Here is a 72,089-nt window from a genome sequence, read left to right as displayed (position 1 = left end):
AGGTACATACACAGGCGAGGTCTGAAGTGTCCTGAGGGAAGTAGAGAGAGAGGGGGGGGGGATTCAATCCCAGGTTGACATGGGGATAGTAAGCCAGGGGTCTTCCTACGTTCTCTTTTTCTCCCAAGAATAAAATTTATTAGGAGTTTTTTGCGAGTTTTCGTAGCCCGCTGCTACCACGATTGTTTTTTCTTCAGGAATAAATGTAATGAAAAATTCATTACATTTAAGAGGATAACCAAAAGGCAGGGAAATTAAATATTCAAATTTCAACAGTCAAACAAAAAAAAAAAAAAGAAAAAAAAAAAAGGGGGTGGGGGGGGGTTGGGTCAAGTTTCTGTGCCAAAAACTTGTTTGGCGGAAAAATAACGGACAGGGCCAGAAATTACATCCAAAATGGGATTATTTACAAGAAATGTAAGTACTTGCCCCTATATGTATTTGCTTTTAAAGGGTTTTCAAATTGGAAAAATTTATTTAAATAAAATCGTAAGGATACAATAAATTTACACTGTGTGTATAGGTAGGGCTCGAGAAATTCCCGGGAGGGGCCTCATAACTGATGGGGAGTAAATTTAAGGGCCCCGTAACTTACGGGGAGTAATTTTTGGAAAGGGCTCAGGAAATTCCTGGGAGTGGTCCTGTAACTTACGGGAATAAATATTTTGTAAACTTCTCTCCGAGAAGTTTGATTTCATTGTATCCATGGGCCCGGAAAATTCCCAGGAGAGGGCCCCGGAACTTACGGAGAAAAGAGATTCGGATTTACAAGAAAACTTATTTATAAATAAAGGAGATTACTCCAGACAGATGATTTGCAAAACTTTGAGTAGTTTGTGCTTTATTTTGTATGGGGGTAAATATTTTTGCCTATAATATTTGCTTTTGTTTTTATAAGCGCTTAATAAATATGTGCATATTATTATTTGGGAAAGGCCAGGCCATCCACGATATGCATGGGGAATATTACAGTAAAGCACGAAGAGCGAAGATTCGCCGAAGAACCGGAATGAAAACCGGAAAAATAACTGCTAGTGCTACCAGTTCAGATGAACTTATCACAATGAGAAAATGAAGAAATAGAATAAGGTACATGTACAGGACTTTTTAATTACTTCTTAGCTTTACAACCGGTCATGTATGATAGGCGAACTCGTACTCGTAGATACATACGGGATGAACTCAGTGACTGACTGAGTCTCAGTCGCCGAGTGTTCGGTATCCGCGACTGTACTGTACTTGCAGACAAAATGACCGATTTGATATTCACATTCTGATATTTCCAACTTATTGCTACTTCATCAGCAAAATTTATTCCTGTAATTCCTATAAATGTTCCAAATATAAGGGAACGATTGATCAAATCTGCTTAAACACACAGCGCAAGTGCTACCGGACATGAATGTTTCACTTTTTCAGTACCGTACACTGATTGTACTATCATTAAATAATCGTGATACAAGTGACAATATTTTAATTTTATTCATTCAGATTTCAGAATTCCTTCAAATAACGTAATGGTCTACTAAGCCTAAATTGTATTTATTTTATAATAATGTATCTGTTTCTTTCAATCGTGATTGTGTGGAAAGAATGTATTACCGCAATGCGCTAAATATGAAAACCTTTATATGGGCTGGATTTTATGAAATCGGCGGTTTTTTATTAATTTTTTGATTACTGCAAGACGATATTTAAAAATGAATCAAGAATAGGGAATGTCACAAACAAGTATTTAATTGTGTTATTCGACCGTTTATTCAGTCCATGACATGAACGGTAGCAGCAAGCATTTGCGCATGGAATTGAATCCAGCGCGAAATTCAAACTCAATTACCCAATTTATACCCAGCCAGTTATGACTGATTTTGTCAAAAATTTACGGAAAATGTATGTGTTGACAATGATTCTATTATTTCTAATATATAGAAGGAACCAGCAACTTGAAGATTCCTCTAATTTCAAGCTTTATCATGGTTATTGTGAAAATCAGACTTGCCGGGCAGCTTGTAAAGTACAGGAAGCAAGTCTTGTTTTCGTGTTTCCGAGTAGGATCACGTGACTGCGAATCCTGAGCTTACGTCACGAGCATTCCCAAGGTCATAGACGATTGATTTGGGTGCTTTTTGGGCGCCTTAAAAAATACCAAAAATTCATTAATTTTTTTAATTTTTCAGCTTTATTGGCCATCAAAAAAATCGGGGAAAATAATAAGCTTTCCATTGATATATAACTTTATTTTCAATGAGGTTCACCTTTAAATAACATTTGTTGGTAATTTACTGCACAGCATGTTTTCTGTAAATGTCGTGTTATATAAAGGTTTTAAAACGTTTTAATAACATTCCAAAACATTTTTGAAAACTTGGTACAAATCATTCTAAACAGAATGTTATTTTGGGGTTGAAAAATATTTTGCAAAAATTGTTTGCCCAAAATATTTACAATAACGTTTTTAAAATGTTTTCACGACCTTTATATAACCCGACATTTAAATGTTATTAAAACGTTTTGTAAAATACATTTGAAGAACATTTCTGTGTTTGCTGGGTGCAAATATTTTAACATAATGTTATTTAAGTGTTGACAAAATATTTGACCAAAAATGTTTGCAAAAATAGTTTTCAATGACATTTCGAAAACATTTTTAAAATATTGTTGTAGTGTGTTTTCATACAAAACGTTTTAAAACGAACGATTTCATGACCTTTATATAACCCGACATTTTAATGTTATTAAAACGTTTTACCTAAACCAAAACCCAAAATATAACTTATTTAAAACGTTTTAAAAATGTTTTGTGTTTGCTGGGCTGATATCAATAAGTGACTACAACAAAGTCATTGGTCATTTATGATAAGTTTGCTCATTTTGGACAAGAATCTATCACTTTTTAAAATAACAAGGCAATCTTATAAATTTTGACGAGTTTCTTGTAAAATTGATGAGAGTATCCAATTCATTTTGAAGAGATATCCGAATAAATTTGAAGATAAATCTGTTATATCCCCATGTGAATAGTTTCCCTTGTCAACTTTTCAAAAATGAATAGATCGTTTTAAGAGAATATTACCTAAGGTCAAGATATAGTTTACCTTTGGTACACTGCTAATGCTATTTATATTTGTGCTATTAGACCCCTGTAAATGTTATCTATTATTAAACCCCAGTGGCAAGTCATGTTAGCTCAATCGATGAGGCTTTCGACTATGGTGCAAGAGGTTGCCTGTTCGAACCCTGGTGGTGGTTGGGAGCACGTGTGGCAGAGTGGATAAGGCGCCCGACTCATAATGCATAGGTTGTGAGTTCGAGCCCCGCTCGTGCCAACGTGTTGTGTCCTTGGGCAAGGCACTTTATCCTCATTGCCTACTGGGGGATGGGGTTGGGTTGGATTAGATGTTTGTATAGTTGTTTGTTTCAAATTCAATGTTGCAATATTGGCGCTGATTAAGCTGCTGCCTGCAAATTGCATTGTGTCTGTTTAGGTGTGTTTAATGTTCAATTCTAGCAATTTGACCTGCGGGTCACCATTAGAGTTTGAAATAAAAAAAAAAAACCCTTCCTAGTACGCTCCTGTGTCAGCTTGAAATTACTCATGGGTACTGGTACCATACAGCATGGCTACGTCCATGTAGGAAAGTGAGAGTAGATCTACTATCACTTCCGAGATGCATATTAACTTCACTCATGAATCCCACTGTGAGTCCACTGATCATAATTAAAACAAATAGGTTACATCATGGATGGGGTTGGGTGGGGAGTAACTCATGAATCCAGATAGCAAGTGCCCTTAATTTTATTTTAGCCTGGTTGAGGTGTCCAGGGCCCCGAAAAAGGTAAATCCAGCCTTGGCTACACAACATGTACATGTATGTTGCACACATTATGTAGATCTACATTGTAAACGTACATTGCACACTGCCACCCATCCGTACACTTGGAAAAATAATCATAATTTCAAAACTGAACCGGTTAACCATATTGGGGTAAATTTGGTTTTCTTTAATAGATGCACTATCTAAGCCTGCACATTATGACACCACGTTGAATTCAATGTGACCTCAAGAATTAAAGTTACAAGCAATATTGAATAGACAAAGGTCCCGTTTTATAAGTGACAAACCGGCCTATACAAGGCGCAAAAAAGATTTCAACAAGCGCAACAACGAGACAACACAGTTTCTTCAATGAAGTTTTATTTAAAGCAGTTTTTATTTCAGTTTTTACTTCTCTGTACCTTTCATAACTTTCATTTTATTTGTCAGCTCCTTTGTTCCTTTTGTTTTAAAGTAAAGGCACGCACAAATTAGCCATTCACCAATCTCAAACCAGGTGTCTAGTCCATGGAGTTTTGAATAGGCCAGATTGACACTTTTACAACTGAACCTTCGTCTAATCAAATGCTTGTAACTTTAACTTTGATTTTTGAAGTCACATTGGATTCAATGTGGTGTCATAATGTGCCGGATTACCGGGATTAGATAATAAAAAAATCTAATGCATCTAATAAAAAAACAAAACAAACATTTTCCCAATATGATTCAGTTTTGCAGCAGCTGCACACATGAAGAAGTACATGTACATGATAATGTGACTGACTGACTGACTGACTGATTGACTGACTACATGGGTATGAACACTTTCCGCCACATGTACTTTTTGTGCCCAGGCTTGTGCATCTGAGTCAAATGAATGAAGAGGTCCGTACTTAATGATAAATAATAATATGATTAAAAGCTAATGGATAATCTGGTGGTTGTGTGGATGTGCATGAAAGATTCGTCTTACTTGGAAAATCGACAAGTCAAGTCCAATTGATGTTTTTCCACATTGTACATGGATTGATTTGAACCCGAGTCCATTTTTGTCCGAGCCGAGCTGAGCCTTTTAATGTTCGATTCCGAGCCGAGTCTGAGTCCAGCAAAAAGTGGACTCGAGTCCTTACTTGAGTCCAAGTCTAGACTCGAAAGCTACATCACTGCTAAATGTATGTTGAAATTGGTATTGCGCAGTCTGGGTGTCCATACACAGACATATTTTTTTTCACTTGCATACCAAAATATGCCACTTTCCAGCTAGATTCACTATGACCACCAATATTTTATCTCTTTTTGTACTTGTTTAATTGATTTGTTTACACTCATACCCATAGCAGGACCCATACAAGTACTTGAGTCCCAATTTCCGTACCCGTACCCATGTCCGTATCCGTACCCATACCGGGACCCGTACCCGTAGTCTAGTCCCAATTTCTGTACCCATAACCGTACCCGTACCCATGGCCCGGGTACGCGTACGGGTACTCAATACTACAAGTCTGGAATAACCGGCTGATATTCGTTTTTATGGTCAACATAAGTTTAAATATAACCATATGGTTCGTGCTTGATAATTATTTTTCCAACATGTAAGGCATAATGTTATGATTGCCGGAGACTTCCTTTAAATCAGCCACTGATATGAACTAAGCCTATATCTGCCTTCAAAAACATACTTGAAAGATATAAAAAGGGGCATTGTCCATCCGTTTCGAATGTACAGATAGAGGTTAAATTAGTTAGCAAACTCATTAGAGAATGAATTTGGAGAAAACCTTCTGATGATTACAAACACTCGCTGAGCAGCAAGACCTTCCCTTTTAATCCGATAAGCTGATTATCTATTTGTTTTCATGAATTGGAAGACATTCTTTGATATATTACTGAGCTCAATCATCTGAAATTACTGGGCTCAGCATAGTATTTTATTAACAGAAGGTTTTCTCCAAATTCATTTCCTAATGTATATTATTTCAAGATTTCTTACCCAATAAAAGAAGTCCAAGAAGAAGCGATTGTTCACTTGTTGCAAATGCGCAGACGAGCAATCCAAAACTAGAAATCAATCCGGATAACATAAGACAGAAACGAGCCCCAAATCGATTTACTAGTGCATTTGCAGACAAACCTGTGGAGAAAAGTAAGAAATAAAAAGTAGTACTTACGGGTGGTCTTAAGGTGGTACTACACCCCTTGATAAATTTGAGACTATTTTTGCATTTTTCTCAAAAAACAATAACACACTGGTAACAAAAGTTATGTATATTATAGGGGAAAGGAATCCAGTTACTACACTGGAATGTCAGTGACTCAAGACTCAATGTATATGATAAGAAAAGAAAACAATGTACCTCATTTCTTAACATATAATGAACCACTTGTCTTGAATCATTGAAATTTCAGTGAAGTAATTGGATTAATTGCCCCTGTGATATAAATAACTTTTGTTACCAGTGTGTAGTTATTTTTTGAGAAAAAATGCAAAATTAGTCACAAAATTGATCAGGGTGTGTAGTACCACCTTAACCCTGGAATAATGGAAAATTTTGGGCCTCATAACTTCTAAATAATAATTATTGTTGGTCTAAAGTATATAAAAGTAATCTATTTAGAATGGAAATGACTTGATTAATCCATCTGTGAGGCCAAATTTGGGCAAAAATGCTAACTTTTGTAGAAAATCTAAAAACGGGGTTTTTTGGCCCAAATTTCTTCAGTAATTTTTTTTTATTAGTTTTTAAATATCTAGGACCCGTTTTTTAATTTTTTTTGACAATTTTTACCAGAAATTGTTGAAAAATGCTCAATTTTGCAAACAAAAATGAAGTTGGTCTTAGTAATCACTTACCTAAAAGATAACCCCATCCATAAATGATTGATATACAAGAACCAATGATCCAGGTTCGACTTAAAAGTTGCTCCTTTATATCAGGGAGTAAGACGCTTAACCCTTTTATTGTTCCAACTTCAAGAAACACGCTCAATGTTACCACAGCAAGAATAGCCCATGACCACATTGTGTCTTTTCGTTCCATCTCTGCAAAAAAATAAAATTCGCTTTTCAACCAAAATAGCAGCCAGAAATGACAGCCACGTAATGAGAGTAGCCTGGTAGTGTTAGTCTAAGGTAGTACGGAAGCACCTATGAGACACATCGAGTTGATGAGATGACGAGGTAAATGACGACATTGTTGACAACATGATTTCGCGATGATGAGATAAATGATATGATAATTGACGACATAATTTTGAGTTTATGAGACAACTTCAAGATGACAAGTTAAATGATGACATAGTTTACATAATTTTGAGATGATAAGATAAATTATGAGATAAGGCCTAAAATATTGTTTGATTGGCGTAACATAAAAAATAGGGTAGGTAGGGATTAATTTTTTTACAATTTTATTCAATGACATTCTTTGTGATAAAAAGTTAGGGGCTGTGCAATAATTATGAGCCCCCGGGGGTAAAATTTCCAAACGTCTCGCCAAAAATCGCTTCCCCCCTCGGCCCGCCAAAAATCACTTGGCCCCCCCCTCTCGGCCCGCCAAAAATTCTTTGCCCTCCCCCCTTGCATATGCCAAATTTTTGGGATCCCAATTTGCAAACCTTAAATGGTCTATATACATGTTGCGAGCGCAAACAGCCTTAAATGGTCTATATACATGTTGCGAGCGCAGCGAGCAGGAAAATTTGCATATTAAAGCGTTTCCGTACGGTTTTCCTAAGCCTTTTTAGAGCGTTTTATTAAAAGGCCAAAAATCGCTTGCCCCCCTCTCGGCTTGCCAAAAATTGTTTGCCCCCTTTCGGCTCGCCAAAAATTTCTTGCCCCCCCTATTTTACCCTCCCCCAGGGCTCGTAATTATTGCACAGCCCCTTACCAATGCAGCTTTCAAACCTGTTAATTGTGTTTAATTACGGCCTTAGATCTTTTTTCTTCTTTTTCTTTTAATTACATTTTTTGTTTCCTTTTTTTTATTAATTGATTTTTTTATTCGGGCCTAATAGGGTAGGTCGGGTACCGCTAATCAAACAATATCTTTAGGCCTAATTGACGACATTGGTTCAAAATTGCAAATTTTTTGGTTGTAACGTGGTAAACATTTCAGCTTGTTCCAAATAAGCCCAATTGGCATTGGAAGTTTGCAATGCATTGTGGAACAGTTTTTGCAGTTTTGGGACAAGCTGCCCTCTGACTTATTGGGAAAATTCAGAAAATTGCTAAAAAATCTAAAATGTTTTTTAAGAATGAAAACAAACCCAAAAAATAGTATTATTGAAAAAATTAATTACTGAAATATTTTTGATGTTATCATTATGACAATAATAAACAAATTAATAATAATTACAGCAATTTCCTAGATATGTCAGAGGTCAAAGTGTCCCAAAACGGCTCTCAAAACCGGAAGTTATAATTCTCAATTTTAATTGTTTTGACATTGAGAATAAATATAATCAAGAAAAGGTTTGGGCCACCTAAACTGAGCTCTTTATTTGTAATGAGCAATGTAATGGTGGTTAATGCTGCATACTAGAGTTATGAACGCCTCAAAATATTAAAGGGCCTTTGAAACACACTCACGGTTGTTTGATGTAATGTAATTTTTTTTGCTATTAATTTTTCAAGTCAAGTTGAACAATGATGGCGCTATTTATCTTGAATCTTGTTTGCATCTTTACAAGTGGTAGACACTTGTATAATGGTATTAGAACATCAGAAACAATACTAACAAATGGCAAGGAAAATTTCAAAAACAAATTATAATAAAATGTAATGAATAAGTCATATTATTTGGCTAATTTAATTTTAAAATATATGAAAATAGCGCCCTCAATTTGCACGCAAATATACAGTTTATAGAATAAAAATTACCACAAACGAAAATCTAGCTTTAAAATAGCTTTAAAATATATGTATTAGTGTGATAGCTATTGGTATGGTCCAGGTCTACAATTGAACATTATATATGTTTTTGTTAGAAAAATTAATAAATTACCACATCAAACAACCGTGACTATAGATGAATTGACCTCAATGTTTATCAACAAAGCTTGAGGAACCCCGTGCAACCACTACACTGTTCAATAGTCTAATTGTGATGTGGCGGGAGTTTTAAAAACACGAGCCCTGAACAAAATATGATGCGCGCGCATACTGCCAGGCACAAAACAATAGAAATTGTGATCATGCGTTCGTATACTGCCAGACATTGACGTCAGAAGTCAACTCATAGTACATGTAGTCATTTGTTGCACGTGCAAGAATTACAATGAAATAAAACTTCCTTTATAGCGTATATTTTTAGCGTTATTTTAATATTAGCATTTTTATTCCTTATTAATTTTTTTATCATAAAATCATAGTTTTTTATCATAGTTCGTTGAGCGTGAGGAAACATTTAACGTTTCATTATAACATTATAAAATATCATTTTATTATGCATCCGAATAGACCATATCATTCTTCAGTTTGTGAGTTAGTGAAATGTCTCAAAACCACAGACAGAAAAGCTACTAATTATAAGTAATTATCAACTCATTCATTTGCATGTCAGGAATAAGCAGTAATAATTCTGCATGGAGAGAATCTCAGCAAATAATATAATAAACATCCAGGGCATTAAACAGGGATTGCCATGAAAGCTTGTTGAATACCAAAAGCTTGGAAAGAATCTAAGCAAATAATGTAATAAACATCCAGGGCATAAAACATGAATTGACATGAAAGCTTGTTGAATACCAAAAGCTTGGAAAGCTTACAAATAGTAGTGTTATCGTTAAAAAACTGGGTTGATTCTTCTTATAATATCTCGTATAAGAAAGCCTAACCTAATCCCAACTCTAATCCCAACCCTAAATTTTGTTCATGAATGAGTAACCAAAATCTGAGTAACCAAAATTAGTGACTATAGTTGTCAGTAAAATTGGGCTATTACTTCACACTACCCCTTTGGAAGATTTTGGAAATATTTAGCACAGGGGAAGTATGAATCTCCAATGCAATGAGCACATTAGGCAGCTTCTGAGAAAGATTCAACCGAACCTTCTCTTGAGGGAGAGTGAGTTTCAAATGGAGCTGTCTAATGTGTTGATTCCATTTGAAATTCATACTCCCCCTTTGGAAGACATTTCCAAAATCTTCCACAGCAGGAGTGTGGATAATAAATGGAATAACCCACTGCAGGTTGTTTTACAGAACTCAACTTTTCAAGGTTTTCTTTTATGTCCTTCTTTTAAACATAATGGGTGAAAAACAGGCATTGTTGGCAACTACATTTGTTGTAAGCTGCCAGCAATATTTTTGCAACTTTTCCGACATTGCTTCTGGGCGTTTCAGGCATTTTAAAAATGTATGTTACAAAAATCATGAAAAATGTCCACTTTTAGCAAATCCACGCAATGATAACAAAATTAAACAATGTTAAAACCTACAATGGCATATTTGGTATCAGAAGAAAGAGGTCAACAAGCTCTTAATTTTGAGCCATCTTACAGTTGAAATATGTTTACTATGAATTTTCTTTAAAAACTTGTTTTTATTTGTCAAATTTTGTATGTGAAAAATACCTAATTTACGATCTAATTTGCACATCCTAATTAAGGTCGTATTACAGGTGTTTTGATCAAAATTACTCACTGAGAGTTGAATATTTTATTTACTGTGGTGTTCTGCATGATTTTTGTTCTTTGTATGTTTTTTTTATTATGCGCTAGAATTCAGTAAACCTTTTGTCCATTCTTTGCCGCCGTTCTGTTACCAATAGGGCCAGTCCACATGGTCCATGCCAAATCACCTGATGGTCTCCACCCCATAGTCTCAGTTTTGGCTAATTTTTTAATATTGGGTGGGGATTTATGTCAACCCAACAGATTCGACTCCTTAAAAATGGCTGCCCATAAAGTTAAATATCCCGTGTGGGCGAACTTTCACATCAGAAAGACTATTTCACATTAAAAAAACAATAAAATCAAAAGAAAAATGATCGGCTTGGTGGCCATTTTGTCAATTTTGAGGAGCCTACGCATGACCTGTACAGAATTAGAATTTTTCGTTTGAAATCTGTTGGGTTGACACAAATCCCTAAGTAATATTAAATAAAAAATTCCCTTCAAAAGGGAAGGCCAGCCTCGATGCAGAAGAGGTCTTGTAATTATTTGGGTCACCGTGAAAGGCATTTTTAGGATCACGCTTACATCCATGTTACTTGACAGTCCACCAAACCATGGAAGAAAGAGATAAGAAGGAACCACAGCGAACGCATTCACTTTGTCCACTCCCTTTACCGACATTTAGTTGACATTGTTATTCATGAGGATTTACTTTGATCAATACCCCGCGTTAAATAGGTGATTGGTATTGTATTCCATGTATGTGCATGTCTTCTGGAGCGTGTGTGAAGGATGATTTGAACTAATGACCTTCCGTGCAAGCACCCTATAGGATTTTCTCTGGTGACGTGATCATCGGTCATTGATGGCCTACATCTTTTCTTCCATTTTGCCCAATTTTTCCGAACTTTGATGACTTTTTTCTCAGAGTTGGCAGTCTTTGGCACTGAAACGAGTTAGCTAGTTACGATTATACACATATAAACTATTAAATTAAACAGGTTTTATGTACCGGACTCAACCGGAACATTGTGTATTATTTAAGAACATTTTACATCTATTTTTCATCGAAAAAGTCACCAAAATCTTACCTTATTTGCTAAAGATGAAACTCAGCAACAAAACGGCCGATTTTGATTACCTTTTCGATGTTTTATAGGACATTTTCTACACAACACGATCAAGAAAACAGTTTGACTGTAGATCCCAAAACAAAGCTACTATACATGTTCAGAGCATCAGTGAAATTCCATAATCTTACTTCTGGGTAGCGTTTGTTTGTTCGTGGATGGGTTTGTTATAAATTTTTTCCAGTAATGATTTCGCCAAGCATCGATCGCGGTAAATGGATCATACATGAAAGGAAGTACCATTGATAGCTTTTCTTTTCATGCGTCAATAGATAAGCAGATTAAAACTTGGCCGATCGAAGTCGTTGTGGTTCCTTCTCATCTCTTTCTTCCATGACCAAACCATCAATGATGCGAACATGCACCCCGAAATAGCAAAAAACATTAATTCCTATAACCCCTGTCAACTCTTTAATTCCTTACTCCAAATTGTTCTGTCTTTTTGTCTTTTCTGCTTTTTGCCCATGCTTATTATCAAAATCAAGATATACACTGCAGTTGTTAGTTAATTTGCAATAACCCAACTTACATGCACATGTTATTTTTAAATGATTTTATATCAATTCGCAATGTATAGTTTACTATAAAGTAGATAGTGGCAAGCACATGATAAAGGACTGATCATTCACTATACAATCTTCACTTTTAAACTGTATTTTTTGAATGTGTTGATTGTTAGTACGAAACTCCTGCAAAGCTATGGACATGGCATCTTACCTACTCCATTCTGTAATAGTCTGCATTGATTGATTGATTGATTTTATTTGGTACTATAAGAATAACATACAAATTACACTACATATACAGTATTATTATAACAAAATAAAATATATTGCACATCAAAATTGTATGTTTTCACAGTCTTCAATCATTGTGTGTTTTCACAGTCTTCAATCATTTTGTTGAATGTAATTTAATGAATCAAAATGATAGAAAGTGGCTTCACTTTAGTTATGTGTCATTTTACAGTATTTATAATTAATAAAGTAAGACAATAATTTATTTATTTTCTATAAGTGCATGTCAAAATATGGGATACATTGTTCAATACTACAGGCTTGTGCCCATATATAGCTAGCCCCTAAAAACTTTATTTTCCATCTGATTTTCCCGCTGAAAAGACAAAACTTATGTTTAAGAGAGCAATAATATCATCAATAACATTTTGAGTCATTTTTATCCATAAAACGATACAGGATAGGATAGATAATGTGGGATAGATAATTACTTTGACTTCAATCATAAGTCTATGATATAATGAAGATTTTGATTCTACAACATTATTATATAGATCTGTTATCAACATATCAATTATGCACTCACAGGCAACCAAACATCGTGCTATGCTCATTAGTCCACTGATGTTACCTCATTGGTGATTATCCTGCGGTAATTACCTTATTGACCATGTTGATATGCTGATTGCTGAACAAGTTATTGTTATATGTAAGCCTAATCTATGATAACTTTTAAGTCATAATTAATTCAAACATAACTTTGGCAATACACCTTGGTCTGGGCGGACATTTTAAAAATGAATTTAGAAGAGCAGCAACGACATCACTTGCATTACATTCCAGATGGTAAATCTACACCATATGCAAAATTTGAGGAAATTCGCACGAGTCCGTTTTATTTTAGGGCCATTTGTCTATAACTGGTCTTTACATGTAGCCCTATGGAGAGAGTGCTCGTTGAGGGCGCAAATTTTCTAAAATTTTCAGAGTATGTAGTATGAACATGTAGAAATATAATCATGTAGTTGCCCTACCTGCTCTTCTTCGAAAAAATAAAAAGTCCTATGCCTCAATGATAATAAAACCTAGGTGAATACTCAATCGTTTTCGTTCATTGAAACAGCAAAATATACTTTCTTTTCGTTACGAATCGAGAACAATAATTTTAAAAAATTGTACCACAAAAAGGATAATAAAATATACCAATACCAATAAGTTAATCTCTTGAGCAAACAAACCCGATCTATGAAACAGATACCAGCCTCGAATGGGCTGGCGAAAATATCAAAAAAGCTGGAACTATGACATGTATGAGGTGGGAAACTTCCTTAAAATCAGGCGATTTGGCATGGACTGGCTCAATAGTTAATCCACTTCAGGGAACTATGCACTCTCGTATGCATTAATTAAAAATGCGGTCATGGAATCATGGAAAAATAATTTGTTTTGTGATTTTCTCCAAACTTGTTCTTTTTACCCCAATTCTTGTTCTTTTTACCCCAATTCTGTGTTTATATTTACATTCCAAAAATGTATACTTTTATATAACTAGTATGAATAATTAAGTTAATATACACAGGTACATCACTTTTAATTCATGCATTTCTGAGAATACACTGTCACCTTAAGGCTTTGTCAATGTATATTACGGAAATACATAATTTCAATAAAAGTGGTGCACTATGGATTGCGTTTCCCATTTTGAAAACAGAATTGTCTTTAAAAAAATTACAGAATTTAAGCTACACACATTTAGGTGGAAAATTTCTTGTCCGTTTTACTCTCCTTTCGTTACCAACCTAATTAATATTCATATATCATAAACGGTGGGCATTTTTGACCAAACAAGATGTGGATTTTTAAGGTAGTATAGTATAGTATAGTATAGTATAGTATAGTATAGTATAGTATAGTATAGTATAGTATAGTATATGGTATAGTGTAATGAAATGGTAACATTTGTTTTAAAGTAACTAAATAAAGGTGTCTGTGCATAAATGGTTCTCAAGCTTGAAATGAGTTCAAATGTCTGTCCCTTAAGGGCTGGGGTATGAACGTTTGGACAGTAATTATTGTGGGATATTGGAGCACATCAGACATATCGAATTGCATTCTAAATACGAAGAATGGCCTTCTGATATCAAATAATTTTCATTTTTTGAAATTTGCAATTTAATACACATTTTATGGCATATCATTAAAAATTGATATTTTTGATATTTAACAGTACTTGAAGTAAACTTTATAAATCTGATGATTTATACTTAAAGTGCATGTAGGTGGGATGAAAAGCCGACGATCAATTGAAAATTTTGACCTTTCGTATTGAAGATATGGATTTTTTTCCCAAAACACCAAAAAAAATTAGGTCTTTTTGTGAAAAAAATCTATATCTTCAATATGAAAGGTCAAAATTTTCAATTGACCGTCGGCTTTTCGTCCCTGCTACATACACTTTAAGAATATATCATTAGATTTATATAATTTACTTCGAGGACTGTTATATATCAAAATTTGAAAAATATCAAATTTTTATAATTTGTCATAAAATTTGTATTATATTGTGATTTTCCAAAAATGAAAATTATTTGATATCATAAAGACATGCTTCGTATTCAGAATGCAATTCGATAGGTCTGAGGTGCTCTCATGTCCCACAAAAAATAACGTCGAAACTCAGTAAACGCTCAATTTAGATCCCTTAACAGTCTATCTACTAAAATTATAATTTACTCTAGCTCCTTAATAATTTGACCGATTATGACCAACTTTGGGCAATAGCTCCATTACACCAACATACACATTCGACATGATCCATTTGAGGTCAAACGTCACGTATGAATAATTTTGGCTAAAGAGTTTGATTTTTACCAAAAATAATTCTCATACAGATTACAGGGTTCAGTAATGAGATTTGGACATTGACCTTGGCTATAGCCGGGGTCTATGGGGTCAACGCAGATTTGGGGTCAAAGACCTTTAAGAAGGTATTTCCGATACAAAATCAAATATCTTCAAAATGTTCCTACAGATTACATGGTTCAGAGATACGACTGATGCATTGACATTAGCTGGTACACAGAGATTTTGAGTTCAAGGTCATGCACACATGCAGGGATCAAACACTTTTTACATCCTATTAACTGCCGTGATCATCTGAATAATGCCAAAAAGGCTCTAGCATTATATTAGGTGTATATATAGGGTTATAATCAGATTTGGCTTCAACATGAGGAGGGGTCTGTTTTGTTGGGTAAAATTCTGAAATTTGTCCAATTTGAATGAAAATTAGTATGATCCTGATATGATTGAAAATATGGTGGAAGTCATTTCAAGGTCACAAGAGGTCAACCAAAGGTCAAAAGGGGTAAAATGCCAAAGATTGTCCAACTAAAATGAAAATTAGTATTATGTAATGTTCATATGATTCAAAACATGGTGGCGGTCATTTTAAAACTCAACCAAAGGTCAACTTTTTATTAAATAGATTGTTATTAATCTTAGTACCAACATTTTTCATGAAAAGACATTTTTGTCTAAAGGTCATTTCAAGGTCATGGCTGGACTTCGTGGTTTTAATAAGACCACAGCATATCTAGTTCGTTTTGTGAGCAAATGCCTACTGGTCATGAGGGCAGTGGTCCCGTGATACCCCTGTTGCCAACTAATCGAATCAAAAAATACCCAGGCCAGTTTAAGATTGAGTAAACGTTATTTTTCGTATAACTCTGTGTTCTGCTTATTATGGTATGGTATTGGATGACCTGTTTGGTTTGCTTCTTTTGTTTGGTGTTGTTCTTGTACCTTTGTTCCAAAGAGGTACACAGTAATTCTTTTATGTAACCTTAATGATTAATGATTGGTAATATCTCGATACATATGGAAAGGTTTTTTTTAATACAAAACGATTCTCTTATAAACCATCATGCGCACAGCTTCCACCTCGATACACCTGAGCACACATTTTCGTCTAAGAGCTCTCAAGCAAGCAGTGGATTGTCTCCGCACAGTCTTTGATTACACTACATGGTTGAGTGCATAGCAATGTAAGAGCTGTGGAGCTTCTAGCTGAAAATGGACCTCTTTGATTTGTTTTTATCGAAACCTCAAGTGTTTCCTTCATCCAATCAGAATTTATTTTATATCAAACGAAAGCTAACACTTCCCCCTAAAAACGCTTTTCGTAACTTGGTCAACAGATAACGCAATTCAATGTTATAGCAAGGCGAATGTGGAAAATCTGTTGAAAACTTCCTATCCAAGCACATTTTTTGACCAAAATGTAGATTTTAAAAGTCAAAACCTCAAGTGTTCCTTACAATATTTTTCAAATTTTATGTTATTAAATGAAAAAGCATACTTATATTGTCCATATACTAGCGTCACTAGAATGAACAATGGCAAATTCTCTTTAAATTACAAATATTGTGCAAAAAGTTACTATTTTCGCCTGTTTTGTCATACAGTTGTAAATTCAATGAACCATAACTTTGCAACAGAGCGCTTACAAATTGACAGTCTGCACGCCAATAACGCACACAATTGTGTACACAAATAAAAATCAGTTATGACGCTTTCAGATTTTCCCATTTAGCCCTTTAAGCAAAATATTTATTTATTCAACTACTTAAGGAATCGGATATTAACGTTTGTACAGTATTTTTTGTGGGAGCTGAGAGAACATTAGACATATCGAATTGCTTTCTGATAATGAGAAATATCCTTCTGATATCAAATAATTGTATAATACAAATTTGTTGCAAATTATTAAAAGTTTGATATGTACTTAACGTGTATGTAGCTAGAATGAAACGCCGTCGTCAATTGAAAATTTTGACCTTTCATATTGAAGATGTACATTTTTCCCCAAAAGACCTAATAATCTTCATTTTTTTTATGGGGGTGGGTTCATATCTTCAAAACGAAAGGTCAGAATGTTCATATGATGGACGGCTTTTCATCCTAGCTACAAACACTTTAATTACATATCATTAGTTTATGCACTTTACTTCGCGGACTGTTGAATTTCCAAAATATACATTTTTAATCATTTGCCATGAAATTTGTATTATATTGCGAATTTCAAAATATCTAAATTATTTGATATCAGAAGGACATTCCTCGTATTCAAAATGTAATTCGATATGTCTGATGTGCTCTCATGTCCCACAAAAAAATACCTGAAAACGTCGCTATCCGAGCCCTTGATACAAGTATACAAAATTAACATATCCACAGAGAATAAAGGCTCAGTTATTATAATGAAATAATTAAACAAATGCCTCAGGAAATAAAATATTGAAATAAATAAATATAAAGTAAATAAATAACTAAATAAAATACGAGTAGAATTTGTGGAACGAAAGTTGTAACTGTGAGCTTCTCGCTAATGCGATCAGACAACGGAGGCTTATCCGCTACTTACAGTAGCCTATGAATGCGGACGTGAGAGGGAATTTTGGTCTATCGTAGAGGGCGGCATGAGACAGGTTTTTAACTAGTAACAAACGCACGAGCGCATGCGCGAGCCGGGAAATTCAGTTTTGGTTTTGAAACGTAAACAAAGCCGAATATTAAAACAACTCCATGCAGAAAATCACTTCTTTTTACAAAACTAAGCAAAATTACAACAATTACTTCAGGAATATAAACACCAAAGTCATATCTACCACATATGTCAAAAAGAAGTTGAAAATTCATCAGATAAGCGAGAAAGGGTCGAATTTTCGGTCAAAAAAATTTCGAAAAAATCATATTTTTTGGCCTAAAACTTGGCCATAACAAAATTCCCGTACACCACCAATTTCATGATATTTGTCCTCAAAAATTAACTGAGTAATCCTCATAGTGTTTTCAAGTCAATTCCCCGGGAGACGGAAAAACGGACATATAGAAAAAAAAGATATTTAATTTTATTTAATTTTATCCACAAATTGACACCTGAGTTTAGGGCGTTGCAAACGTGCCATAGTAGTAGTAGTATTGTCGTAGTTCCCTCCTTTCTACAGGAGCACCATCCGGGAAACGGATGTATAAAGTCTCTATAAAGTGTGTGTAAAGTCACAATTTAGTCTCATAGTCATAAATATGCAGTTTTTAGTCATAATAAGCAGTTTTAGTGTCACAGTTACATGTAGCTACAGAAGGATGAAAAGCTGAATACACATACGGAAGTCATGCACCCAAAGCACCTAATGCAGTGATGAACAAGTTTCATGCAGATGGTAGATGATGAAGTGTACATGCACACGTGCAAAAAGCAATTGATGCAAGGGGGGCAGGGGGATATGGAGGGAAGGGGAGTTTCCTGTCATGGTAGACAGGAAACAGGAGTTACATGCGAAGTCTAGATCACGCATGTAACCATACACATACAGATGTTAGTCGACAAGTGCCTTCAGCAGGCGCATTCTTGCTGTATGCAATTTGTGGCACCAGTTCCTGCTGATTGGTTCAATTTTGACGATGTTGAATGTTGGCAAATTTGATATCTGCGTTGAGGAGTCGATTACAATCTGGGTGAGGTACGATGAGTTACCATACAGCTTTAACCATACTGCTTCTCCGTGATCTTCTGTGATGACTCCTTTCAATTGATCAATATATGGTGCTCTTTGGGCATCTAGTGCCGAGCATGTTGTGAGAAAGTGCTCCCTGTTTTCGACACCATAGTCACACAGTCTGCATGTGCCGTCTACATCAAATTGATTGAATTTGGCTTTATTTGCTTGGAGTGTGTAAGTACCGGTGAGAATTCTGGCTTTGATGTTGGCTTTCTTTGTGTCCCAGGTACTTGGTTGTACAGTGCTCCAAACCGGATGGGTGCAGCCTATGCTACAGGTCAGATAGTTGAGATGTTTTAGAGATGTTTTGCTGGCAGCATCGCTTTGAAGCTTTTCATTCCAGTAAGTCTCGACAGCAGTTTTTACAGTGCTGTTCCACTTTTCCTTTTCCATTGGATTCTCCAGCAATGTGGCAGCATCAGGAAGTTTGTATTTCAGTAGACATGTCTTGATCTGCATGAACCAGCTTTTGGATTTTTGATTCTTCATAGCAGTTTGTCTGAGAGCGATGTCTTTTTCTATACCTTGCTCTCTGCAAACTGAGCCGAACATATATGTGTAGGGACCGAGTCTACAGCAAGCTTGAACTTCCCGGCTTCTCGCCGTGCGTTTGTTACTAGTTAACAGGTTTTGCGTTGATGAATAGCTTCTTTGTCCATTAGACATAAGTCGCAGTGTTTGGTATTGTCGTAAGCGCGTGTTTTTGCGGCGATAGACCATGCGATGGCGTATTCCTTCTTCTTTAGATCCCATATACATTCCGTGATAATTCAGTGCTGGTGGATAATAACGCTTCTTGAGGGTCAGTTCAGTAAGACCGATATAGACCTTGTTGTTGTCATAGGCGTAGATCCTGGGGATGGGGATAAATCCCCAATATTTTGCCAAGGGGGGTGCTCCATACAATCATCCCCCCCAATGTTGACGCCTGATAATGGGTTTCTGAACAAATTAACCTCATATTTGCCCATTTTAGCCCCAAAAGTGCAAATTTTCGCGCGCTTCGCTCGCATTTACTATACCTTTACAACATATTTCATCAGTTTAGCTTCAAAATAGCTAAAAATTTCCATAAACTTATTCTGCCGCAAAAAGGTGCGAATAGCCCTCAGTTGTCTGATGATCGCATTAGCGTGACACTCAGAGTTACAACTTTCGTTCCACAAGTTCTACTCGTAGGCCTATTATTGGCTATGCATCAAGCACTCTGCACGAATGAATATTTAATTCAGTTTAATTGTTTTTCGTAATTTGCTATGATTATTATTCTAAAAAACAGAACACACACTCACACCCCACATACCTGTACATCCCAAACCTCCTTTCACATTCGTGCACAATCCCCCTCCCACACATGCATCCATGTACATGTACACACGTACAAATTAAGTGTACACACGTACAAATTAAGTGTACACACGTACAAATTAAGTGTACACACGTACAAATTAAGTGTACACACGTACAAATTAAGTGTACACACGTACAAATTAAGTGTGTACATGTCTACACAAAAAGTAAAGCAGCCGTTATAAATACACCTATAGCTTCAGAGCTATTGATCATATCTGATATTGACAATATTATAACATAGAAAGAACGATGTTTTATTTACGCGTATTTTGATGCCTCATGTTCAATATATGTCGGAATTTATAAATACCCGAATTTAAAAGTTGCAGCTATTTGTATTGATTTGAATTCAGCGCGAAGTTAATGTCAGTTTTTGTATGCCACATCGATCGCTGTAAACTTCAACTTTTAAATTCAGGATTTTAGTTGTTAGTATCGCGTGAATAACCCGTCGTTTTTCTATTTTAAATGTTGTAAATATGATAAATAGTATTAAAGTTATATATGTATTAACGGCTGCATTACTTTGTGTGAAAACTTTATTACATATTATAACCATGACTCCACCACATGCATACACACTTTACTCACGCAGACCCCACGCACTCCCACGCACACACACATTCACTAAATAAAAGTAAAATAAAAGTATTTTCTGAGTATTGCTCTAGAGTATTTTACCTAGATATATTTTAATGTACATATATAAAAATATGTATGCAAGTCGCCTATATCTAAAAAAAAACCGCACCAAATTGACAGAGCTTCAAATATAATTTTTTGGAATCTGGTTGACATGGTTTTCCAATGTGCTGTGGTTTTGATGTAGTTTTGAAATTATAAAGTCGTTATTTAAGAAATAAAGGGTAATGGATTATCCTTTACACGCAAATAATGTGTCCGAGGCAGTAAAAACGTAAATAAAGGGTGAGGCGCAGCCGAACCCATTATTGAAACGTTTTTACTGCCGAGGACACATTATTTGCGTGTAAAGGATAATGCTGCACCCTTTATTTATATTCTATTACCACAAAATAGTGCGATTTAAAGAGAAAATATCACATTTTTTGCCCAAATATTTCAAGTTGTTTACCTCCAGGTGGGCGCCTACGCGTAGCCAAAGCGTAAGTGATAGCGAGTATTGCAGAACGCGTTACCAAGCGTAATGCTTTGCGTAGAATGCGTAACGACGCTAATATACTGCATCGCTCTTTGCTGTTCGCTGTGATGCGAGAAGAACATAAAGTTCGTTGCCCTGGCCACTTTATTGCTAATTAATGGTGTTTCACGTGACGCGTTTCAACAAATCACAGTGCGCGATTTTGAATAATGGGTCGTGGGGTAAAAGAATCTGGATTAAGAGGCAATGGCATAGGAGAGGCATAAAAGAAGCCATTTGGGAGCGCATTGAGCAACCATCACTGAACAAGTAAGGGGGACTCCGCTTTAACTTATCTCATGCACGGGACCAGGCCATCGGGACGATACCAAGCCATCTATCACTGGCTAGGAAAACAAATCTTCATGATTGCAACACAGCAAACACAAAACGTTTTCGACATCATTCGCAAAAGGTTATAAAAGGTTGTCAGAAAACGTTTAAATGTCGGGTTATATAAAGGGTATATAAAGAGTATAAAACGTTTTCATAACCTTAAAAAACATTTTTGATAATTAACTGCTCAGCAAACAAAAATGTTTTACAAAAACGTTTGAATGTCGGGTTATATAAAGGGTATAAAAACGTTTTAATAACATTCCAAAAACATTCTTGAAAACTTGATACAAAACATTCTAAACAGAATGTTATTTTGGGGTTGAAAAACATTTTGCGAAAAATGTTTGCCCAAAATATTTTCAATAACGTTTTAAAAACGTTTTCATGACCTTTATCAACCCGACATTTAAATGTTATTAAAAGGTTTTGAAAAAATATTTTAAGAACATTTCTGTGTTTGCTGGGTTCAAATATTTTAACATAATGTTATTTAAGTATTGACACAATATTTGGCAAAAATGTTTGCAAAAATAGTTTACAATAACATTTTTGAAAACATTAAAAATATTGTTGTAGTGTGTTTTCATACAAAACGCTTTAAAACGTTATCATGACCTTTATATAACCCGACATTTTAATGTTATTAAAACGTTTTTACCTAAACCAAAAGCCAAAATATAACTTATCTAAAACGTTTTTAAAACGTTTTTGTGTTTGCTGGGAACTCCTCATTCAATGATATAACGAAAGGTTTTGTCAAATTTAAAGGAAAATGCTGTGTATTTATACAGGAAATCAAACTAATGATAAAAGTTAATACAATTTCAGACGCTGTCCTTATCATTTTACCCAAAGTTAATTTTGAATTGTTGGTGAAAATGATGTCGCATAGGCGAGAGGGAGAGAAAGATAACGTAACAAGCATAATTTCATTTCAGAATGCAATCGAGCCAAAAAGCATTAATTAATTGCAGAGAATTATTTACCAAAAAACATCTAGTTTTCATTATATACCAAAATTGAGAAGAATTGGATTCCAAGGTTTTCAAGAAACATTTTCAGTGATTCTAGATTAAAGATGGAGCTCTGTCAAAATCTTGCGGGTTTTCTGGGACACACTCTATATTTTCTACAACAGTTATTAGGCTAAAAATAATTCAAAAGTGTCCCCTGCTCTAAAACCCATGATACAATTTGTTGTTTTTTGGTATATGTTCAATTTATTGGTCAGGCTAAAGTTATGGCAAACTAGTCTACAAAGTTTATTATTATTGTGAAATGACTTTCAAAACGCGTTATTAATTCCATCTCGCTTATAAGGAAACGCCCAGGAATAAAATACTTCATTAAAGATATTATTCTTAGATATTTTATACGGGGTTTTTGTTTCCTCAATTTCTTGTTCTCAAGCAGTTATGTAAATAAGGCAAAATTGCTTGGTAAAACGAAATGCGCGCGCCCTACAATTGGTTTTTTTTATAGCCTTATCGTATCATGTTATTCTTATAATCATCTAAGGTAACTTTAATATGTATGTACAGCTAACCGCCATATTAGGCTATTCCGTTTACAATCCATACTCCCCCTGTGAAAGATTTTGGAAATATCTTCCACACCCGGGGAGTATGAATTTTAAATGGAATGAACACATTAGACAGCTCCATTTGAATATCATACACCTTCTGAAAAAGAACCTGAATATTCCACAGAGGGAGAGGGAGTTTCAAACGGAGCTGCCTTATGCGTTCATTCCATTTGAAATTCACACTCCCCCTGTGGAAGATATTACCAAAATCTTCCACAGGGGAAGTGTGAATTTTAAATGGAATAGCCCATTACTTCCTATATCAACATAAATAGCTCAAATCCTAATATTCACCCATAACTCTCTTAATCTTTCTTCTTCTCTCTCTCCCACTATATTTTCCGCAACCCTTCACCAACTAAAATGATAATAAGGCCTAAAAAAAATTGTTTGATTGGCGTAACATAAAAAACATTAGGGTAGGTAGGTAGGGATTTTTTTTAGTATATTCAAGGACATTCTCTGTGATAAAATTTCTTAAAATTAAATTTTTTGTTTCCTTGTTGTTTATTTATTTGTTAACAAGTCTAGGGTCGGGCCTAATTTTAGGGTAGGTCGGCTTACGCGACGCCAATCATTTTTTTTTAGGCCTAGGTGTAATATCCGTCGGTGTGTGAAGGTGGTGTGTTCACATTCAGAACATAAGCGGCGGTGCTACCTGGAAGATATTAAAAAGGACCAAATTAAACAATTGATTACAGCACATGTATGTGGATGATTTCATGTAGCTTATGATTTATTTATTTATTTATTTATTTATTTATTTATTTATTTCGAGCATATCTAGGCATTAACAGCTGAAATCTAGGAGATAACGCTGACGAAACTTCGGCCAGGCACAAGTGAACTGGTGAACGAAGGGGATCGCCGTATAGATAGCTGGTCGGGACAATTTGTACAGGACAGTCAAGTGCAGCCAACAATTGGGCTTATTACCCTGATTGGAACCGACTGTAATGAGGTCTTTTATCATGGGTTATATGTCCAGCCTTTATCAGATGAGCCATGGGGAGAGCGGATAAGATTTTTTTTGGTCCTGCTGGAATTGAACCAGGGACCTCTTGCACCAAAGGCAGAGACCTTAACCAGATTATTTATTTAATCTTCCAATTTATCTATCTGCTTATTAAATTATTCATATATTACATTTGTCTATTTATGTTATTATAATATCAATTACCGTCTGTGCATTGCCAGTAAACGGATACTGATTAACGCCGTCGTATGGCATGAGTTGGACCTGTGGCTGTTGCTGTGGCTGTAGTTGGCTCTTCGGAGGATTTATAACATTGCGAAAACAGAGAATTACAATGACAGGCAACCCCACGAGCACACCCAGTAGGGCAATTCCTCCTAGAATGATCCTGATCAGTACTGCACTGTTATCTATTGTAGAAATGGATAAAGTGCAATTTAATCATAGATATCCTTTTAATCATATATGCCCTTTTTAATCTTAAGACTATTCTCCGATCATGGCGATACGTGAATGCTTAGCAAAATAATATACATATAATGTTGATGATTAATATTTTGAAATCGACTTGGCTAAAATGATTGACTCGAACTCGACTTGACATTTTAAGACTCGTGACGCATATCAAATCGAGTCATTGAGGCGTTGAGTCGAGTTATTTGGGATTTAAACCCGGGTTTCTGTCCCTGGTTGAAGGTATGCGGGATGTGTCACGGTTTTAGGGTACCCCTTTTCAGCGATTTTAGTATATCGATGGGTGGGTTTTCAGTGAAGCCCATGTGGCAAATGTGCCCTTAAAAGCGTCCAATTAGGGCAAATTTTGGTGATTTGGGGGAGCTTTTTGTTTAAAAAAATTGGTATACTAATGGGTAGCAAAAACATCAAAAGTAGGTATAGAGAAAACAGCACCCGAAAGTCTGCGTGGCACATCCCCATACAGACTTATTTGAAGACCTCCCCCCACCCCACCCTCGGGATTTCAGACTCTTGTCGAGTCACGACTCTTAAAGTGGCGAGCACTCGACACTCGAGTTTGGTGTAACTCGAATACAAGTCTGATTGTATATAGGTATGCAGTAATATTCATAAAAAGTAATAATAGTAAAAATTTAATAGTGAAATATAGGCCTACGTACCTTCATGTTCTTCTACACAAATCGGTGGTTGGGGAGACCAGAGAGCAACATTTTTAGCGACAAGACTGCACGTCAGTGTTGGTGTCCCAGCTAATCGATAGCCAGTATCGCAACTGCACGTTACCTGTGAATCCACGTCATATTCGTTTTGGAGTGGTACCACCTTACCGTTGGCTAATTGCAGCGGGGAACACATGATTTCTGCGACAACAAAAATGGCTTGCGACATTATCAACATAATCTTTAAATATTGTGAAGATTTCTTAGATTTAAATAGAATGGTCGACTGGTAACCTCATCCCCAGCTTTACTGCATCAAGATGTTTTGGTTGCATTGGGAAATTGCGATGTACAATAAAAAAAAAAAAAAAAAGGATTTATTTTGATTTCACAAGCCAAAATGTGCTCAAAAAGGTAATCCATTTTGTACTTTTGCTCTTCAAATAGATCTATTTGTCTCTCACATGACAATGGGTTGGAAAACATAAGCAAATGGCCCATGACTCCTGAAGAGAACGTGTGTTCCACGTCGAAAATGCAATAGGTTTAAATCACTTGTTACCAACATATGTGACGTCCCATGTCAAAACTAGACACTTTTGGGCAGGTTGGGGGGGTACGTGAATGGGGGTCGGCTATGCACGCATGTATTCTGTTGATACGACCTGCATGCAGAAACACTATACTACTGGCTGAGTGTACCAGTCATAGCAGGGTGTGAAATATACAACAAAGTCCGATGTTTATTCTCAAATACATTATGGTGTAAATATAAGCATTTAAATAATTTGACAATAATTTGAACCTGAAAAAATTGAACATGAAACTTCATGGGTGATTTTTCAACATATTTGACTCTTTGATAAATATTGGTGCTGCAGCCTTGGAGCTAAGGCAACATAGCGCATTACTTTGAAGTTGGTAATGGGTAAATTACACTGCGGCTTTCTGGTTCTAAACCCTCGATATAACGAAATAACGTTACTCACGAGTTTGGCAACGGTAGCCAGCATATCCTGTTTGGCAAACACAATTGTTACCTTTAGTGCATTCACCCAATTGGGTGCATTGTGGCAAATGTGCCCCGTCCAATTAGGGCAAATTTGGGTGATTTGGGGGTGATTTGGGGGTGCTTTTTGTTGAAAAAAATGGTATACTGATGGGTAGCAAATACAGCAAAAGTAGGTATAGAGAAAATCAGCATCCGAAAGTCTGCGTGGCACATCCCCATACAAACTTATTTGAAGACCCCTCGGGATTTAAGAATCTTGTCGAGTCACGATTCTTAAAGTGGCGAGTACTCGACACTCGAGTTTGGTAACTCGAATACAAGTCTGGTTGTAGGTATGCAGTAATATTCATAAAAAGTAATATAGTGAACATTTGATAGTGAAATATAAAAAAGGCCCACGTACCTTCATGTTCTTCTACACAAATCGGTGGTTGTGGAGACCAGCTTGCAGGCCAGATAGCAACATTTTCATCAAGCTTGCACGTCAGTGTTGATGACCCAACTAATCGATAGCCAGTATCGCAACTGCAGGTTACCTGTGAATCCACGTCATAGTCGTTTTGGGGTGGTTCCACCATACCGTTGGCTAACAGCAGCGGGGAACACATGATTTCTGCAACAACAAAAAATGGCTCGCGACAACATAATCGTTAAAAATGGTAAGATTTCTTAGATTTAAATAGAATGGTCGACTGGTAACTTCATCCCCAGCTTTACTGCATCAAGATATTTTGGTTGCATTGGGAATTTACGATGTACAATTACGCGGCTGGAAAAAAGGATTCATTTTGATTTCACAAGCTAAAATGTGATTAAAAAGGTAATCCATTTTGTACTTTTGCTCTTCAAATAGACCTCTTTGTCTCTCACATGAGAATGAGTTGGAAAACATAATCAAATGGCCCATGACTCCTGAAGAGAACGTGTGATCCACGTCGAATATTCAATAGGTTTAAATCACTTGTTACCAACATAATGTGACGTCCCATGTCAAAACCAGACACTTTTGGGCAGATTATCAATTTTGAGGTTTTTACATAATTATCTTAAATAGAATGATATTATTTTATTCCACAACGCCGTTTTCCCCAATGAAATCGGACATTCCTAAACGAAGATATTGAGTTCGTAATTTATGGTATTATCAAATTGGAAATTGAGATATCGGCCTTTAAAATATTATTGACAATCTTGAGAGTAGGAATTACCTTGAAAAATGTCTCAAAAAGTACAAGATGCCAGTTATATTCCTATCTAAAACTATCAGACAATATTTTAAACATTAATAACATCACAAATTCACCCGGGCAGATTTTTGGCTATTTATCCATTTACGATCCTGCCCAAAAGTGTCTGGTTTTGACATGGGACGTCCACATATATATGTTGCTCCAGCACATATAAACTTACATATTTGAGTTACATCAACACTAAAATAATTGTTGATGCCAAAATGAAAATAAAATTGAATTAAAAAACAAATGATATTGAGGTTTGAGAGCCAGAAAGCCTTAAGTTACAATCACGTGTTCCCACAAAAGGAGCATGAAGTCGCAAGGGCACTCTACAGGGTGTCCCATAAAAATTACCAAGGCGAATGAATTTGGACATAAGTCGAGATATAGATATCAGCGTGTAGCCCATCTTATTCTGCATCTAATACAACAAATTTACTGGAATCGGTTGACTGATTGCAAGTTTGAAAGAAAGATCTTTCAACACAATGGTTAACTGTCAACGGGCTTCATATTTTGTTTGTTCTGTACAATCCTTTTCGTTCTTTTTAAACAATCTGTTTCTTACAAAACACTTAATTAGGTTTTGAAAACCTGCACGATATTGAAAATAAAAACTTGCATGTAAGATGATGCTCGGTACTTGTAAATATCTTTTTTCGTTAATGTTGATATAAATGTTGCATACAGAATTATTGCATAAAGAATTCCAGCTAGCTTAAAAAAATTCTCACACAAATTAATGTTTAATGGTATCAAAAATCACACGTAAAGCTGTAAACACTTGATCATTGTCATTCTTGGCTCAAATGTTCTTTGGAAAGTTAAAATATAACATATTTGCACAACCTAAAGATTTGAAGCTGGAAAGCTTCCAATTGCAGAAATCAAAGTTTTCTCGGATAAACTGTTATTCATCTTCAGTGAAAGCATGAATGACATAACACAGTCGGATTATAAAATAGATAGATAATGTGGACTAAATCTAAATGGAGATACACAACTTTAGGAAGCGGTGAGCGAGTATGAACAAAGCGCCTGTTGATCAAACTTGGGATGACTGCATTGATGTGCGCATTATGTAATCGTTAATTTCCTCGCAACCAGTCAACCGAATCAAATAAAATTTTCGTATGTGATGCACAATAAAATAAGCTATGCGCTACATTTTAATTTTTTTTTGATTCTGATGTCTATTTCTTGACTTACGTTCAAATTCATTCACTCGGTAATTTTTTTCTGGGACACCCTGTAGAAGATACAATCCATTAAAATGACAAAATTCATAGGAAAACGAAAGACATTGTGGAGAAAATATTGATTTTTGAAAACCAAAGCAATGCGGCTACTTTATGCTCAATTTGTGAGAGCTGGTCATAGTGAGTTACGGCTTTCTGGTTCTAAACCCTCGATATAACGAAATAACGTTACTTACGAGTTTGGCAACGATAGCCAGCATATCCTGTTTGACAAACACAATTGTTACCTTCGGCGCATTCACCATTCTCACAATCCGGATCACAGGATATTAGTTCCTCTGTTGAAGCAGATATTATATTTATATGATATAAATATTGTATAATATCATCAAGTAATTTGTTTCGCTATAGGAACTCACAAGTTGATATTCGCTCTAACAAAATTCTGATGTACCACAGCACATTTTGAATTTGAGCCAGTATGTTAGGATGCGAAAACAACAGTTGACAGATTTTAATAAGCACGATGTATCGACAATATCATTTACAAATGGACCTAAGATAGCGCCTCGAGACATTTTTGTATTCTGAATCACGTGATTGAGATCGTCCAGACATGACAAATGTGACTCGATTTAGTCCACTCAGACTAATGTCGTCAAATTCGAAATTGATATATAGCCAGAAATAGGTTAAGGGATCTAAAATGAGCGTTTATTGGGTTTCGACAGTATTTTTTGCGGGACATGAGAGCACCTCAGACCTATCGAATTGCATTCTGAATACGAAGCATGTCTTTCTGATACCAAATAATTTTCATTTTTGAAAATCACAATATAATACAAATTTTATGACAAATTATAAAATTTGATATTTTTCAAATTTTGATATATAACAGTCCTCGAAGTAAATTATATAAATCTAATGATATACTCTTAAAGTGTATGGCAGGAGAAAAAGCCGACGGTCAATTGAAAATTTTGACCTTTCATATTGAAGATATGGATTTTTTTCCCAAAAAGACCTAATTTTTTTGGTGTTTTGGTAAAAAAATCCATATCTTCAATACGAAAGGTAAAAATTTTCAATTGATCGTCGGCTTTTCATCCCACCTACATACACTTTAAGTATAAATCATCAGATTTATAAAGTTTACTTCAAGTACTGGTAAATATCAAAATATCAATTTTAATGATTTGCCATAAAATGTGTATTAAATTGCAAATTTCAAAAATCAAAATTATTTGATATCAGAATGACATTCTTCGTATTCAGAATGCAATTCGATATGTCTGATGTGCTCTAATGTCCCAAAATAAATACTGTCCAAACGTTCATACCCCAGCCCTTAAGGTTATCACCGGCCATTTGTAATCTTAAGGATTTATTTTAGCTTTTATTTATTTTTTTTATATGACTTACGATTGTTTGATATAATAACAACATGTACTCGATCAGGATATCGAATTTGACCATTATTGTTGATTCCGCTATACGCGTCATTTGGTTGTAAAACCAGTGATAATTCTTCATCCTTTTCATACAAGGTGTCAACAGTTGCACAAATTTGAAGCTCTCGTGAATCTTGATTGTTATCAAACTCTATGGCGGAATTAATGGACGGAATCTCATAGTCACTGGTATCGGCACTTGATGGTTCAGCAGTAACACCTGTAAAAAACCAAGACGATACAAGTTGTATGTTTTTCTTTTGTGAATATGATAATAGAGACGATACTACCCATCTCCAAATACGCACACTAAGGCACCACGTCCAAATATACCAAGCATCCGAAATGTGTAATAGGCCTTTTTTCAACATTGAAACTTTCGGAAAAGCAGGCCACATGCATCAGGTGAGAACGCAGCGTGATAAAGCATACGTGAGCGTCTTTACACTCGCGTTCACATATGCGCTCGCCAGTGACTCTTATTACGCAAAGCGAAACTAAAGCATTTTCCACTCTGATGTGGTAGTGACATCATTGCGCATTTCATTGGGCGCAGCTACAAATCGCTAGTGTTCGCGTAAAGCACTGGCGCACACCGACATCGCCTGGCTAGTAATTACTTTGTCAGCAGAGATACTAAAATAAATACCCGGGATCGATACACGTGAATTTGCTATGCACGAGTTTGATTATGAGAAGAAAATCTTTGGATACCGGGGTAGAAAATGATGAATATCTCCCGTAAATGATTTCGTATAAAGAAACCAGATGTGGTTCCTTGCACTTGAATATATATTTTGAACAGATATGATAGTCGTTAGCTTGCGTCTTGAGAGAGTAGCTTGCGTCTTGAGGCAAAAACTGACAATAATTCTGATTTATATGTGCCGAATTATATAGCGCAGTGTATAGGCCAATCATGGAGATGATCTAAAAGCATATGACCTATGGCTTACCATACTCGACTCGACACACAGCGAGGTCAGTCACCGAGTTAATCGGGGCTATTGTCAGTAGCCTTAGTCAGATGTCCTTCGGCCCATTATGCGACTCAAAACTATTAAACAGGTCGATACAAAATGGCCATGCGTGGCGGTGAATTCAACCTACCATGGCGATTTCTGCCATGAAGATATCGGGGCGATGACACTGTGTGGCGTACACATGTACATATGCGCCCGCGAAACAGCTGCCTCAATGCTTTGACGTCACTGTCACCCGTAAAAATTCCAATAGAAGAAAAAATAAGCAATAATTGTTCTCTGCGTCTTCCTTTCTTAACCCAAAAAGGACCACGTTTTGGGCCAAAATAGGGTAAAATTGCAAAATACCAATATCCACTCTCATTTTGGGCTCAAATAGCCTGAAATTTAAAATTAAATGCTCGTCTCCCCTTAAATTATAATTCTTTTGCCTTCACTGAGCAGACATGTTTAAATGTTGGGCTACCAACATGCAACATTTTGTATGTAAGGGGAGGAGATATGACACGCACGTCGACGGGGAGGGGGATTTCCCGGGGGGATTTCTTGGCAAGCCTTCAAAGAGGGCCACATTGGTTACGGTCAGTAATAGAAACAAGCCTTTAGGTATCAACATTTCATGGGCCCGCAGGGTGGGGTATTTTCTCGGGGATTTATTCAAAGGCTCACCCTATTTCAAACATAGTGTTTGGGCACAACATCCTTTTTGGTCCTATAGCGTATCGGTGCCCGTGTAGGTACCGATGGCACATTCTATCGTATCCTGAACATTTTGTACAATACATTCGTTTTTTATTTAAATGACAAAACACAACGCAACTGTGAATTATTGTTCTTGATACAATTTATTACATCTCCAGGGAGTAACCGGGCACCGATAGTTCTATAGGACCAAATTTGATGCGGTGCCTTATTACCTCAAATTACATCATACTCGCTGCGCTTCACTGCATACATGCCATGATACATGTTTGAATATGACAGTTACTTACGAATGGACGACTCTTTATCTAGGTATCCGCATCTGAGTATTTTTACTGCAGTGCATCGACCCTCCTCTACTCTGGCAAATATTCCTTCAAAATAAAACTGATCTGTAAGTGAAATATAAAAATAAAATAAATAAATGTAGATATTTAAATAGCGCTCAATGCCGTAAACAGCCTCAAAGCGCTTTACATTTATTGTTACAGGCTGTATACAGTGTTACAATTAAACAAGACAACACGTTTAATGAAAATGTGAATCAATTAGTTTTGAAGAGCAAGACTGAGTATTTCAATGAAACTTTGGCTAATGCTAATGCCAAATCCATGTACAGTCCTCTAAACACACTTCTTAATACATCTGTTCAGAAACTACCTGCGTGTAGTACAACATACTGCTCTTAGTGAGCAATTTTCAGATTATTTCTGTAACAAGGTCTTTAATATTCGAGGTCTAAACTTGATAAACTAACTTCTATCGTTAATGTAATGTCAACTGCTAATGCCAATGGTTGTGATGACACGCAATTTCATGTTCCAATACTTGATATGTTTGCTGATGTTAGTGAGGAGGTCAAAAGGGTTATCTCAAAACTTCCAAACAAAACATCTCCTCTGGACCCTATCCCCACGTGGTTGTTAAAACATTGTATTGATATTTAGTTACCGATTGTTCTGTATATTATCAACAATTCATTCAGAGTTGTGTCTTTTCCCTCTGTTCTCCGTGAGGCTGTCATATTCCCATTGCTCAAGAAACCCACTCTCAACCCGGACTTACTTAAAAACTACCGCCCTGTATCAAACCTACCCACCCTTGGTAAAATATTAGATATATTATTCCAGCTGTGTCAAGGTTTAATAAACATCTCCATGAAAACAATCTCACTGAAACCTTTCCGAGTGCTTACAAATCATCTCATCAGATCTCATAGCACGGAGACAGCCCTACTTAGAGTAAAAGATTAGTTGTTTGGTTATCAAAAACTTCATTCACCCAATGGAATTTGGGGAGCTGCACAGATAATTGGTGGATGTTACATTCTAAATGCGGATTGGTGTGCGCCGTTCGGCAGCAACCTAGTTGATGCGATCTGATTGTGATGATTCACCATTGCAGCGAAATTACAGCGCTTTGAGTCCTCTAAGATCTGGTGAAAGGCGCTTTATAAATCCAAAATTTATTTATTTATTTATTTATTTAAAAGACGACATGCTTAATGAGTTGTATAAAGGTTATGCAATCATGTTGGTTCTTTTAGACCTCTCCTCTGCATTCGATACAATTGACCATAATATCCTTGTCCAGCGAAGTATGTGTCCTTGGTGAGTATTCTAATAAATGTCCAATGCAATATGGTGTTCCCCGGGGGTCTGTTGCAGGTCCACCGATTTTCATGGCATATGCTTAGCCATAAATCCCAAAAACGTTTTTTTGGCCCACGTAAAATAAAAAATTCTTGGGCCAAATTTTCAAAATTTTCAAAATTTCAAAAAAATCATAAAAAAGCCCGATTTTCGCCCAAATTTCAAATATTTTTGGTGAAGTTAGTCGAAATTTAGAAAAATGAAAAAACGGCTCCTAGATATTTTTATATAGTTTTTAAAAAATAAAAAAAAAAAAACCCCGTTTTGGGGGATTTTGGGCCAAAAATTAGCATTTCGACCCAAATTGGACCTCACAGATGAACTTATCAAGTCTTTGCCATTATAAATATTTATACTTTTATATACTTTACACCAACAATTAAGCAGTTATGAGGCCCGAAAGTTTCCATAATTCCAGGGTTCAGACCAACCTTAAGCACACAAGGTGTAAAAGCTAAGAATGTCTCTGAACATGGCTTTAGGGAGAAGGGACAAAAAGATTATCATACATGGTAGGAATTTAAATTATCATTTACCGTCATCATCTTTGATAAATACAGTCGCATCTGTTGAACAGATATCCACATTATCTACATAATTCAGCTTGTGAAGACTCAATTGGAAGCATTCATCGGGCTCTTTGTTTTGGTCGTTGATAATCGTAATGGTTTTTGTGACAGAGGTCTGACCTGGTCCAAATAAAATTGGCATTGGGAAGCTTGGTAACCCAATGTAATCCTGCTCTGATTTGGCATCTACATCAGCTGTGGTAAGACCTGTAATAATAAAGTATATTTTATTTGTGAAAGATTGCCTTTACCTGTAATTTACAGTTTGGGAGAGGCCCTGGGGATGACGCCAGGAAACTCAGCCGCAAACGCCATGCAAACCCGGAGGTGTTGTTCAGAAATCACCGGTCATGGAAAGACATTATGTGAGCAGGGCTTCTTCATTATTTTAATGATATAAATTTGTGTTTTTTGTTTAAACTGACTTTTTAACTTCATATTATCCTGTCAGTCTGGTCAAAATTAGGCAAGGTTTGGAAAACAAACAAACAGACAGAAACAAACACACTTACCAATCTGTACAGCATCCTTTACATTTCCCGATCGCCATAGGGTGACACTCACTTCTGATGATGACTCGAGAACAAAATAATCGCCTGGTGTTGCAAACTCGACACAACTTCCTAATAACAGACATTATTGTTTCATGTCAAATAATGTCTACCTTGAATTCGTTTAATCACTTAAACAAAATAAAAATAAATGTCGGTATTTATATAGAGCCTTATCACAGATCTCGGAGTGTTCAAAGCGCTGTAATTTCGCTGTTATGGTGAATCATCAGATCGCATCGACTAGGCATTGTGCAGCCGGACACCAGCGCAAACCCGCACTTTGATTGTAACGTCCACCAATTACGTATGCAGCTCCCCAAATTCCATTGGGTGAAGGAAGTTTTTGATAACCAAACAACTAATCACCGATTTTTTGAAAGCAGGAGGAAACCTGCGAGCTTGGAATCGAGATAAACCAAGTGCATCTTATGGAAACACCACGGGAGCACTGATTTCACAAAAACCTAGTGGTCAAATGGCTCCGTTTTAGCTGATAAAATGTGGGGTTTTCAAGTTGTTTCCCTCGATTTAAATATCAAGTTATGAATGGATTTCGCTTAAACTTCTCAAGGGCTGTGAATTTACCCGATGTTCACGTAATGTAAGGTAGAAAAACGAAAACTGCCTCATTCTCCTGTGAGATTCGATGAAAGGGCAAAATGTGACCACTTTAAACTTCAACGGCCATTATTTCAATTTTCATTTTCTCGGTAAAATGACGATTTAGGTACGCGATAACTCAATAAATATAGCATCTATAGGTAAGCAAATAATTTATGATCATCGTAAAAAGCATGATCAACTCAAGAAACCGTTTTCTTATTTTTTTAAAACCAAATCTATATTTATATTAAGATTCATTGATGTCTTGCCTTTATAAACATTTTAAAATGTGTACTTTTATATGTCTTGCGCGAATAATTACAAAGTTATTGCACTTTTACTACATGCATGTCTGAGAGTACACAGCAGCCTTAAATAACGTGTAATGATGTTATTAAAACCATCAATCGACATCAACCGGTGTTAGAATAGAGCGCCATACACAAACAATGGTGTCTGAGAGATCAATTTCTACATCCGGTGTTTCAAGTAGTGACTTTAAAGTGACGTCATTTAATAATAGCTCAAATACCACAAGGTTATCATAACAAAAATTTTGACAACTTACCTTTCCTATCATGTATAGTGACAAGAGTCGTGCAGGGTTTACTGATAACATCGTTCTTGTCAGATACTTCATCAATGGATAATTCCAAAGTTTCAGGATCTTCTTCGAAAGTATCAGAGTTGATATCAATAGAGACTTCCTTAGTGGTTTCGTCTTCATCAAAGGTGACCGACAACGATGTTGGGGGTGTATAATCAAGGCCATCCTGAGTAGTTATGTCTCGTAAGGAAAGAACTATAAAAGAAAAGAAAAGATGAAAATAACTCAACGATTAAGCGGATAGTGTAAAGGCAGACATGAGACATAGCATGCTGAAAGAAGGACATTTTAGCTACATTGTATAGGTCTTACGAAGTTTTTAAAAACATCGTTAAGACCTATACAACTTAAACAACTTAACATTTGCCCGAGTTAGAACTAGCTCTAGTTCCTCGTAGCTCTAGTTCCGCAAAGCGGCCAGCAAGGCGTGCAACGCCAGAGAGGGCTTGTCATGGTCCCCTACGCACTGATGAACAAGTGCTAGCCTGGGTTAGTTAATTTAAGGCTAACCTTATCAAGTAAAATGAATTGGAAGGAAAATAGGAGTCATAAAATGATCGCGCATTCTTTGTACTTACAATGAAAACTTTCACCTGCTACGCTAGCCTATACGCTCACCTTTCCAACAGGAGCTGCTTCTTGATCTTTTTTGAATAATTTGGTTTTGGTATGTGTATGCGAAAGGGGGTGGATCATAAAAGTTTTCAACCAGAGATAGTGTGGGTCATTAAAGATTTCAACCCGCGACAAGGGGTCATAACAAATTGACTCCGGTCACCGACATATACATGACCCTCTTCCGAAGAAAATCAGGAAGTTAGATACTATACCTTTATAGAAACAATGGCAAAGAGGTCGGTACCCAGCAAACACAAAACGTTTTCGACATGATTCGCAAAAAGGTTATAAAAGGTTGTCAGAAAACGTTTAAATGTCGGGTTATATAAAGGGTATATTAAGAGTATAAAACGTTTTCATAACCTTAAAAAACATTTTTGATAATCTACTGGTCAACAAACAAAAATGTTTTACAGAAAACGTTTAAATGTCGGGTTATATAAAGGTTATAAAATCGTTTTAATCACATTCCAAAAACATTCTTGAAAACTTGATACAAAACATTCTAAACAGAATGTTATTTTGGGCTTGAAAAAATAATTTGCGAAAAATGTTTGCCCAAAATATTTGCAATAACGTTTTAAAAACGATTTCATGACCTTTATATAACCCGACATTTAAATGTTATTAAAACGTTTTGAATAAAACATTTTAAGAACATTTCTGTGTTTGCTGAGTGCAAATATTTTAACATAATGTTATTTAAGTGTTGACAAAATATTTGGCAAAAATGTTTGCAAAAATAGTTTACAATAACATTTTTGAAAACATTTTAAAAATATTGTTGTAGTGTGTTTTCATACAAAACGTTTTAAAACGTTTTCATGACCTTTATATAACCCGACATTTTAATGTTATTAAAACGTTTTTATGTAAACCAAAAGCCAAAATATAACTTATTAAAAACGTTTTTAAAACGTTTTTGTGTTTGCTGGGTATACACAAGAGTCGCGTTAGTGTACTGTACATGTTCACGTAACCGCCTCAACTCATTTGCATAATTTTGGAGGTGGGCTGATCGTATTCTGATTCGTCGAACATCTAATTTGCATAGTTTTGGAGATTTCCATATTTGGGTTTACCTAATTAATTATTAATGACCCGGACATCATGACGTCATAGAGCTTGTTACTGGTCCGATTCGAAACACGAAAAGCATTTGCACTTTTCTTTCCATTAATGTTATATCATGAAATACCATATGCCGGAGGTGTTAGTTTTTTATATAAGGAAAATATTCCTGGCGATGACCCCATGTTGCCAATGGCTAAATATGCTGTATTAGTTCTGGAAAGGGTCCGGCGACGGTCCGCCATTTTTTTCTTCAGATTTTGAGATCATTTAGTAGACTTGCTTACCAGTCGTTTTCATTATCCTAACTACAGTTTGCACATTGAAAAGTGAACTTCGACGTACGTGGTGCGAAAAAGTCTTGTCGTACCTTTTTTGATTCATTTACATGCATGTTTCAGCCGAGACGGTTACGTTTGCGGCCACGCAGCGGTATACAGATAAGCGCATCTAGGATTTACTAAAGTAAAACATCTTTGATCAAAGCTCAAAGCACTGTCATGGCACCACCATTGGGGCACATTTAGAAGTGGCTTAAATGTCTTTAAATAGTTAAATTATTATAGTTACCGATTGTTGATTGTCTACCAATGTCTCCACTTCTTACTACTTTTATAGTCACCGTTTCCGTCTCCCCTTGAAGTGGCTCAGTTACAGCATAATCGTGATATTCGAAAGAGAACAGAGCTTTAAAAAAAAATCGAAACCGTTATCAGTCGAAGGTTAGAAGATTAGGTTATGAAACCGAAGCACCAATAAATGGTGCCTCGGCTAAGTTAGCAGCACGTCAGTAATTTTGTGTTCATCCATTCGTTTATTTATTATCATCTCAATGCATAGCATCATTCTATAATAAACACAATAAGACCATTTTGCCATCTTTGTTCTCTTTTTACTGCACTGGAAATTAATTTTGCATCAGGAATCGACGAGTCGCAATTAATAGTTGACAGAGGGTTCATTCCCTCCTACTACGCCACTGCAGGCCACTCCCTCATTTCAAATATATAGTTTTGGTTTCCCTATTGTTCAGAAACCAAAAATCAAGGGATTAAAAAGTAGAGCTGATCTGATCTGCAATCATAACACTATTATGCTGGGAGGACACAGTATAGGGTATATAACCAGAAGTATACAATAGCCTATTGTGCTAGCATAATTATTATCATGATTGATATCGGAAGTCTATCCCGCGGCGACAGTTGATGCTCTCTGTCGAAGGTAGGTGGCATATTACACTCACGAGTTCTAGGCCTAGAAATCATATACATGCGCGTATACTGAAGGATGGGGTGGGGTGGGGAATTTGTTTGTTTGTATGAAACATAAACGATGCATGGAGATGATTTGATTATGAATTAGTTTATTATCCCCGGAAGCACAACCCATACCTCGTTAAGAGGGGGCTCCCTCCTATATAACCACCTCTTTCCTAAATTACCCCTTTCCCCTCCTCCTCCCCTACATTCGATATCTTCATCTCGAGCTCTCCTCCCCTTCTCTTTCACTTCCAATGCTCTCTCTCATATGTTTCTCTCTCTCCCGGCCCATATCCCCTTGCCCTCCAACCCCCCCCACACACACACACCCCAATCTTCTCCCTCTATCTTCTACTTTTGCAGTAAAATTGCTTCAGTAAAAGTCATTAGGTTATTAGAGGTCATATAATGGCCTTCCATCGATTCTGGTACATGGGATTAAGGACATGAATCGATTTTGTTTATAGCACCTATACAATTACAGTAGTGGCCCCTTTGTAATGTCGAATGCAAATATTTCGATGGTCTATATATTTTCACAGTGAAATCAGCTTAGGCTATTTCGTAGTCTCAAGCCAATGCTTTCAAACTAAATCAATGCTTTCAAATGTAGACTGTTTTGTTCGACTTCTCTGCTCGTGAATATTGCACTGCGAAATTTAAACATTTCTTTTGTATACTTAGATCAGGTAACTCGAAAATCCTGTAATTTTATTCGTCACACCACTTATAAGAAACTGAAACCAAAACCGAAACTACCTGTCACAAATGTTTAGTTTTAAACAAAAGGTAGAAACAAAGAGTTCGATATCTTGTGATTCAAGTGGTTAGGCAGGACAATAGGAAACCACGTGACCAAAACCAAAACCAAAACTAAAACTATATATTTGAAATGAGGCACTGTTAATTAAAACATTGCTATTAAAACTTATTTTCTAAGATAGTGACCGCGAACGATGGTGACTGCTAGTCATAGTAAATAAACAACTCACACTTTTGATGATCGTGTATTGTTACAAAGGCTCTACCAGGACGACCAATTTTTCCAGTGCATACAGATGGGTCGGGATCAGTAGGATGGTAGAGCTCGACAGCAAATATCTCCGGTCCTTCTACTTCACCGTCACACTTGATGGTAATGTCCACAGTTTCCTCTTCGGACCCCATACCGAAGACGATGTTACCGAGAGTTATGGAATCAAAATCATCTAAATTCGTGGTTAACGGGATTGTTGAATATTCTGAAAGGTAACATGATGTTGTGAAAAATATACAAATTTATCAAATTCTAGAAATACATAAATCAAATTCATCTTAACATTGTGGAGAGTAAATTAAGGTGACAGAGTCGACAAATTATAATTAATTTCAGAATAGGACCCAACATAATTGAACCCAATGAAAAGTGAAGGTGAATGAAACTGTCATCGGATGAATCACTTTTCAGGACGTATAGAGAGACTAATGCTTCACGGAGCCCGTACTGACTAACGATTGTCCTAATCTACTGGATAAGCTACCGGGTTAATAACCTTAACTCCACTTAGCTTCTATGAGTGAATGTTCTTAGTCATCCAGTAGTTTCAAACAGAGTTTTGGAATTAAATCTAATACTGGAACTTACCTTTTGCAGCTATTGTGACGTTGCGTCTGGAACCACCAGACTTCATCAGGCAACTGACCCGCTGGGCTGGTCACGTGATAGACGACTAGGTCAACATGGTACCCTGACATCTAAGGTGTATAGGAAACCCACACATACTGACCATTATCAGTTTGGTTCCCACCATCCATTCGTACACAAGTTAGGAGTAATTCGAACTCTCCAATATAGAGCTGAAGTGACTCTGAATAAGTTCCCGAAGAAAAGGACCACATTAAGACAGCCCTTAATAACTGTGGTTATCCGGACTGGGCCTTTCTCAAAGACACCAAGAGTAAGGAGCCAAAGACCGGAGGCGCGAGTGGTCAAACCAACAGAGCCCGCATTACTACACCATATATTTCGGGAATCTTGGAACGCGTGAATAACCACTTCAAATCCTTCGGAATTTCAACATCCTTCAAACCAGTTAACACGCTTTGCGGGACACTTGTGAATGTAAAGCACAAACAGTAGAAGGACAAACGCTCAAACTTAGTGTACGGGGTTGTCATGGTTGTGTGCGGTGACACTGATTGCTCAACGGCTTATGTTGGAGAAACCAAACAGGCGCCAAACTCTAATGCAATTTCTTGCCTGCATATTTAAAAATATTAAAAGCCAACATGACATGAACCGACAATCTTTTCATAGTTGATCAATCAATATAATCCACGGCTCCGCGGGTACCGTCAATTAGATCAAAGCACAAAGGATGATTTGTTTAATAAACCCAAAGGCCCTTTTCAGGGCCACCCTACCTTCCAATAAGAGAAATGACTTTGTTCCCATGTGTCCTGTGTCGCTTTCATTTATTTAATATAATAAAATAACCGTGTGTATATCTTTCGAATTTCATTACTCTAAAGGCAAGAAATTGCACCAGAGTTCTTTTACCTTAAATTTATTCAATGAAATTTTCAGACTCTTTAGGCAAGAAATTGCATTAGAGTTTTATACTAGTTAAACATGTTGAAATGACTCCTTCGGCAAGAAATTGCATTGGAGATTTTCAGCTAATTAATTTAATCTTTTATATTTGACTCTTAAGGCAAGAAATTGCATTAGAGTTTTCTAGTTCATTTTATTTGTAATTTTAATCGGACTCTGCAGGCAAGAAATTGCATTAGAGTTTGGAATTTAGTTACACATTTTCTCAGAAGTTTAGTTTAATCTATTATATCAGCATAGCATATAAGTTAGAGAATTCAGATACAGCCTAGAAAGTCATGATATTTCGCCACGTTAATTAAAAATGCAATTACATATTAAAAGCCAACATGACATGAACCGACAATCTTTTCATAGTTGATCAATCAATATAATCCACGGCTCCGCGGGTACCGTCAATTAGATCAAAGCACAAAGGATGATTGACAGGTTATTGATTGACATGTCAATTAGTATACAAGTTATACTTGTAATAAAATAAGGTATTACAAGTTAGTAATTACCAAGGAATTTCCAAGTTGGAAATTATATTTATATAATTAATATATTAAAATATCCCATAGTTTTATTTTATTTGATTTTTAATTTTAACTATCATCGCCTATGACAATTTCCGATTGGAGGCAGGTACTGTCCAGGACCTATTTCATATTTAATATTATTAATGACGAAGCGCAAAACTCCGCTGTTTACCTCCATTTAAAGGACACTCAATTAAAGGGCAGGTCTATTGCAAAAACAGGTTTATCTCTATTCGAAGAGAATAATTATTACATTACAAGTTGACACTTGTTGCAATTTTTTGTGCGTATTTCTCCTGAAAAAGGAGAAATTGTGTGGGTAAAGTTCAGCCTCGTACGTGTTCTTCCCCCGTTTGAAGCGTACGTGTTCTCCCCCCCGTTTGGCTGATGACGTAGGTAAATGAAGCGGGCACTATACCATGCTCTCATCATACAATCACTTTGACCAGTGACATTAGCAACAATGCGTTGTACTATCACTTACCATAACAATGCTGCATAACAATATGCACACTATTGTTCTCATTTCGGGAACAAAGCCCACACAGTATTGTAATATTTCATCCAACTGAAACTATAGCATTGCAATATACAGGGAAATCAGATACATGAGTTTGTGGACTTAACACGGTTTATATGCTAGTCTCAGATGAAATTCTAAGCTCAAATTATGTATTTATTTTTTAGGCATAATATTTCTAATGATATTGATATACATATGAATTGTAATATCACAATTGTCTAATATATAAAAAAAGAAGCGGCTGATTTTATCCATATGTTTAAAAACCATTAAATTTGTAATACTTCATTTGGATTTTTTTCTGTGAACAACAAAAGTATACGTTCTGTCCATTGAGAGCGTTTATAGTCCCTTTCCTCAAAGCGGGCACATCTCATTTCATGACGTCACCGTTTTTCTAGGCTAAATCTGTCTCGTTCGATGGAACTCACCGTTTAAGTTGGTTTTTGCGGAATATCAATTTTAAACGTCTTATTTTCTTAATAAAGGTGTCATTTTCATTGTCCTCATTATATTAGCTTGCCAGTGATATGATGTTGTTTTTGCAATAGACCTGCCCTTTAAGAACGAGCAGTGACGAGGAAGTCGTTATTCTTGATAAGGAGGAACAATGGCATAGGAGAGGCATAAAAGACGCCATTTGCGAACGCATTGAGCAACCATCACTGAACAAGAAAGGGGGGCTGCTTTAACTTATCTCATGCATGGGACCGGGCCATCGGGACGATACCTAGCCGTCTATCACGTGTCCAGCCCACCGGGTCAGTTGCCTGATGAAGTCTGGTGGTTCCAGGCGCAACGTCGCAATAGTTGCAAAAAGTAAGTTCCAGTATTAGATTTACTCCAAAACTCTATACGGCTTCTATATTTTCAAGAAACTCGCAAACCTGTTTAGGCATCGCAACTATATAATACGTATTGTTTTTGTTTTTAAAATCGGTTGCATAGGGGCAGCCTTTTAGTCTGAGGGGGCAAAGCCAAATTTTCGTCCCCATTTGTCAATTCGCCGTCTCCCTTTTATCCCTAAAAATTTCTGTGAGGGGAAATCCCCCATTCCCCTTGCTACGCCACTGGTTGCATATACAAATCAGAGTGGGGGCGGGCAAAAAATTGCTTCTAAAAATATAACCGAACAAACCTGAATTGATTTCACACCTCAGCCCTTTCTCCCCTCACACAGCAGAGGCCAAGCAAACATAAAACGTTTAACTGAAAACGTTTAAATGTCAGGTAATATAAATGGTATAAGATGTTTTAATATCATTAAAAAATTGTTTTGAAAGTTACGTGTTGACTATTATATTTATTTGACAAAAATGTTTGCCGAATAATATTTTACAATAACATTTGGACAACATTTCTGAAATGTTGTTGGTGTTTTTTCATGGAAAATATTTAAAAAGCAGTTTTCATGAAAAGGTGGGTATGGTGCACGGACGAGGACACAAAACACACCAAAGGTCAATAAATGATACAATATAATACCTTGAATAAACAAACAAACAAATTATAACAACAAATCAGAAACTGACAGTACTTTTATCAATACAAAAAACACGATATATGTTTTTAATATATTGAATTTGCCATTTTTGTCTTACGTATGGTTTTAGCTGCAAGAACACCGGTTCGTTTCACAGTCAATGGCAGACTTATGTCGCCGTCAGCGCCCTCTACGACGTCAATGTGTTCAGATATAAAGCAAAATTCATCTGAAAGGAAATTGAACATGTTGAAGCTAAACATTTTTGCAAACATACATTACACGTGTAATTTACATATGTGCAATAAAAAATTTGGCATAAATTTCGTAAGAGTCACACTCCATTATGTTGTTCCACAATTCGATTTATGCGACTTCGTAACATACTACTAAAATACAACTGAGTTTTCAGTATTTATCTTTTTTTACTTTTATGCATTTAAAAACGCTATAATTGGTTGATTTTTTTAAGTGTTTAATTTACCATCATTATCCACGATCTTAACTTCAAACCCGTCTTGCGGGTTTGAAGTATCCAGATAATCCCGGTTATTTTGAGGTCTTGATAAGACGGAAAAGACCTCGTCACCTTCCACGTCACAGTCATCAACGGTTTCGATCGGGATGTAATCTAAATCGCCTTGACGGCCGAAGGAATCAATATCTTGAAAAATATCAATTTCGTAATGCTCTACCTGCTGCAGAGCCGAAGGCAGTCTCTGACCATCGTGTTCTATCACAAGTGGTCCGTAGTCTTTACCAGAGGTTGCTTTATTGGTGCCGACAAGGTCTGGGTCTCCAAAAGTTAGTCCTTGATCTGCCAGACTACCATCCCTGGTGTAGAATACTGTAGAAAATTACAATACATGTAATAATATTAATAATGATGATGATGATAATAATAATAATATGATGTGACCAAAAATGACACCAACCAAAATGTTAGATACAAATAATGTTTGGAATGAGATTCTATATTCGATATGAAATTAGTATAAAAATATTATATAATGTTAGTAGAGCGTTCTTAAAAAAAGGTCAAGAACGTTTTGTCCACATTGGCCTATCTTACGTGTTAGGTAGATTATAGTGCCCCAATCAAAGTTTCCTTCCACACACAATAGAGAGATTGCGATGTTACATACGTGGTGCGTGGCACGTACGTTGGCCTGTGCGTTTATACGACGTTGAAAACGGTGTTAAATATTGCTAAAATCTTGGTTCCAAACTAGATTGTGCTCATTCGTCACGAAGGAGAACAAGGCGTCTGGAACAAAGACTAATATCTGATCCCTTATCTGATCTGGTCGATAGAGGGCAATGTGATTGAAAATTTAATGGTACCGAGTCCCTGCCTAATTCAATACAATGATTTAGACTAAAAACAAAGGTTAGTATGCTGCTTCAACTGAATTGTATTTTTGTGCTTCCCAAATATTATAGTTGCCCAAAAACATATATTTTGGTAGATTAAGGACCACTACATCCATATATCATGACTTTACTTTCAAAATGAGAATTTTTCGTGCTGAAAATTAGGCACGTTGCATGAACTTCGACATGTCGTAAAATCAGCATATTTTCACGTAACACGTGCGTTTTATACGACGTTGCTGTCCACAATGTGAAATCGCAATGCCATTTTTATGCGGAAAGTATCACACACATTTCAATGGACAATCTCTGCGTGTGAACATTGCGTATAAATGCAGTCCATTTTTAACACATCGCTGTACCTTTATTATAATGATTTGTTACAAACAAAAGGGATCATAATGATAATTAGACTCTCCTTCGTATGTTCATTATCCTTGACTGTCTTTAACATATTGTAAAATGGACAAATTCTGTGCATTTTCAACGATGTATCTACGTTAATTTCGCACGTTCAAAATCTTCAAAACTGGCTAAATACGTGACCTTGCTTCGATACAGGAGAGTGGTTTTGAATAGATCGACGTGCGTCCGATCACTGCGTTTGGAAATCGCAATATATCTCTATTATAAACAAAACAGTCTGGACTCAAATTTTAGCTAATAGAAAGAGCTTGTGATTACCAAACGCCGTGATCATACGCCCTTGTAACTATTCAAAACCACTCTCCTGTGACGATGCGAGGTCTCGAATTTAGCCAACATTTACGATTCTGAAATGAACGTGCTGGCGAAGAGGGAAATATTCAAAATGTGTCCGTTTTACAATATATTAAATGGAATCAAGGATACTAATATGATCCATATTGTTTGTAAGAAATTAATATGTTAAATCTACAGCGATGTGTGAAAATTTGACTTAATTCAAACGTTCATACGTTGAGGTTGTCCATTGAAATGTGTGTGATACTTTCCGTATAAAAAATGACAGTGCGATTTCACATTTGGGACACCAACGTCGTATAAAACGCACGGTTGACGTGGAAATATGCTAATTTTTACGGCATGTCGAGGTTCATGCAACGCGCCTAATTTCACCACGAAAAAGTCTCATTTATGTTAGTCTTGGTTTTATTCGAAATCAAAACCATGATATATTGAAGTAGGCATAGGACCCGGTGACCATTAAATTTCAAGCGCGTCGCCCTCTATTGACCAGATCAGATGTTAGTTTTTGTTCCATCCGCCTTGTTCTCCTTCGTGACGAATGCAATCCAGCTTGGAACCGAGACTATCAATATAAAACGACGTTTTAAACGCCGTATAAACGCATGGTCCACGTAGCGCGTATGTAACATCGCAATCTCTCTAATACCAACTCCCACTGCTTATATCCCTCTCCTAACGTTATGCGCATAGACACTCGGACTTCCTTATATTGAAAATCAAAATTGCAAGATATACAATTACGTTTTCTTCATAAAAGTGAGCAGCTATTAAACATGATTAAGTACATAATAAAAAAAACAAGCCCCCAGCCTCCTACCCACACCGTACACAACCCATACTTGTACGCATTTGTAAATCTTACATCCAGTAGACGTATCAAGATAGATATTGGAATAATCATTAAAAGTATTAATATATTCCACGGTGTCAGTTGTCGCGTGAATCCATACGGTCTCCCCTTCACCATAAGAACAAGCTGGCTGGAAAACACCAGTAAATGGGTCTGCCGCATCACATGTCAACCGAGCTATAGAGGTGAAAATTGGAAAACAAGTGTGTGCGATTAGGACTAACAATATAATAGGAATAGAAACGGCTCAGCAAACACAAAATGTTTTACAGAAAACGTTTTATTGTCGGGTTACATAGAGGATATAAACATGATGCAAAACATTCTGACATAATGTTAGTAAGAGTTGAAAAATATTTTGCAAAAATGTTTGCCAGAAATATTTTACAATAACATTTTGTATTCTAGTCTCAGATTAAAAAAATGTTGTTGTAGTGTTTTGCATATAAAACGTTTTAGAAACGTTCTCACGACCTTTATATAACCCGGCATTTAAATGATATTAAATCGTTTAGAACAAAACCAACGTCATAAAAACATTTTTGTGTTGGCTGGGGGAAAATGAATAGAAAAGAGTTTAACAAGAAAAAACACCAACATCACACACCGACATCGCCTGGCTAATAATTATTTGGTGCAGCAGAGACACTAAAATGAATACACGGGATCAATACACGTGAATTGCTATGCACGATTTTGATATCAGACGAAAATCTTCGGATACCGGGTTAGAAAATGATGAATATCTCCCGTAAATGATTTTTTCTCAAGAAACCAGATCTGGTTTCATACATTTGAAAATACGTGTTGAACAGATATGATAGTCGTTAGTTTGCGCTTTGAGAAACGGCCGTGAGTCTTGAACTCAAAATCTGACCAAAATCGCTAATTTTATATTGCGTTGGTCCTATATGGACTACAGCGCGCAAGCTATAATCTGCACTCACTACAGTGTAGGCAGTATGACCATTGACCGCAATGTCGTATACAAGCTTGCTCACACAGCGAGAAATCAATTACCCCGGCTATTGTCAGTAGCCTTAGTCAGGTCACTTGGCTAATTATATGAGCTTATATGCGTCTCATATTCGGAATAAAATGACCTTTCGTGGCTGTGGATTCAACCTACCATGGCGATTTCTACCATGGAGATATCGGGGCGATGACACTGTGCATCATGTTCTTTGGTTATTTTGTGGAAGGAGTGCGATTAGGAACTAGCATTACCAGCTGTAGCGTAGTCAGCTTTTTTGGTAGTGAGCAAAATAAAAGTTATTCCCGGTTTTGGTGGGGAGGGGCAAAAGACGAACAATTTTCCGCGTTGAATCATTTTGGCCCGGTATTATCGGCGGCGTTTATACCTATAGTGTGTTTTTAGAGAAACAGTACAATAAAATCTTCATGTCTCGCAAAAGGGCTTTATTGGGACGCGAACATGTGCGATTTGTGAAGTCTGGTGGGAAACGGGCAGCACAGAAGATGCAGGCAATTATATGGCGCGTTTTTTTCTTCTTTTACCCTTTGCTTTCCCGATTTTCTCTGTTTTTTGTCAAGGCGGGCACTCTGTACCTAGTGACTACAAGGTACTAATACCATGACTACCGTTAACAAGATAAACATTTGGTGCATACGCACCAATATGGAAATCGCGCCAATCGATCCATGTTCCAATTTGTGTTGTCGAATCAGTGCAAAACAGATGATGATATCTTCCGTTATCTACTTTGTCCATATCTGCGAGCCCATCTTTCGTTTTCAGATGTATCGGGATACTTGGCGTCCTGATATATCGATATTCCAATACACGAAATGATCAGGATTTTCTACCAAACTAAGCATTAAAAAGAGCAGCATGGCATACTATATCATACTTGAGGATGGTGCTTGTAGCACGGGCATAAGGAGGAGAAGACTAATCGGCACAAATGAGTGAATGTTCTTAGTCTTCCAGTAGTTTTAACAGATTTTTCAAATTTAATCTAACACTGGAACTTACTTTTTGCAACTTTGCGACGTTGCGTCTGGAACCACCAGACTTCATCAGGCAACTGACCCGCTGGACTGGTCAGTCCCAGGGCTGTCAACTCTCACGCATTGGCCGTGAGTCTCACGCATTGGGTCACTTTCTCACGGTCTCACGCCAAGGTAGTATAATCTCACGCCTAGGTAGTAAATCTCACGCAAAAAGCGGGAAAATGAGTAAAATCTCACGCACCGTCATGAATAATTTTTTGCTCCTTTCCGCTTTTCACATTCTAGGGCGCCGTGGCTCAAATAATCATGGTACAAAATGAGCATTGGAGTCGGCAAATCCCGGTACGCCTCTGTCTCACGCCAAGCAATTCCAAAAAGTTGACAGCCCTGCTGGTCACGTGATAGACGAAACCAAACAGGCTTTAAAAACCCGCATCAATTGGTCAACACAGAAGATCCAGTACCAACGATGCGCAAAAGGAATTCGTTATTCTGGATCAGGAGGAACAGTGGCATAGGAGAGGCATTAAAGAAGCTATCTGGGAGCGTATATAGCAGCCATCTTTAAACAAGAGAGGGGGACGCCGCTTTAACTTATCTCATACGTGGGACCGGGCCATCAAGACGATACCTAGCCGTCTATCACGTGACCAGTCATGCGGTTCGGTTGCCTGATGAAGTCTGGTGGTTCCAGACGCAACGTCGCAAATTTGCAAAAAGTAAGTTCCAGTATTAGATTCAATTCGAAAACACTATACGGCACAGCTGTGCCAGTTTGAGTAACCCCCCTCTTCATGTCCACCAACTTTGAGCTGAGCCCAATCGGAGCAATATCAAAACTTATTCCCTTCATAACCTTAGACGTCAAATAACCTTTAAACAAGAGAGGGGGACTCCGCTTTAACTTATCTCATACGTGGGACCGGGCCATCAAGACGATACCTAGCCGTCTATCACGTGACCAGTCAAAGAATTTTTCACGTTTTCCCCTCCGCCTTAGGTTTATATACTCCAACTTTTAGCTAAAATGCAGCAATTTTAAAATTGACGTATAAGTGACGTATATGTTATTGCTTAAGCGTTGGAGAAATGGGTACCCCTCCCCTCAAAAAAAAAAAAAAAAAAAAAAAAAACAGGAACCCAAAATACACGATTTTTCTTTATAATAAACATGATAAAACGGTATTTTATTAAATCACATTAAAAAGATTGAACACTTAAAGGTCAGGTGCATTGCTCGGCCAACATCATATCATTGGCAAGGTAATATTATGAGGACAATGAAAATGACTCTTTTTTGAGTTGTTCATTTATCTGCCTCACTTCTATGTTCATCTTAGATGAACATAGAAGTGAGGCAGATAAAGTCGCTACCAATATCTGCACTAGAGCCAACAGGAAAGCTTCGCAATCTACCATCCATAAATCTGCGATAACTGACCATGTTGTGGACAATAATCATATCATCAATTGGGAGGAGGCAAGGATTGTCGGAAAAGAGAGTTATAAAATACATAAGATGGATAAAGGAGGCCATCACCATCAGAAAGCAAGGAGCAACAATGAACCGAGACGAGGGCCAGTACAACCTAAGTCACATCTATGACGACCTGTTGATGGAGAAATCGTCTGGCAATTCCGTTGCCAAGCAGCGATCAACAACAGCTGTACAGCGATCATCACATCAACAGTAGCATTGAGAAAGATAGCTGGTAGCTATCGAAACGTCTGCACGTAAGTGTGTTTAACTTGGACTAGTATATGAAAAAATATACAGTTTTATGGAACAGTCCTGATGAATTTGTTCAAGTGTCTATAACTGGTCTTTACATGTAGCCCTATGGAGAGAGTGCCCGTTGAGGGCGCTATAACCCCCATTTTAGGAACAAAAATGTGATTTAAAAAAAAATGAACATGTAGAAATATAATCAAGTAGTTGCCCTACCTGCTCTTCTCCAAAAAAATAAAAAGTCCTATACCTCAATGATAATGAAACCTAGGTGATCATGAGAAATATTTGGGCTAAAAAATAAACAAAATAATTTGAGCTTAGAATTTCAGCGTGATCAATCTGAGACTAGCATATTAACTGTGTGAAGTCCACAAACGCATGTATCTGATTTCCCTGTGCGATATTGCAATGTTATAGTTATTATAGTTTCAGTTATGAAATATTACAAAGCAAACGCATAGTAACAATACGGTGTGACGCTTTGTTTCCCAAATGAGAACAATAGTCTGCATATTATCATGCAGCATTGTTATGGTAAATAATAGTACAACCCATTGTTGCTAATGTCAATCTTGTCAAAGGGATTGTGATTGTATGATGAGAGCATGATATTGTGTCCGCTTCATTTACTTACGTCATAGCACGCTGCCTTGACAATTAATTTCGCTTCAAACGGGGGAAGAACACGAGCCCGAATTTTATCCACACAAACTCTTTCTTAAGGGACCTTAGCATAAACAACCTCTTATTGGCTTTTTAAGCATGTTATTAACCTGGGTGTCCCACTTGAGGTTGTCCTGAAGATAAATCCCAAGGACCTTAGCTTCCGTAAATGACGTATGACAGTGGTTCTGCACCGATTCTCAAGTCGCCAGCCTGGGGTTTATTTTTACTGAAGCAAATTTGCAATTGGAAATAAATAAAACACCTTCCCAAGACATCCTTATCATCATGGGTGATTTCAACGCGAAAGTTGGTATCGACTGGGAACCATGGAATGGCGTTATTGGGAAGTTTGGTATTGGAGAAGCAAACGACAGAGGTGAAAAGCTGCTCAGCTTTTGTTCATCGAATAGCCTGTGTATCACAAACACTCTCTTCAAAGAATCCAAACCAAGTCGCCAGTGGACCTGGGAATCCCCAGATGGTTCCACAAGGAACAAGATCGATTTTATCCTAATACGACAAAATGGAAAACGAGCGTGACTTCCTCGCGCAGCTTTCCCAGCGCAGACATCGGATCTGACCACCAACTTGTTTTAGCCAACATTAAACTGAAACTTAGATCCAGAGGGAAACAATACAAGATCAAGAAATTTGATGTAAGCAAACTGTACCTACAGCAGACTTACAGTGACTACCAAGTAACAATTGGTGGAAAATTTAACCCACTAATTGAACTACCCGACACAGACATAGAGACGGAAGAGCTATGGCAGAATATTAAGTCAGGCTTTAATGAAACAGCTGACAAGGTCCTAGGAGCAAAGAAACCTCAGAGACAAAAACCTTGGTTAACTGCCGAAGTTCTTAAGCTGACGGAAGAAAGAAGTAAGGTGAAGCAGGAAAGACTCAAAGACAACTCAAAAAAGCCAAGGTACAACTTTCTCAACAGAGAAATAAAACGGAAGTGTAAAGAGTGCAAAGAAGTATGGCTTCAAAATCTGTGCAAAGATGTGGAGCATGCAAATGATGCAAAGAAAACCAAAGAGGTTTACACTACCATCAAGACCATCACTGGATCAAAATCTACTCGTATGAGAGGTGTAAAAAGGACAAAGGTGGCGAGGTGCTCACCGATGACAAGAAAATAAAGGACAGATGGAAAGAAAACTATGAAGAGCTGTATAATCAACCCATCCCATCCGATACAAGTATCTTACAGTCTCTACCAAGTACTTCAACTGAAGACATAGAGCCCCACATTCTCAAATCTGAAGTGGAACTGGCCATCAAACGCCTCAAGGGAAATAAAGCAGCAGGAGAAGATGGTATATCAGCGGAAGAAATCAAGGCAGCAGGAGAAGCTGGATGTAATGCTCTTCTAAAACTCTGTAACAAGATATGGGAGTCTGAAGTAATTCCTGAGGACTGGGGGAAGGCAATCATTGTCCCCATATTTAAGAAAAAGGATAAAATGGACTGTGGTAATTACAGAGGTATCAGCCTCCTGAGCTTGGCAGGGAAAGTATTTTGCTCGATCATCCAATCTAGAATCCAGAAGAAAACTGAAGAGATCCTCTCAGAATCTCAGGCAGGATTTAGAGCAGGCAGGAGTACAGTGGACCAATTGTTTTCGCTACGACAACTGGCTGAAAAATGCACGGAGATAGGGAAACCACTATACTGCTGCTACATCGACTATCAAAAAGCTTTTGATACTGTTTGGCAAGAAGGTCTTTGGAAGGCTATGGACCACCTAGGCTACTCTAGAAAAATGGTTAGACTTCTCCAAGCCTTATATAACACCTCTAAAAGTGCAGTAAGAGTGAATGAAGAGCTGACAAACTGGTTCACCACTCAAACAGGAGTCAGACAGGGATGCATTCTCTCCCCCCAGCTGTTTAACATCTTGCTGGAACTGGTCCTACGCCTAGCTATTGAAGATGTCGGCATTGGAATTACAATTCAAGGACAGCTCATCAACAACCTGAGATTTGCCGATGATATTGTTTTACTGGCCGACTCTGAAATTAACCTCCAAACTCTAGTCGACAAAGTACACAATGAAAGCATGAGGTTTGGTCTGACAATAAACATCGCTAAAACCGAAGTCCAGGTGATTGGTAGAGAAACAGCAAAAGCCACCATATCCATTGGAAATTCCACCCTTGAGCAGGTGGAATCATTCATCTATCTAGGTGGAGTGATCACTGAAAAGGCAAGCAGCGAGAAAGACATCAAAAGGAGAATTGGCTTGGCCATGGGCATCATGCAAAAACTCAACCCCATCTGGAAATCCAAAGAAATATCCACCATAACAAAATTGGAATTGTACAAAGTACTGGTGCTTTCTATAGCAACCTATGCCTCTGAAGCCTGGACAATCAAAAACGTGATGAGCAGCGACTTCTGGTATTTGAAATGGCTTGTCTCAGAAAAATCCTGGGTGTTACTAGAAGGGACAGGATTAGGAACACCTCAATCAGAGACACCCTTGATTACCAGTGCACTGTAATGAACAAGATCCGTGCAAAACAGCTGTCCTACTATGGCCATGTGAAAAGAATGCCTCCATCCAGATATCCAAAAGTCGTATTAGAAGGAAGAATCCCAGGGCAACGACCTAAAGGAAGACCCCAATGCGCTGGATGGACAACATCAAAGCAAACTGCAGTGCAGTGGGAATCCAATCCGTAGTAGAAGCCGGTCGGATGGCAAACAACAGAGCTGAGTGGCGAAGCATAGTGGCTAGGCAGCTATCTCCAGGACCTACCTGTGTCATGGGAGGAAAGCTTTAAGTGAAAAGTGAAGTGAAGCAAATTTGGAGGGCCTAACATTTGGAGGGATTTAATTTGAGCAAATTACCCCTGGATTACTCAGTAAACTGATCAAGATCAGATTGTAAAAAGCTGGATGGTTGCGATCCATTTACATTCTCTGCAAATGTCAGGTCATCCACGTATTTATTTCCAACAACTAGAAGTGGAAAATTAATGAGAATCTGAAAACCAATGGGGCCTAGTTTCGTGCCTGGAGGTACTCCCCATGAAGTTGAACATAATGACAGAGTGTCATTAAAGCGAACACATTGCTGCCTATCATGAAGGAAATCACAAATCCATGGAACGATGGACCCATGGACTCACAAGCGGATTGTCTTATCAACAAGGATGGTATGGTCGACCAAGTAAAACGCTTTGAAAAAAATCAGTTAGGACCACCGTTCCAACATTGTGATTTCCTTCTGCGCCTTGATGCAGATGGTGAAGAAGGCTCAAAAGGTAATGGGATGTTGAGACACCTTTAACATTGCCAAATTGGTGCTCATCAATTTTATGCTGAATATCAGTTTCAGTTTCAGTTTCATTGACCCACCCCGCAACAAAACCTTCGGCAACTTTAGCAATAACAGAGGTGAGTGACACTGGTCTCAGTTTTTCAATAGGGGGGCAGTTGCTTAGGAATAGGCACAGCTATTGCTTGTTTCCATTGTTTTGGAACTTTACCTTCTGAGTAAGAACTATTTAATATATTAGTCAGGGGCACACTCAGCTCATATGCAAACTCTTTTACCAACCGAGGAGGAATTTGATCAGGCCCCGCGGCTTTGGTAGGCTTCAGTTTTACCAAGCTCAGCAAAAACCTCCCACGGATACAACTGAGGAGGTTTTTCAGCAAAATTTAAAGGGTCAAGGCCCTCAGAGACCTGAGTAAACTTGGTATTGATGGCATTAGCTTTACCTTTCAATCGCCAGAATCGCCTCAATACCTGGGATGTCTGTGGTGAGCTTAGTTTTACTGGAGTTGGTAACAACTTTTATTTGCTGGTGCCGCTTTTTAGGTTCAGTTTAAAACTGTGACCCTTAATTGTTTTTGACTGTCTTCCTTATGTTTTTCTCCACAGCTGTAATTTTCATTCATTTGACACCACCCTGGTGGTCAAACAAGACGCCATCGACCTTTGATCCATCATGACACCCTTGACCAACCATGTTCGCCCATGACACCACATGACCCATCATGACACCCCGTGACAACAATGACACCCCGTGACCAACAATGACACCCTTGACCCACAGTGACACCCCGTGACCCACAATGACACGCACTTTCTCTCCATGATACCTCTTGACCCACCATGACCCCATTGACCCATTGATAAATAAATAAATGACCCCCTTGATATCCCTTGACCCACTCTGACACCCCTTGACCCACCATGATAGTCGACACCCCTTGACCCACAAAGACTCTCATTGACCATCCTGAACCCCTTATCGTGGCACTTGAGAACCAAGGATCCAAGATCAAATTTACAGACAATTCCCTTTTAAGCAATTTTTTTTAATGAATATCAGACATTTACATAAGCGACGTATATTTTTTGCTTAAGCATTGGAGAAATTGGAAACTGAAAATAGGGAACCAGAATGTTTGATTTTTCTTAAAACTTTAAACTTATCAGGTTTATAACCCAGGTATTTTTTTATCATTATTATCATCATTATTATTATTATTATTAGTGTTATTATTATTATATATAATATATTAATTCTTGATAATGCTTAACGGAAAAAATCAATACTAATGTACGATGTCATTCAAAATCAAATAGAAATCCCACAACTAAAGTAGCAATCGATAAATCTGCTCACTCAATCATCAAATAATCAATCGATAAATAAATAAATAAATAAATAAATAAATTAATTAATTAATTAATTAAATAACACATAAAAGAAATTATAAATTATTTTTTCTAGGCCCTAACGTTGGAAAAATAAAGCAGCATAAGAAAAGTGACAGACGCACGGTTTCGAACAAGCGACGCCCAGAACAGCAACTTAGAAACCACAACGCCTTAGACCGCTAGGCCATAGAATCACACAGTTTCTTTGAAGTCAAAGAAATGTATTAACCTTTAACGTTACGCAATATTGGCACAGGACACGGGCATACGTCTGCGGGTAAAGATACTGCATGGTAGAAAGGCGCATAAATAATCTAAGGGTCTATCCCTGAAGTTAATGGTCATTGACATGTAACCAATTCTTTGTATACCAGTGTATATACCAACAACAGTCAATTATAAAAAGAAGTATATTGTTAGGCGTAGACGCACAGTGTCGACGTCCTATACGATAAATATAAATTTAATACTCCGTTGGTGAGCGACGGGCGAGTGGTATTTCACCGAACGCAAGAAAAGGAGTTCTATCTGATTGGCTAGCAATCGATCGCTTAGGTCGCTTAGTAGTCAACTACAAACTCAAAACTGAGCAATGTATTCAATTCGATTGAAATCGATATTCTATTATTGACGTAGATAAAGAGAGTGATAGTGTGTCAATAACGTACATTGTATTGCAGCTGGATTTTACATGCATTCCTTTATATAAATATATTCTCAAAGAGTTGAATATGATCACAATTTTTACCCAGGATTTCAAATTTTTTACCGCAAAATTGCAGTTAAACATATCCACAGTAAAATACCGGTCCTCACTAATTAGTGTATTTAATTTCCAGTTAGTGTATTTAAGATAAAACATGTGATTTACTTGACAACAAATAAAATTTTCTTGCAATAGAAATATCATATGGGATACTGATATGGTAGGCCGCAACCGCCACAACGTGGAGCTGCTACGCGTAGCTGACTTTCTGCTCCGTGGAGCCAAATTGACCAATCATGATCATGTTAGAGTTTTTCATTACTCGCAGGTAAAACTGACCAATCAAGTACGACTTACTCATTACGTGAAGCGAATTTATTCATTAAGAATTTGCCAGACGAGCGTCACGTAGTTGCAAGATATCCTCGGTTACGAAAGTTGCGATTCAAAAAGTAGTTTATGAAAAGTACGAACCGACTTATTATTAAGATGGACATGCACTCATAAGAAACTCATACAGTATTGTACATAACTATATAGCGCGGTGTGGCCTGCGGAATTCGACCTTCAGCAAACCAGTTCGGATTTACTTTATATACTAGTAGTAGGCCATACATACTGTAGTTTACTGTCCGTTTTCCTATACACAATACTCAGTGCGCTCACCATTGACGCGTGACCTCTACAAATAGTGTATGTTAGAAGTATAGGCCATTGCCTAGTTGACGTCACTGTGTAAAAAATAACCGGCCAATATTTAAAGTATTCTCTGAAATTCTAGAAAATATAGTTTTGTAACATGTCCTAAATTTTTAGCTAATTTAGGTGTTTGGAAATATTGGTACTTTTGTGTTTTAGGAAGGATATGTAAACGACAGATAACACCAAAAAATATGAAGAAATTATTTCTAAACCGTGTTAAGTCATTAAGCTTCTCATTTTCAAGAACGCTGGTTAACAATAAGCAGACTATTGTCTCATTTCGTAAACAAAAGCCCACAGTATTGTTACCTTGCGTTCGCTTTATAATCGTTCACCCAACTGAAACTATGATACCAGCTCATTGCTCATTGCACAGGTAAAACAGACACAAGTGCAGTGTGTATTTAACCAGAGAAGATCTGATGTAACATAGTTGAGCTGTTTTCATTGAGTGTTATCTTGGTTTAATAGCTTTTAATGGGGTTTAAGTCCTTCAAAGGTCGTGGTGAATTCTACTGTAGACATGTCTGCATCATGATTATTTTAAAGTCAACAACATTCAACAATATGATCACCGTGATAGTATGACAGTATCAGTACCGTGGGTGTCAGTGATCCTGGCCTGACACAGTGGACAAACAAACAAACACGCCACACACATGACACATGCATGCAAGGTAACATTGACTATACACTAATCAAACAATGGTATTGATCCTGTACAACTGGTCGTGGTTTATTTACAATCGATTCATTTAAATCCCCAGTAGTAACATTAATTTTGGCAAGAGTTTTCTCTCTCTGGAACGAGGATGCATCCACTGGCTCCGCGTAATGAAAAGATCTAACATGATTGGTCAATTTAGCTCCGCGAAGCGAAAAGTAAGCTACGCGTAGCAGCTCCACGTTGTGGCGGTTACGGCCAGCCATATACTGATCATGCGAAAATCGTAAAACATGCTCTCAAAATCTCAAATTGTATGCTTAGCCTGAGTCGCTCGGCCTTTCTCGAAAAAAATCACCATGCGTAGCTGTTGAAAAACGTGAGGATTCATCGTACTATCACGGCAATTTTTGACACGAAGATATAGGGACGATGACGGTGTGAGACGCAATCATCAATGCGGGAAGTATAAAACCATAGTCGCCACTCGTGCACTTGTTTGAGTCCACGGGTATTCCGAAAACAGCCAGAGCCAATCTACATTCTGTTATTTACAAAAGCCGACGATCAAAGTGAAATTATAGAAGGAGCAAGACCAGATATCAACGTTAAATCACGGTAAGCCTAAAATCGCATCGAAAACGCCAAAATGCAGTCACAAAATTTATAATATTACTAAATCACCAAAACGAATTGTAACGTAGGTATGCAGAAAAGAGTTGTATTAGCAATAACAAAGTATGTGCAAAAAGATTTGTCTTTGGTATGTCGCTTTTTTGAAATTTTTAGATAATCATTTCACATGGATTTAATATTGGACTGGACTCGCACCGGACTAGGCTTCGAGTCCGAGTCCTTTTGTGGCCGAGTCCGAGCCAAGTCCGAGTCCAACACAAAATGGACTCGAGTCCGCTGCCAATGGCTGTCAAATTTGACGCCATCAACACTATGAACATAACTTAATTTTGTGCGCTCTCTCGATTTATGAATAATGATTAGGAACTCCAAAGTAGTCAAAATTAATTCAACGTGAAGGATTTTTATAGTGATACAATGACACGTAGTGCAATTAAACATTAATTTATGAGATTTTTTAAAGTGCCAAATTCGACCCGTATGGTTGCAAATAAAAGCCAGTAGATAATGATATTGATTAGGTATCCTCCACACGTGTCAAAAATCGGGGGGATTGAAATCTGATGGGAATACAGCTAAAATCGTTCTTCATAATTTACAACGCAACGTTGCAGCATTTTCATAAAAAATCGATTGATATTTCATTTCCATAAAATGTCAGATTTTACTTTCAGATATATCTCCTTTTAATTTTTAGCTGAACAACTGAAGTAAAGCTAAGAAAATTGGAATTTACTATCAGCGCCGATATCGCCAATGCGTTTCACTCCGTCGGTCGTGCTACGTACTGTGTTATGAACATCGTGTATACGCGCTCGACTATATATTCATCGTAATAGTTAAACGACGGTTCCTGTGCTTTATTCAAAATCTCGATAAACCACAGCATCTAAAGTCTTGATTTTTGCAGATGATGTTAGTTTAATAAAGTACATTACAATCGTGTAAAAACAGAATTTTGAAAAGTATTGAAGGCATCCTCTTCAGCAAATGTTACAATATGGCTTTAAATAAAAGCAAGACTTACTTTGCGAATTACGCACTTCAAGAAAATGAAGTGAGCAAGCAACAGAAATTTAGATCCCATTTTCGTTTCACTTGGAATTTCAGTCAAAACAATTCAAATAGGAATGGAGCCATTAACAAGTATATAGAGTTAAAAATCCAACCAATGTAGCAGTAATCAGTTCGCTGCTTTATATGTGTCGTATATTAAGCTAGACATTCAACAGGTTTATGGCATTGACATACCTCATGCACATCAAAAGTACTATCACCAACATGTATAATATTATATGCAAGGTCATTCAAAAATTTCTCAACCTTATCCGTGCATTTTTGATTGCCGGTTCTACCCCCGGTAAGGTGCTGGGGTAAAAATGTTATCAATAAAATGAACACAAAGAATGGATAGATAATTAGCAGCTATTAGACAAGGTCGTTTGGGCGTAATGGGCGTGCTTTTTAATGGCGGATAAAAAGTCTTCGGGTTTAACCCCCTTCGTAGTTCTAGGGTTAAATCTATAAACAAAATCTTTCAATCGTGTTGATATGCTACAGTGAATGGTATTGAAATTGGGTTCACCCTTACCATGCTTTCATAAATTGTGAAATTAACAAGCTGCAATAGCGTGCGGCGAAAAGCACTTTGTTCTCGGATCGACGAGGGCGAGTTAGCGCAGCGGTAAGTTCCCTCGCTTTGCACCACTGAGGTCCCGGGTTCAAGCCCCGGCGCGGTCCAAGGACTCATGTGCACTTGGTTTATCCCGATCCATGCTCGCTCTCGCAGGTTTTCTCCGGGATCTCCGGTTTCCTCCTGCTTTCAAAATCGGTGATTAGTTGTTTCGTTATCAAAAACTTCCTTCACCCAATGTAATTTGGGGAGCTGCAGAAAATGGGTGGATGTTACAATCTAAGTGCGGATAGGTTTGCGCCAGGTTCGGCTGCAACTAGCCTTGTTGATGCGATCTGATGGTGATGATTCACCACGCAGCGAAATTACAGCGCTTTGAATCCTCTGGAAAAAGCGCAATATAAATTCCGAAATTTATTTATTTATTATTTATTTATCGACATGGAACTGTTGGAAAATATAAATCTACTGCACTGAGATATCTGAGTATGTTTACTTAGGCAGTAGGTCTTATTACAATGAAACAATCAGCAGGAACCTCGATAAAGTAATCAGTTTAAGGTTACTAGCATGAAAGTTCATCTGTGTTGGTAGACTTCATAATTGTAAATTTAAACTTATGATCTCAACAAAAAATGACCGAAAATTTGAGGTACGTCTTAATTTTTTGTTGAGATTATAAGTTTAAATTTACAATTACAGTTTAAGGTTGTTTGTTTGTTGCCGCTTTTGCTTATTTCCATCATCATTCGATAACTCTATTAGAGGTCAATGGCATCACTGACAATTAAAATTGAAACATCAAAATTGAAGTTCACCAAATTTGTTGAAATGTGAATCTAATAGATGTTCATGATGTGTCATGTTCTTCATGAAATCAGAAATATAGATTGAATGGAATTTGAGAAAATATTGCTGCACCATAAAGTAGAAATAAGTATCCACACGTAAATACCAATGTCTTGATTTGAGAGGATGTATCGAAATGCTTCGGAAATATTGATTTTGATATTATAGTCAAACAAATGAAATAATTCCTTTTGTTTTCTACTGTTTTGAAAACTCTTTAAGTGCTCATATCTTCTGAACTGCTTGTCAAATTTCAATAAGCCTTTTTGAAATGTGGCCGGCACAAAAGGAGAGGGCGTACTCTGATTTGGGTAATCTTTTGTCAGCTGCGAAGCATAAAAAAGATTACCCAAACCAAAGTACGCCCTCTCCTTTTGTGCCCGCCATACTTCCAAAAGGCTAATGGAGTGTTTTGCAAACTGTAGCTTTGCAAATACTTCTTATAATAATATAAGAAACTGAAAATTAAATATGTGCGACTTCAGACCGATTTTGCCTGATCACACCACAATTGTTGTATTTGGACGAAGCTGGCCTTTCAATAAACAACAGAACTTATAGGTGGCAATCATTTTGCCAATTACAGCCTGTACTTCCCAAAGTAGAGTTATAATTGTCTGTAATTGACAGAATAGATGCCGTTTGTTTTCTTGGCAGGATAGATTGATACTTTTTAATTTCCATCATGCATGGAGAGTGACGATGACCGTATTTGCCGGAAGCCCAAACCCTTACCCAAACCTAACGCTAACCCTAACCCTAACCCCCCAACTAACCCCCTAACCCTAACCCTAACCCTAACCCAAACCCTAACCAAAACCCTAACCCTAACTAAAACCCTAACCAAAACCCTAACCCAAACCCAAACCCTAACCCTAACCCTAACCATAACCCAAACCCTTACCCATACCCTAACCCAAACCCGTTCTGGCCAATACGGTCACCTCTCTACTGCATGAATCATAATTCGTAACGAAAACAAGTTACAGATAGATTGCTTCTTTTTAATTCCCAACATCATGCATGAATCGATGATCATGACCCTATATCATTGGCAAAGAAAACAAGTCACTTAAATTCCATCAGACTGGAGAGTGCGACAAAGTTGTTTAAACAAATTGTTTAGAAAATATATATTATATATATTTGTCTCTTTTTCCACATTGTTGGTAATAAATATCAAATAGTCATGATTGGCGGTCATTTCAAATCATCACCAAGTCAACGAGGTTCAGGAATGTCCTCTCATTGTTAATTGTTGGTTAAACCTACCTTGACAAAATACAATGCTTTGTAACCCACCACTTGAACAGGATTTAAACAAAGCAAACAAAGACCAGAGCTATCTAAGAATTCTATAGAAATAGGTAGAAGCTTATTATCCTCTTCAACAATAGGATAATTGATTGGTTTAAAAGGTGCTTGACTAGCGCTATCAAAATGAGATACATGTCGCACCAACTTGAGGTACCTATGAATACGACCTTCATGCACATTTTACACTGTAACTGAATACAATTTAGGACATTTGCGGCTCATTCGTCATGTACGGTCACATATAGTACAAGAAAGTGAACAGTCCCTCATTTCAAATATTGAATTTTAGTTTTGGTTTGGTCACGTGGTTTCCTATTATCCGGCCTAAGCTCTTGACTGACATGATTATCGATATCTTTGTTTCTACCCTTTGTTAGAAACTTAAATTTTGTAGCAAGGAGATTCGGTTTTCATTTCAGTTTGTTATATAACCAATTTTGACCAAAAAATTGGGTAGTAGTTCGATTTGAAGCCAGTATCACATACACACTCACTCTACATATGGTTATGAAAAATCTAATTTTCCACTGGTGTATGGACTACCCGCATCCAATCATGTTTTAATGAAAGCTAGGTTTGCTTTCAAATAATACTAGAAAGTTATAACAATCAAAACATATTGAAAATTAGACTTCATTGTCATAAGTAGAAGTTGAGTATGGGAGTTTATATTTCCTCTACCCCTTAATTTAGTCGGGATTTTACGCTATTACACGTCCATATATGTGACCCTCGGCACAACTGGAGCCCCGGATGTCGCCAGTGCCACTATTGAGATATGCTCCATCGAACTTAACAATAAACAATAGGAAACAAAGGATTTATTGACTGTTTTATTGATTTTTCACTACTTAAATGTCAAGTACTATAGACATGATATACATCATTTTAAAGCTAATTTTAAGCAGAATATTTTGGTTGAATATCTCAAAAATGATGATTGGCGACTTCAGGGCTCAGTTGTGCCGAGGAGTCACATATAATAAGTGACCTTATCTGTAGAGGCTGTTAAGGGAGGTGTAATGAGCGAACCGTGGTTTGGATTCCAGAGGGAGGGTGTCTGTAAGAGGCACAGCCATCAGAAAATGAATAACTGAGATCGCGCGTCAAATAAACTTACTGTAGTAATTTTCCAAGTCTTTAAAAAAATAGTCATAGGTGGGAATCGAACCCGGCACCTTCCGTTTCTGAATCAACAGATAGTATCACTAAGCCAACTTCCTATCTGCACTAAAACCTGTGATATTAATTCTTGATAATGATTAACGGAAATAAAAATCAATACTAATGTACGATGTCATTCAAAATCAAATAGAAGTCCACAACTAAAGCAAATAAATCTGCTCACTCAATCATCAAATAATCAATCAACAAATAAATAAATAAATAAATAAATAATTAAATAAATAAATGAATCAATGAATCAATGAATGAATGAATGAATGAAATGAATAAAAATAAATGAATAAATGAATAAATAAATAAATAAATAAATAATAAATGAATAAATGAATAAATGAATAAATGAATAAATGAATAAATGAATAAATAAATAAATAAATAAATAAATAAATAAATAAATAAATAAATAAATAAATAAATAAATAAATAATACAAAAAGAAATTATATATTAGTTTTTCTAGGCCCTACGCTGGAAAAATAAAGCAGCATAAGAAAAGTAACAGACGCACGGTTTCGAACAGGTGGTGTATGACGTGCATTCCCTAAATTCAGTAAATTTTCATCGTCAACCGTGTAATTGAATGGGATTATTTTGAAATTTTAAAACGCTTGAAATATCACAAACAAATAGGCCTATGTTGATAAATAATATAAATACAAGCTAAAACCGTTGGGGTTCGATAATGAACCCCACAAAACTAACCGAGTATATGGAAAATGCCATACGGCCGAGCGGTTTCACGAGTTGCCGGCTCGATCATGTCATCCGCCGCCTGGTTTCGAACAAGCGACAATTTATAATATTACTAAATCACCACAACGAATTGTAACGTAGGTATGCAGAAAAGAGTTGTATTAGCAATAACAAAGTATGTGCAAAAAGATTTGTCTTTGGCATGTCGCTTTTTTGAAATATCGCCAAAAATATGAAATTTTGGAAAAACGCCCCAAAATTAAAAACAAACACGAACCTTCCAAAATAAATATATATTAGCACTCGGCGGCCCAGTCACTACCTGTCGCTGTGATTTGGGGTAACTCGTTGCTTCCCTTCTCCAGATACCTGTACTTCAAGGTCGCTCATACCCCATGCCTTAAGGGAAGGGGTATGAACGTTTGGACAGTATTTATTGTGGGACATAAGAGCACATCAGACATATCGAATTGCATTCTGAATACGAAGAATGGCCTTCTGATATCAAATAATTTTGATTTTTGAAATTCGCAATGTAATACACATTTTATGGCAAATCATTAAAATTGATATTTTTGATATTTAACAGTACTCAAGTAAACTTTATAAATCTGATGATTTCTACTTAAAGTGTATGTAGGTGGGATGAAAAGCCGACGATCAATTGAAAATTTTGACCTTTCGTATTAAAGATATGGATTTTTTTCCAAAAAAACCAACAAAAAAAAGGTCTTTGGGGGGAAAAATCCATATCTTCAATATGAAAGGTCAAAATTTTCAATTGATCGTCGGCTTTTCCTCCCAGCTACATACACTTTAAGACTATATCATTAAATTTATAAAATTTACTTCGAGGACTGTTATATCTCAAAATGTGGAAAATATCAAATTTTTATAAATTGTCATAAAATTTGTATTATATTGTGAATTTCATAAAATGAAAATTATTTGATATCAGAAAGACATTCTACGTATTCAGAATGCAATTCGATAGGTCTGATGTGCTCTCATGTCCCACAAAAAATGCTGTCGAAACGCTCAAAACGCTCATTCCAGTTCCCTTAACGAACTCGTTTTTTTTTAGGTTGCTGCTCCTAGCCTATTATTATATTCTTCATGGCCGAATAGTTCCTTCATTGGACGGTGCAGTGTTTTGGATCTACGCATGACTTATAACGATAGACGTAATTACACGTATCTCTAGTCAAGGGAGAAATGAACAAACGGCGCCTCATGGAAAGAGTATTAACAACCTGTTCTTGGTTGGCATGCCTGTAATCTTCACAGTATAGCATAATACAAGAACAAAAGCAACAACAAAATCCCAGGGGAAATGGTGGGAAAATCTATGCAGCGTTTGTTATTGATTTTAGTTGGTATTCAATTATATATTTTTATTTAAACAATTTCAGAAACACAATAGACGGTCATGTTAAAAGGGCATTTCGTGATCCACAGCATCATCCCCCACATTTCTCAAAAAAGTTGAGATTTTTTATACCACTGGAAACATCTGGCTATATAATGTTTGTGTACACAAGAATTCTTGCACATTAATTCGTTAGGAAAAATATTGTTACATTTGAACTTGTCTATGGAGCAGTGTAATACACATAATCATGTATAACTCGCAAACGCAAAATCGGAATCAACTTATATTTTTCCCACGGCAGTGGCACTAATATGGAATTTGCACTTAAAAATAGCCCATTCGGGTGCTATGTGGGTCTCTTATCTTTTAATAACTTTATTTATTTCACCCAATGTTGGCGGAATTTATGTCTAATTTGGGCTCATACTGCTATTGTTGTCAGATTGGCATGCATATAGTTGGGTTAGACCAAAGCTTGGCTCATATGTCAGTGTACTATGTTTCGTCTTGAGTTCTATTCAACTAATTTACATTCATGCACTCCAAGCCATGGAATTCAGTCACTGACTAGTCTGCTAGAATGCATGATGACAGCTGATGACCATGCGAAATAAACAATTCAAGATTAGAGTAGGCACTTCTAGTGGCGATGACTTTGCTTATTTTACTAGAAGAATTTAGGCAGATATGAATTGAGCTGGATATGTTTTTTTTGTTTGTGGGTGAATTTTGCTATAATCAAAGAAATCTGGTGCATGACTCAATTTCAGTCCAGATTGACACCAAACACGTTCAAGTTATGATATACTTTCTTTGAAGTAATGTTTGATATTTTCTCCTCCTGTCACCTTGTTTGGAGACATGCAAGACCACTGGGCAGTGAGCACAGCATGATATGTTTGATCATGTTGATAACTCGGGTTGATAACAGATCTACTATGGTCATGTCAAAATTTACCTTAATTTTGTGCGCTCTTTCGATTTATGAATAATAACTAGAAACTCCAATTAAGTTTTGTATTAAAGTAGTCAAAATTAATTTAGTGTGAAGGAATTTTATGCTGATACAATGACACGAAGTGCAATTAGATATTAATAAAATGCCAAATTCGACCCGTATGGTTGCAAATAAAATCAATAGCCGGTAGATAATGATATTGATTAGATATCCTCCACACGTGTCAAAAATTGGGCGGATTAAAATCTTATAGGCATACAGCTGATATCGTTCTTCGTAATTATTTAAAGCTATGTTCTAAACATTTCCATAAAATAGATTAGTATTTCTTTTACATAAAAAGATTTTTTTATGTCTCCTTTTACTTTGGAGCTGAACAACTGAAGTAAAGCAAAGAAAATTGGAATTTACTACCAGCGCCGATATCGCCAATGCGTTTCACCCCGTCGCACAGTGGGCCAGGCCAAAGTCAAAGTGTGCCAAAACCCTACTTTAGTGACTTTCAATGTTTGAATTTTTTTTATGCGATTTGGAAAGATAATGAACCTAAGAATATTTTCTGAAAATATTTCACCACTGGTTTGTTCAAAAAGGTGGTATTTTTTATAATAAACACGCGAAATTGCCACAATCTGCTTCTCATTAGAAAAATCATGATTTGGGGGTAAAATTCTATAATTTAGTTTTGACATTTCTGATTCATCTGTGCTTTCACAGCTATTTGAGAAACTATTTGTAAAATATAACAATAGGATATGAAGAATGTGAAAACCTTCAGGGAATTAAATATTTTGGCTTAAACGTCCTTGAAACTAAGGAAAAATTACATTTTAACAAATTTGATCTCGAAAGATTAGATTCCCGTTGATTCCCGCCTTAAAACTTATACAGGCACAATCAGAAAAGGTTAATCTTTGTGATGGTACCAAATTCAGCTGCAGCTTTCTGCAGTCTTCTGCAGTGGAGTCAGTTTTATGAGGCCCTATGCCAGTAAAAGTGGCCACAAAATCGTAAATTCAGGTGAAAAGAGATACCGCGCTGCAGCGTGTACAAACATCTGCACCGAGTTCTATTAATAGCTTGATGGGAGAATACCGTACAACCGCCGCATAGAGAGGGATAAAGTTTAACCACAGATCCTGGTTTAACAAACTTTTAATACACTAGTAGGCCTAGAATTTAATATTTAATTCGCAAATTTAACATTGAATTCGCAGATTTAATATTTAATTCACCGATTTGATATTTAATTCACCGATTTGATATAGGCTAAATATCAAATCTGCACATTTTAAATTTATAATTTATTAATTCACAGATTTAATATTAAATTGGCAGATTTAAAATTTATTTTGCGAATGTTATATTTAATTCGAAATTTTCATATTTAATTCTTGAATTTAATATCTAATTCGCAGATTTAATATTTAATTTGGAGATTTAATATTCGTATATTTTAATATTATATTAGCATTTGAATTCGCAGATTTAATATTTAATTCGCAAATTGAATATTTAATTCGCAAATATTAAATGTGTAGATGTAATATATAATTCGCAGATTTAATATCAAACCTGAGAATTTAATATTAAATTCAAGAATTAAATATCAAATTTGTAAATTAAATATCAAATCTGCGAATTAAAATTCAAAATCCGTGAATTTAATATAAATTTCGCGAATTGAATTTCAAATCTGTGAATTCAATATTATATCTGTGAATTTAATATTGAATAAATTAAATATTAAATCTACTAATTTAATATTAAATCTGCAAATTATATATTATATTAGATTCGTTAATTAAATATTAAATTTGTGAATTAAATCAATAAGTTGTATCATCCGGGTGGGGGTCTCCCATTGACAGTGTATACGTATATGACTTGCCTTTTGGGGTGCTTTTTGTAAAGCGATGGGTGGGTTTTCACCACAGACGAAAGCGCCCAGTATGTCATTGTGTATTTTGAGAAACATGTTGGTAAAAGTACCCAATTTGGGCAAAATTGGTTGCTTTTTCAAGCGGGAAATTGGTATACAGTGATGGGTTGAAAATTAGGGCCAAAATTATGTTTAAGATAATGGCGACGTTTTGGAGTCGGGCAGGAAGAATCATATATAAATTTTGTGAGAGAAACCACCCCCAACATCTAATCTGGCTGGTTGTTTGTTTGTTTGCTTGCTTATATTAAACATCAGTATTTTATTGATGTCATACGTATTAGAAAATTCCGTCAGTGAATTTTGCAGTCCGTGTAACCTTGAATATGCTATTTGCTAATACTTTTCCATTTGAATTACTGTTGTAAGAGTAATTAGCCAATCACGGTTCGGTATTTTAATGACGTCATATGCTTTGGAAAATGGCTCTATTGGATTCCACAGTCCTTAAAACCCCCGATTTGAAATTTTTATAATAATTCTTACACAGGCATTTGAATAACTGTGGGAGGAATAATTGACCAATCACATATCAGCATATTAATGACGTCATACGCTTTTCAAAATGTCATCACTGAATTTCGCACCCCTTGGAACCCCTATTTTGCTTTTTCAATTACAATTTTAACATATGTCATTTGAAATACTGTTGTAAAAATAATCGACCAATCACCGTTCAGCATTTTGATGACGTCATACATTTTTGAAAATGCCTCCATTGAATTCTTCAGCCTCAAAAACCCCTAATATAGTCATTTTACTGTGTTTTTATGGGTTTGATTGTCCGTTTATAATTTTGGCACACTTTGAGGTGATTCTGGCCCACTGTGCGTCGGTCTGTGTTATGAACATCGTGTATACGCGTTCGACTAAATATTTTCATCGTAATATCGTAAACGACGGTTCCTGTGCTTTATTCAAAATCACGGATTTTGACAAAATTGCAGCATCTAAAGTCTTGATTCTTTTGCAGATGATGATAAAACCGAATTTTGAAAAATATTGCGGACATCCTCTTCAGCAAATATTACAATATGGCTAAAAGCAAAACTTACTTTGCGAATTGGGATCGTGTGAGGCATCCACGCACTTCAAGAAAATGAAGTAAGCAAGCAGCAGAAATTTACATCCCATTTTCGTTTCAGTTCACATAAATTTCCAGATTTGTTGGAATTTCAGTCAAAGAAATTAAATAGAAATGGAGCCATAAAGTAGAGTTAAACATCCAACCAATGTAGCAGTAATCAGTTCGCTGCTTTTCTTGTGTCGTCTATTCTTCTAGACATTCAACAGGTTTATGGCATTGATATACCTCATGCACATCAAAAGTGCAAGGCTGTTCAAAAGTTTCTCAACCTTATCCCTTCTTTTGCAAATGTAAGCTTCTTGAAACTGTACATGTACATGATCATGTATTGTATGGTTAAATCATACTACAAATTTGCTATAACACAGTGTCCATTGGAAATATAGGCCAATCAAATTAAGGGAAATCAGGGCTTAACCTACCACTAATTTCAACAGAAACCATTTAATCACCATTCATTTCAAAAAAAGTATATTAAAGACAATATCAAAGTCCCCAAAAGTCTAAGTAGTGGAACAGTGCCTAATTTGCACACATCCAAAATGGCCACTTATGCAGGGGGCGAAATTTCAAAGTTGGTCAAATCTTGTTAAAAACCATACCAATGTCTTGCTCTCATCATAAGGATACAGAAAAAGTATAGTTTAACCAGTCTCCGATATGCAGTTCTTAAGTTATAGGCAGGGACAAATGATTTGTGCGGGGGAAAAGTTCCGCGCAATCTCCGCGCAATTGGCTATTTTTTTCCTATGGGCAGGGACACATGATTTGCGCTAAAAAGGTTCCGCGCAATTTTTTTTTCGCTCAAATCATTTGTCCCTGGTTATAGACAAAAAGGTCATTGGAATGATTTTAACACGATTTGAGCAACTTTGAAATTTGAAATTGGACCCTGTGTTCAATGACCTTTCCCCGCCAAAAGCTACTCCGGTTCAATTGCTATCATGCATTTATGTGTAGCCCATGTGGTAGCCGTGCAGCCCCCCAACCGGTACCAAAACACCCCTGAGGAGGCCATGGACATGATTGGCGCGTGTTTCACCTAACAAACAGATTACGTAATAAAAGTGCATAACACTGGCAAACTCGGCTTGTTTCAAAATTATCAATTGTTGTATTTGGAAGAAGCTGGCCTTTCAATAAACAACCAAACTTGTAGGTGCCAATCATTTTTGCCAATTACCACCTGTACCTACATGTTTTGAATCAGCCTAAAGTAAAAACAATAATTGTCTGTAATTGACAGTAGATACCGCTTGTTTACTTGGCAGGATAGATTGGTTCTTTTTAATTTCCATCATGCATGAATCCATGATATATCATTCGTAGCGAAAACAAGTTACAGTTAGATTACTTTGGTAATAAACAAGTTAGAGCTCAATGGCGTCACTGGCATGTGTTAATTCCTAGAAACATACATAGAAATCTATTGATATTGTTTTAGATTCCATCAGACTGGAGAGTGCGACAAAGTTCTCGCCAACGCATTGTGTTCTGTATGCGTCCATGTAAGTAACCATGGGAAAATTAAATGATCACCTGCCAAATCTTTGCCCTTTAGAGCACTTTTGGGTGTAACGATGTATCAGAAATACAGGGTATTTCAATAGTTTTATTATTATGACCAGCAATATATTGTTTGACGTAAGTTCAATGTTATATGACTCTAAGTGCTTGGAAGTTGATAATTTACAGAGGCGCTTGATAGTTATTTTCTCGCTGCATATATCCACTAAATCCCGCTATCATTTACAGGTAGTAAACACAACACAAAAATTAAAGTCTTCACTAACGTAATCTGCCATCAATCTAAACCTGCTCATGTTATAACAATCAAGATTGATATAGCCGTATGCAGAATCTTCCTATAATGAAAGACAAAGATAAAAAGACTAGTTTGCGTCTGACGTCATCTGTCAATCAAACTCCGAGCACGGTTTGTTTACAAGTGTCGTGATTATATGAGTTGCTGAACACGGCGGTAAAACCGGGCGCCTTATTGTTAATTTTGCACCTTTAACCATACAAACCATCTCAAAAGTTAGGTCTTTATACTTGGAAACTTTCTTTGGTGAAGGCACCATGTCAACAATGCCTAGAAAACTTGCTTTTTGCCTTGTAAGAGTACGTAATTTTTTGAATTTTTCGCCATTCACTGCTATTCCTTTTCTCCGATCGGCACCAGTCAGACGAATCGACCTTCCTTATACGCGCTATTAGCCAATCAAGTATCGTAGAGAATTTGATTGACAGTGACGTCAGACGCAAACTAGTCTTTTTATCTTTGTCTT

General features: G+C 36.6%; 1 protein-coding gene across 1 annotated transcript; it reads right to left on the bottom strand.

Moving 5' to 3' along the window:
- Positions 1-22,697: 22,697 nt before the first annotated feature.
- Positions 22,698-46,995, bottom strand: LOC140141604 (uncharacterized). The gene is made up of 15 exons (XM_072163516.1): positions 46,986-46,995; positions 44,528-44,890; positions 44,162-44,272; positions 39,916-40,164; positions 38,235-38,351; positions 35,937-36,170; positions 34,724-34,834; positions 34,179-34,418; positions 32,281-32,382; positions 30,277-30,525; positions 29,091-29,192; positions 26,824-27,033; positions 25,409-25,609; positions 24,477-24,682; positions 22,698-23,954 (listed from the first exon to the last, which is right to left on the bottom strand). The coding sequence occupies exons 1-15, from the start codon at positions 46,993-46,995 to the stop codon at positions 23,931-23,933; spliced, it is 2,529 nt and encodes an 842-aa protein (XP_072019617.1). The 3' UTR covers positions 22,698-23,930.
- Between the last annotated feature and the right edge of the window lie 25,094 nt (positions 46,996-72,089).

The sequence above is a fragment of the Amphiura filiformis genome, chromosome 19 (assembly GCF_039555335.1).
Source record: "Amphiura filiformis chromosome 19, Afil_fr2py, whole genome shotgun sequence".
NCBI lineage: Eukaryota > Metazoa > Echinodermata > Ophiuroidea > Amphilepidida > Amphiuridae > Amphiura > Amphiura filiformis.
This window is presented reverse-complemented; position numbering and strand designations above follow the sequence as displayed.

Bases quoted from the DNA above. Each gene is read 5' to 3' on its own strand.
- LOC140141604 (XM_072163516.1), bottom strand. The intron at 32,383-34,178 runs GTAAATGATAAT...TTTCACTTACAG, and splicing joins ATTTATCAAAGATGATGACG to ATCAGTTTTATTTTGAAGGA. The intron at 25,610-26,823 runs GTACGTGGGCCT...TTGTTGTCGCAG, and splicing joins TTGTGTAGAAGAACATGAAG to AAATCATGTGTTCCCCGCTG.